Source organism: Leiobunum rupestre, chromosome 11, assembly GCF_980474605.1.
Source record: "Leiobunum rupestre chromosome 11, qqLeiRupe1.1.hap1, whole genome shotgun sequence".
NCBI classification, from domain to species: domain Eukaryota; kingdom Metazoa; phylum Arthropoda; class Arachnida; order Opiliones; family Sclerosomatidae; genus Leiobunum; species Leiobunum rupestre.
Genome location: NC_143394.1, coordinates 29,901,774 through 29,972,943, shown reverse-complemented (window position 1 = coordinate 29,972,943; position 71,170 = coordinate 29,901,774). Strand labels below are relative to the sequence as shown.

General features: G+C 38.8%; 5 protein-coding genes across 7 annotated transcripts; 2 read left to right on the top strand and 3 right to left on the bottom strand.

The window, feature by feature from the left end:
* Positions 1-10,406: 10,406 nt before the first annotated feature.
* LOC149922212 (serine protease 33-like) lies at positions 10,407-14,496 on the bottom strand. Its single transcript, XM_090162265.1, has 5 exons — positions 14,430-14,496; positions 13,722-13,941; positions 13,388-13,662; positions 10,866-11,020; positions 10,407-10,794 (listed from the first exon to the last, which is right to left on the bottom strand). The coding sequence occupies exons 1-5, from the start codon at positions 14,494-14,496 to the stop codon at positions 10,642-10,644; spliced, it is 870 nt and encodes a 289-aa protein (XP_090018391.1). The 3' UTR covers positions 10,407-10,641.
* A 1,445-nt stretch (positions 14,497-15,941) lies between these two features.
* Positions 15,942-19,704, top strand: LOC149922211 (transmembrane protease serine 9-like). Its single transcript, XM_090162264.1, has 11 exons — positions 15,942-16,022; positions 16,093-16,190; positions 16,256-16,359; positions 16,675-16,946; positions 17,034-17,185; positions 17,268-17,418; positions 18,375-18,724; positions 18,799-18,902; positions 18,957-19,234; positions 19,308-19,462; positions 19,524-19,704. Exons 1-11 carry the CDS (start codon positions 15,956-15,958, stop codon positions 19,683-19,685), a joined length of 1,893 nt encoding a protein of 630 aa, XP_090018390.1. The 5' UTR covers positions 15,942-15,955; the 3' UTR covers positions 19,686-19,704.
* An 8,920-nt stretch (positions 19,705-28,624) lies between these two features.
* On the bottom strand, positions 28,625-36,645 carry LOC149922210 (transmembrane protease serine 9-like). The gene is made up of 14 exons (XM_090162263.1): positions 36,576-36,645; positions 36,075-36,169; positions 35,470-35,576; positions 35,120-35,391; positions 34,885-35,042; positions 34,489-34,564; positions 34,305-34,388; positions 33,991-34,041; positions 29,707-30,155; positions 29,571-29,630; positions 29,407-29,513; positions 29,079-29,350; positions 28,847-29,001; positions 28,625-28,786 (listed from the first exon to the last, which is right to left on the bottom strand). The coding sequence occupies exons 1-14, from the start codon at positions 36,643-36,645 to the stop codon at positions 28,625-28,627; spliced, it is 2,118 nt and encodes a 705-aa protein (XP_090018389.1).
* A 3,993-nt stretch (positions 36,646-40,638) lies between these two features.
* On the top strand, positions 40,639-45,020 carry LOC149922209 (chymotrypsinogen B-like). The gene is made up of 7 exons (XM_090162262.1): positions 40,639-40,705; positions 41,357-41,448; positions 41,549-41,658; positions 42,014-42,411; positions 44,107-44,252; positions 44,333-44,411; positions 44,795-45,020. The coding sequence occupies exons 1-7, from the start codon at positions 40,639-40,641 to the stop codon at positions 44,974-44,976; spliced, it is 1,074 nt and encodes a 357-aa protein (XP_090018388.1). The 3' UTR covers positions 44,977-45,020.
* Positions 45,021-46,819: 1,799 nt separating this feature from the next.
* Positions 46,820-69,692, bottom strand: LOC149922208 (trypsin-1-like). 3 transcript variants are annotated; one of them, XM_090163943.1, is made up of 10 exons: positions 69,150-69,691; positions 52,312-52,532; positions 48,394-48,564; positions 48,259-48,335; positions 48,086-48,186; positions 47,752-48,020; positions 47,529-47,686; positions 47,351-47,427; positions 47,219-47,241; positions 46,820-46,986 (listed from the first exon to the last, which is right to left on the bottom strand). In XM_090163943.1, exons 2-10 carry the CDS (start codon positions 52,529-52,531, stop codon positions 46,928-46,930), a joined length of 1,155 nt encoding a protein of 384 aa, XP_090020069.1. In that variant the 5' UTR covers position 52,532; positions 69,150-69,691; the 3' UTR covers positions 46,820-46,927. The 3 variants fall into 3 exon arrangements, with proteins under 3 accessions (XP_090020069.1, XP_090020068.1, XP_090020070.1); XM_090163942.1 differs by lacking the exon at positions 47,219-47,241 and having other exon boundaries at positions 69,150-69,692; XM_090163944.1 differs by lacking the exon at positions 47,219-47,241 and having other exon boundaries at positions 46,853-46,986; positions 47,328-47,427; positions 69,150-69,690.
* Positions 69,693-71,170: the final 1,478 nt, after the last annotated feature.

Here is a 71,170-nt window from a genome sequence, read left to right as displayed (position 1 = left end):
GGACCAAGGCTTTAGCGTTGATGTTATTTTTCTGGACTTCGCCAAAGCCTTGGATTCCCTCCCCCACCCTGTTATTCTCTGCTGGTGTTTGTGGCGACGCGCTTGCTTGGCTCAGTTCCTATCTCTCCCACCGCAAACAGCGCGTTGTTGTTCATGGCGATGGATCTGACTAGTCCGACGTTCTATCCGGGGTCTCTCGGGGGTCTATTCTTGCGCCCCTTCTCTTCAATGTTTTAATAAACTCTATCCCTGATGCTATGCATGTGGCCTTTGCTGCACTATTTGCTGATGACACCAAACTTTACCTTTGTATTAAAACTATTGCTGATTGTCTTAGGCTACAGTCTGATATTGTCACCGTAGTTTCCTGGGCTTCCTCTAAGGGTCTCTCTTTCAACTCTGACAAATGTTCTGTCCTACACCTTGGTAATAAAAACCCTAACCATATCAACACCATTGACGACGTCCCCATTAAAACCACGTTATCCGAACCGGTCCTTAGTGTAATGGTTGACCCTGCTCTTAAATTCTCTAGCCATGTCAATCAAGTGCCTAAAAAGATTCGCTCAACCACTGGTATTATCCGACGCAACCTCCTTTTTCGTTCCCCCAAAATAATCCAAACTCTCTACAACTCCCTTATTCTTCCCCACTTAGACAATTACTCTCCAATCTGGAAACCCTCCCTCTTATCTGACATCACTGCCCTCCAAAATTCTCAAAATTCTTTCACTAAACTCTCTCACAAATTTTCTCGCCATCCTGCCCCCACCCGCTTACGCCTTCTTCATATTGACCCTGTCCACCTTCGGCATCGCGTTGACAACCTCTGCTTACTCTATGATTTTTTACATAATAATTTAACCCTGAACGTTTCCGATTTTTTCTCCATCAATATCTGCTCTACTCGTGGTCACTCCCTTAAATTAGCTAAACCAAGGGTTTCCTCTGTACAGTGCCAAAACCATTTTTCTTCCTGGGTCATTAACGACTGGAATTCTCTCCTACAGGACATAGTTTCAATTCCCAATCACCACACATTTCGCCGCCATGTATCGGATTATCTACGTAGCAAATGTCTCCATTAATTTAATTTGCTTTTCACTAGTCATCAGTTCTCTATCACCCACTTTTTATAAAGGAAAAAAAAATTGTAATATCTTTTCTTTTTTTTTAGATGTTCGGTTTTTACTCATTCCCTCGATGCTCCAAGAGAAGCCCACTCTGTGGCTTATGAAGCCTTTTTTTATAAATAAAGGTTTTAGTATTTATAAATAAATAAATATTTTTTGTCTACGTCACTTCAGGCGCGGTTCTAGGGGGTGGCCCAATGGGCCCGTGCCCACCCAAACATTTTGTTAACTATTTTTAATACGTGTAAAATTAATGTTACCCGAGTGGTGTTTATTGCATTAAACACCAGATTAACAAATTTCTGACTTTCATAAAGTTACACTACTCTCTCAATGGAATTAAAAAAAAAGTTATTTTAGCTTGCCCAACTTCTCACTTTTTCAAGTCGTATTTTGTCAGTGAAAAAGACGTCTATTTTTTTTCGCGCCAACGCTATTTGTACGTTTTCGGTGACGCTCTACAATTTTCTCATTGACAATTTTCTTATAGCACCTAGCGTTTAAAATTTAAATTTTCAAAAAACGTGAAAAGTATTTTTCGATTGAGATGCAATTTTGGTAGAAAGTGTCCCCCAACACGTATAATGTACAGTACAAATTTCAACTTTCTAGAAAACATAGTTTTTGAAAAAAATCACTTTTTCGAGCAAAAAAAAAACCACCCTTTATATTACAAGGAGCGCTTGGTACCAGTGTGACAAATAAGGCACTATTACAGGCCAATCGCTAGTTTAAAAATTAGCTGGGCCAGTTTAAAAATTAAATGCTTGGGGTGTTAGTGGCCCTGGTGAACACTTAATTAATTCAAAGTTTTTTCCCTTCAAGATTTTAGTTCATTAAAAAAATAATATATAAATCCCTAAAAATGTTTGGTCTTTGCTTCTATGCTGTGTGCTTGACCTTGTGTCAATTGTGTGTATGGGTGGGTGACTGGGTGTCGTGAGTCTGTCTACTCTACACTCTACACACAGTATAGAAGAAGATAATTTAGCAGTTAGCAAAAAGAAATATAAACAGTCTCTCTCTCAGTAGGCTTGTTCGGGTCGGGTCTATAGGGAAACGGCAGCTTGCTGCCTTTGACCATAAATTATGAAAGCCTGATTTTGAAGGTTAAAATGGTAAGTGGCCAGTGGCCAGTTTTTTAATTAAACTACCTAGGCCACACGTCCAGTTTAAAAAAATTCCTTATTTCTCAGCCTGCTTGGTACGTCGGTCTGGAATGTTTGCTTAGTCGGTCATGAAGTCAAAGGTGGGGCGGCGAAGAGAAGGCCAGCGCAGGACGGCGAGAGAAGCTTCAGCCTTTCGCTTCGTTAGTGGCTCAACTATAGCCTTTTTTGTGTTTTTGCTTAATCAGTAAGGGTACCAAAGGTGGGGCGGCGAACCGGGCGAAGACACAGGTGGAACGGGACAGAGATAAACCGGGACTGCCTTTCGTTCTGTTACTGGTGGTGGTTCGACTAGCCTATAGGCAGAGATAGCGAGGCGTCTGCCCCCCCCCCTCCCCCACGCTTCCGCGGAATAGAGGGAAACCGTGACTACCTTTCGCTTCATTACTGAGGTGGTTCGACTATAAACAGCGCGGGGCAGAGGGTAATCGGGGCTCAAGGACGAGCGTATTTGTTTCTGTTCGTCGTGATGGGGGAGCAAATCTGCCATTGGATACAGGGGGTTTACAGGGGTACAGGGGCACAGGGGGGTTTGGAAGAGAAAGAGAGGCGAGTTTTTGAGTAATGTGTAATTATCGCAAGGGAAAAAGGGGGAAGGGTGCCTTTACTGGGGGGTTTTTGACGAGAGAGAAAGGCGGGTTTTTAAGTTATTTTTGCGAGGGAAAGAGGGTATCCCGTGGTTCGACCAGGGAGTAGTAGGGGAGTGGTTTAGACCGAATTTTTTTGTTCCCCAGCGTGGGCAGAGAGACCCCGAAAGTAGAGTGGAATTTCTACCCCCTCTTGGAATAATATGGGACAGAATACCGTTTTCAGCGCCATCTATCGCAAATCAGGAGTATTTTGTTAAATTGACCCCGGGTCAACTCAAGTGCGCGTTGAAATAACAAAGTCCTCCGGCCAAAATTATTTTTTTTCATTATAAAAATTGTAATGAAGTTAAAGCGTTGTAGGTAGAAGCAAATAGTGGTAAATACTAATAATTCCTTATATTACTGTAGGTAAAATGTTAGGTTAGTTATTATATTATGTTTCATCTTGGCATTAGACCTTTGCACGTGAACAGACCACGTGGTAAACGGTGGTATATTGAGCGTTGTATAGAACCGCTCTGTTTCAAAACATTTTTTTCCCCAATAGATGGCGATAAAATAGTCATACTGGCCCGTATTTTTCCCAGCCTAGAGCGCACCTTTCTCTGACCATGGGCCAGAACGTCGAGTTCCCCCACATTTCTACTCCCCTACTACTCCCTGGTTCGACTATGGGGAAAAATGTGGTTTTCAAAACTACTAGATCCAGGCAGTGGCGGCTTAAGAAGGCTGGGTCCCCGGGGCGGCGGCAGTGTTTTGTGACACCCCCCAGGACCGTGCAGAGGTTTTCACGGGTCCGTCTTCTTCAAGTTTAATCGTTCTGATTTGCACCCCCCCCCTCGAGCTTCTCCGATGGCACCCGGGGCGGACCACCCCCCCCCCCCGTAGGCCGCCACTGGATCCAGGATTGAGTGTGCATTTTGCCATTTCTACGAGTAAACAGCGCCGGCCCTAGGGCGGTGCGAACGGTGCGACCGCACCGGGTGCCGTCATAGGTGGGGGCGCCGAAACGGGATCGAAACGACGGGACCAATACCTTTTGACCGAAACGCCTGAAATTATAATTTTGCACCCTAAAAAAATATCAAAGTAAGTAAACAAAATCAATAAAATATATTCTATTAACATATTATATTTAGTCATGCCCAACTATACAAACTCTATTATTTCCATTCGTGTATTTTGCTTTACTATATTATTTCCCTTCCAAGTTCCACGTGCACGAAGTAATCTCGATTCGATTTCGTTGGGAAATTAATCGGTAAATTAAATCAAAGATAATTTAAACTCGTACCCTAGATTCGAAATCACTCTCTCGCGCGTTGCCGATAGCGTTTACCCACTTCCCGCCGGAACTCAGAAAAAATTCGCTCCATGGTTTGCGCCTTACCGCAACCACGGCCAACTTCGATCACGCGCTGCTGCGCAATAGCGCGGCAGCGCGTGATCGCAGTTGGCCGTGTCACAACCGACGGAGCCCGATTTTTCTGAGGTCACGTGCCGGAAAAGGGTAAACGCTTCGTAACAAAACCGTCAATGGGAAAGATCTCAGTATTCGAATCTAGGGTACGAGTTTAAATTATCTTTGATTAAATCAAATTCTCGATAGAGCAGAACCAACGATGTAGTAAAGAAGAACAAACCGTAATTCGTTGTATTTGAAGCAAATTATTTGTTGTGAAATTAGTTAAAATTGTCAATTTAGAACGGTAGTCAGTAGTCTAGAACTCTAGACGAAAGGCCCTCATGAAAGTTTCTAGTTGTGTAACGAACTTTCACAGAAGCAGTCAAATTTTCAACAGAAGACAATTTCAGGTACTATGTGTCAGTATCTAACTTATTACTATTATTAGTAATTAGTAATGAAATGAATACTAAACTTTTAACGTTAGTTTGGCCAAAATATAAGTTATATTAAATAACGAAAGTTAGGAACAATATTATTAATAGTCCTGTAATCCTGTTTATAAAAAAAAGTTACTTTTTATAAACAGGACTATTACTATAATAATAATAATAATATGGGTATACAGCAGATAGAAAGTTATATAGATATATATATATATATATACATTTTTTTTATTTTTATTTTTAGCAGCCTCAAAACTTATCAAGGCGGGTCTTGAACGCTGGCGCTGAGGATTTAACTTTCACAATTGTCGGGAGCTGAATCCAATCATTTACAAACCGTTGAGTGAAAAACACACGGCGTTGCGCGCTATTACAGCGCTTTTTGATAATTGTGGGGGCTTTGCGCTCAGACCATTTGACCTAAAAAAACTCATTATATTGGACATTGTAGAGACCCTGAATAATTTTGAACGTCTCAATGAGATCATTTCTTGCACGCCTGTTCTTAAGGGACATTAAATTTAAGCGTTTAAGGCGCTCTTCGTAAGAATGAGTACGCATACCATTAACCAATTTCGAGGCTTTTTTTGTACTCTCTCGATATGCTCAATATCTTTGACTAGATGGGGCGACCAAATACTCGAGCAGTATTCGAGATGAGGGCGAATATATACAAAAGTTGTAAATTATTGTAAACGACTTAACACTGAAATGCGAAAAGGAACGGTGTAGTAAACAGAGAGCGCGCATAACACGAGCAGCAGCAGCGCGACTATGAGTATATAGCTCCAAACATACGGCCACTGAGCATAACACCAAGATCACGGACTTCAGTTCGAGCCTCAATCAGCCTACCACCCAAACGGTACCCAAAAGAGGGGTTTTTATCCCCACAATGCAGTACCATTGACTTAGAGGCGTTGAAACCCATGCTTTTGGAAGACACCTATTGCTCAAGAGCTTGGATGTCTTTCTGTAGGAAAGTCGAGTCACCCAGTCACGAAATTTTGCGGCCTATTTTGTTGTCGTCTGCAAATAGTTTCAGAGAAGACTCCTTGACAACCTGGGGCATGTCATTGATGAAGATGACAAAGAGAGTTTGACCCAAAACCGAACCCTGGGGGACACCGCTGGTCACCTCACACCAAGAAGAACGCGCACCCCCCAAAACAACCCGCTGAGAGCGACCAGTCAAGAATTCAGAAATCCAATGTACAATCGTAGAGGGGACCTCTAAAAGCTCCAGGTTACGAATAAGTAGAGAATGTGGCACCGTGTCGAAAGCTTTCCGCAGGTCCAAATAAATTAAATAAAATGAGTCACCACCATCAAGACATCGAGTGACCTCCTCAAGAGTTGACAACATAATAGTGAAACAAGATCGCCGTAACAGGAAACCATGTTGATCTTTAGAGAAGAACGATCGACCCTCGAGGAAAGACACCAAAGTATCTCGAACATTTGTCTCCAAATGTTTACAAGGGATACAGGTGAGACTAATGCCTCTAAAATTATCATAGGCACAGGAGCCAGGGGTTTTACGGATAGCACGGATGATCGCATGTTTCCACAACCCAGGAAGTCTACCCAGTGAGATATAAAGAGAGAGTACAGGCGAGGCTAAAATCGAAGCACCCTCGCGTATCAGCCGAGGGTGAACATTATCTGCTGGACCCGGAGATTTAGCAACCGATAGTCGTTGTGGGTAGCGTCTAACAGTGGAGTACGTCAAACCGAAGTCAAGAGGAGTTAAATCGCTAGTAAATTTAGAAAATAGATCTTCTAAATACACAGCCTCCAAATGAGACTCCACAGTGAAAATATATTAAAAAATCACGAATATACGACCGCATATGGGGGGGGGGGGGGGGGCGCCACAATGAGATCTCGCACCACCAGAAAAACTTCTTGGGGTCGCTACTGCGAGTAAAGTCTGCATAAAAACAACGTCTCGACTCCCGTCGTGTAAACGTTTGTATCTCATTTATTAACTATGTTTATAAATGGATATCGTGATCTTAAAAATTAAACAGTTAGTTTTTTAACAAAATGACAAATTTATGAGAAGAAAATTCAGTAAATTCCGGTAATGTTTTTGCAATAATTTTTATTCTATTAAAATTTAAGGATATGTTTAAATTGCCACGTTTTATTTAGGTTTTCTAAGACGGAAAATACTACCACAAATTAGTTCAAAATTTTTTAAACAAAAACAAAATACGTCGCGTAAATACCCAAACAACGGACACCGTGTCAGTAATCTTGAATAGGGAGGTCTGCATTACTAGGTTTTTTGTCACTTGTACTATACAATTGGATGAGTGGTTGCAACTCTGGTACTAGGGAGAGCCCACAGTGGCCCACACCACAAGTCTGCCTTGGGGCTCAAATTTGGTTAAAACGGCCCTGGAACCAAATGATTCACATGGATGGTATACAACGGGGCTTCTACTTTGTCGATAGGATGTAGCATCCCTTGTTGTTTTCTTGCTGGGCGCTTGTGGAACAATTCCATGCATGACGAAACGTTACGACGAACGATCTTCATAGACGAGGAAACCAATATGTCTAATCTACTTACAAATCCTTTCGAATATCGATGCTTACATGAGCTATGTCATCGTGACAATTCCTTACGATTTTCCATCGACCTGAGTCTGATACAGCCCCAACCAATTTCGGCTCTTTATTTTCGTCGGTAGGTTTTTTTCGAAACACTCTTCCTTGTTTCAGAACGTACTCCTCTTTGGTGAGTTTTCCCGTTTTCAAAAGTTGTTCTTTAATGTAGCGTATCTTCCGTTTGAAATTCGGTATGCATTACGGTAAGTCCTTTCGCTATATCCATAGCTTCGGCTTCGTCGAAGGGTGCTTTACTGAGGGCGTCGACGTTTGCCACTCGTTCTCCTTGTCTGTGCGTGATTTCGAAATCAAACTCCTGGATTCGCAACTACCGGCGTCCAATTCATGGTTCGAGGTGCTTTTTGGACCACGTAGATCTAACGGAGCTGCAATCAGTGACGACTGTGAACTTTAGTCCTATTAATAAAACTTGGAACTTTTCTAAGCCCCATACTATGGCTAGAGTATCCTATTCGCTTGAGTGGTAGCGTGTCACTCTCTTCTCTTTCGGTTTTTCTGCTCGCGTTACGGACTGGGTGCGTCAAATGATCATCGGCGTGCTCTTTTTGAAGAAGAATAGCACTTAAGCCAATTTGGCTAGCGTCGGTGTGCACTTCTGGGTTGTATAGCGCCATTACTGGACTTTGAGATAGGAGTCGTTTCAGGGTTTCAAATAAGTATTCTTGTTCTTCACGCCATCTCCACTCGACATCGTTTCGTATAAAGACTATATAGACGCTTCGATAAAAAGATTGGCGTGTTCAATGGCTCAACTTGCATACGATAGCAGACGCGGCTGGTCAAAATTTTCCCCGAGCTTCGGCAGTTCTACTAGTGGCGCCTCTAACGGATGATCAAAGGCTTCTCCCGTGTTTCGAAAGTGTTAACGGGTTTTTCGTATGGAGACGCCTGTCTAGTAATCGAAGCGTATATATAGTCTTTGCTTCTGACAGAGGTTCCGCTTCTACGACAAACCATTTTAGGAACACTCTAAATAATAATAATAATAATAATCAGCTAGGCTAATACCCAAGGCACCACCTTAGTCATCTAGCACATGCCCCCCCCCCCCCCCCGAAACGTATGGTCGTACGTACAAATATTTGGTTTCCCCTTTTTCATAAAAATTGGCGTATGTTCACGGCTATAGTAGGTGTAGGGTGCTGTTGGCTCGCGTGGCATGAAGGGCTTACCACCTGAATTAAAGGGATTTAAAGTCGCTAGCTAACTAGTTACCTTCAAAATATTCAATTTTAATAATTATTTGCTAAACATAATCCTAATTCGGGTTGTTCAGCATCCGATAGATGTAAAACACTCAATGGTATCAAGGGTTTCCGTGCTTGGGGTGTTAAATTTTCCTCCGTCGAGATATGCTCCTAGAATCCTCATAGTAAATACTTTTGAAAAGCGAGCTTGTTCATTTTCAAATTACTGTTGTGCCGTTTTAAGAAATATTTGAAAAGCTTGGTCATTTGTTTTCCCGGTAACATATTCAATTCGCGACCGAAACGACTCTATGTGGCGTAACGGCGCTAGCTTCTCCGAGGTAGCGCCTAGGCTATGACGCTCGGCCTATGAATTAAAAAGTAACAAGAAAGTTTTTTCATTTTTATTAAATAAACTTATCCAAATATAATCAGACGATGCTAAAAATTATATTGAAATGCAAGTATCATTATTTATAAAGTCAAATTTAGGAATAACGATGAGGAAAATCTAATAGCGTCTGCTTTAGCCGCTGCATATCTAGGTTTCAATGGCGAACCCAAGGGGGCGTAGTGATAGTTTTCGATCGCGAATAGCACCATTGATTTGGGAATAGTATAATATTCCCGATCCAATGAGCACACTCAGCACAGAGAATATTAGAATTTTATATTCACGGTCCACTAATTACATATGATTAGGCATTCAAGTATAGACATTCAAACAATTTATGTTAATTTAATTATAATATTTATTCTATTACTTGAATTTCAATAAATTATGCTGATTGTCGACTACAATAGGTGTAAAACTAAAAGGTTCAAGTACTATTTATAGTTTTACCTCGAAATTTTCGTATTCATTTTAATTAGAATTAATTTTCATTTTGTCCATCTATTTTGAGCAGGAAACTAAAAACGATTTTGAGCAAAACGCCCTCTAGCGGGAATGTTACAATGAATCTACTTTGCGTATTCGAGCTAGTTAGAACTATTGCTATTTGTACTTTTCGCCACTGTTTTGAATATAGCGTTCGTACTTTTACTTTTACTCTCAAAATGCCCTCTGGTAGCCAAGTGTCAAGGCTGCGACTTACAAGACTATTATTTTCGATCTCAGGGACCACCCTTAAATCTTTCGCATTCAAATTCTGTGCGCGTTTCATACGTATTGTTGCAACAATTTTTACACTTTGGGAGTTAACCCTGACAGTTGAGATGTTATTTTTTCAAACTAAGTACCACTTTTTACCTAGAAACCGCACACAAACCTTTCACAAGAAGGACTTGACCCTCGATTAATTTCATCCAGTTCCAACGGCTTATGAATAAATGCACCACTGAAGCCATTCAGCTTCAAACTTTTGGTTTTCCAAAAATAATAGTATACTATCCTACTAGAGTTACATTATGCAATATCGAATTGTTTACAAATAGTACAGTACAAGGGACATTTATTTCTTAGGAAGATCTGGTCCCTATCCTTCCAAAAATATAAATCTCCAAGAGAAACTACAATAATATCTAAAAACTCCGGAATTGGTCAATGGCAGCTAGATGGCAGTAGCTGTCCGTAAGCGATATAAATTCCCGTTTCGATAAAAAACCTCTATCAGAAGTTGTTCTCTACTTCTTCCATGGACATTTTAGCTCTATTTCGATTTTGATTACACTACTCACTAGATGGCTGTAGCTGTCCGTAAGTGATAAACGTTCCCGTTTAGAGAATAATATCTATTAGAAGTTGTCAAGTTTGGACATATTAGCTCTATCACGCCTTTATTTTTGACTTAACCCTGCGAAACGACACTTTTATTTTAATAAAATCACGGCTGTTGGTCGATTTATCACTATTTATTTAAACACTATACATTTGACGAGCTCGAAAAGAAAGTAAGCTTAATAGGAACGAAAATTTGGAAATTGAGGCAAATCCTTTTTGCACCGCGTTTGCGACTTTGTATTTCTCATTTCTTTTTTTGCTCTTCGACATTTTTTGTTTTCAATTTGAGCTCGCGAATTTACATAACGAATTTGCCAACTAGAATAATACCCGGTTTGCGGCCTTGGCAGATCAGGCATTTTGCCTGATCCACCTGGTAAAATGGGAGACGCGACTAAAGACATCTGGGAATCCCTCTTTAGCGCAACCCGAGCCAAATGACGTGACGCCAACCACGTACCATTGCGTTTTGTGCAGACATTGCAGAGGACCTCCGGAGTCGCCCTGTTAGTTGGAAACACGCGTTTATTTCATATAATCAAGCGCTATTCTGAACCATCTCCTTAGTTACTGACCTGACATGTGCCTTTACGTCCGGAGTGGGTGCCAGCGCACAAATGCCACTCTCTTATTGGTATTTGATGGTTCAGTCGGTAGGCGTTGTCGCAAACTGAGTTGTCGAAAATCTGCAGCTCAACTTCGTGTAGGACGTTGGATGTCGTTGAATATCCTGTAATATAGTCGGCCCCAACAAGGTTATAGCAAAAGTAGCGTAAGACCCAAAAGTGTGTCAGCTGTACCTTCGCGCCTATTAAAATTTCTAGTGAGACCTAGTCGCACTATTGACTACATAACCTACTAGTTGAAATAGTACAGCAACATTATATTTAGTCTATACACTCTTTTACGAAGTCGGCCATTTCATTACAGGCCTAATTTGAAATAGTACAGGCAAGGGCGCCTGCACGTGCTCATCAGCTCGAAACGTCGCGTGCACCTGACCGCGTGAAGCGGCCTTGCATGCACCTAGGAATATAATACTGCGTACCTGGAACAGTAATTTGTATTCCCCCATCACGGACTCGCTGTTTTAGCTTCGGCAACGCGAGAGCTATACAATTTCGGACATACGAGCGTAGCGCCATCGTAAAAATAGGCGGAATATTTTGTCTCTATAAATTTTGCCTACTTTGCATTCTATTCACAACGATTTTTTGTACAAGCTTAAAAACGAATATTCTACGAAACTAATTTCGGAGATGTTTATTTAATTTGAATACAAAATAAATAAATCTTTAACACGATTTTAAAACCGGCACGCATTTCTAACCAAGTCCCAACGAACACGCGGACGAAATTTTGACTACGGTGTCCGCTAGGTGTCTCTAGTACCTTATGTCCGAATTCCCCACATTGCCAGGCCTATGAATCCCATATCTCCCCTCCAGTATTTCCATTCTCCTAGCATGCACTATTTGAAATCAGACCTGTAATAAAATGGCAGCTCTCACAAATAAGGATATAAAAGAGTCTATAGTCTGGCGCGATTTTCTCTCTTCGATTTACTCGCCCGTAGACATACGTTCTAAAACGCCTCACTCGGCGGCGCTGGAGTACCTCGAGTTTGATGACGTATTTTCCGACCCCCTCTTCGTTTCCCTTTTTTACTTTGCAACAAACTCGCATTAACTACTATACCGTTCTGACACACTTTTGGGTCTTATGCTACTTTTGGTTATAGGCAAGGCCTGAAGCTTATAATATGTCTTACGAAGAAGTACCTTCTGAGCCTCGATTCACGTGCACTTTACAATGGGTGTTAATTTTACGATAAGTAACATAAGAACAATAAGTACGACACTTCCTATTGCTTTAATGCTAATTTTCTAACCGAACCTTTTTTCGGCACTGATACTCTCTTCAAGCTGTGACTTGGACTGGCGACTTACCGTTTTGGATGACTATTTTTGATAAACATTTAAGCCTAATATCGGAGAGCACGTTCTGGAGTCGCGAGGGGCTTTGGCTTTGTTTAGAAGCCCGCGTGCGAATCGCGCGTGATAAAAAAACATGAGCTCGTGACAACGAGAATTTTTAATTTTCATCATTTTAGCCTAATATTCCGCCTATCTATCGGAAACCAGATATTTCGGCTTAGCGTAAGTCTCGCGTATTTTAGACACTAGAGGGCTCTGTGCCGAGAAAAAAATCTTGATTACGCAATAACTATAAAAATCAGTTTGGTTGTAAATCTCGTTATTTGTCATACTTATGGTTTTATGTTACTTATGATTTTACGCATCGCGCCTAAAAGGATTCCAAGTAAATTTGTTCGACTAATGATGTAAAATGTGAACATAACATTTCGTAGCGATATTTAATTATATGAAGGTCGTATTTTCCTAACGTAATAGTTTTAAAAAGTTAGTATTTCTCGCGAAACGTATTTTGAATAATCAGCGAGAGCCGGCGAAGATACATGTTTTGGGAGAATAACATTAGCAGTCCAGGAATACTTCTCTCGTAAGATATATATTATATACTTCAGATATAAGGCGTATCTTATCTATTTAAAGGGGAACGGCCAAGCTTTTCAGAATATGGCCTTATTTCCGTATCAAAAGAGTAACAAGGCGTTCAATATACTAACACGTACCTTTTCTTGTCTTGAAAAATAGCTTTTGGCCCAAAAAGTTGAAACGAAAAATAGCGCCAGGTGTTTGGGTTTGAATTTTCGCTGCCATCTTAGGGGCTGCCGCCAGCGCCCCTAACCCCGTATGAGCGATTTGCGAACTATCCTAACTTTTAAAATCGCGCAATTTATAACTGGAACGCGCCGCGCGTGCAGAACAATTTTTTTGCGTCTTCAGTAGCGCGCGCTTTTACGTTGATTTTCTGTCTCACCGATTTCTCACCAGGTGTCGCGGTGGACGCGCGCTTTTCGATTTCCCGAAATTTCTTTATTTTATTAAAAATTAACCACTCAATATTTTTTGATGCGGTTTTCGCTATAAATTTTAGTTTTTAATGGGCTATAGGGCTATCTAACTGGTTAAAGCTTGGCCGTTCCCCTTTAACTAGTAATAATATGAATTACCCGATCCGTCCAGTTTTCCCCAACCTGTAGCGACACATTTGGCGTTAGTGAAGTCCATACCCGGTTTGGGCAGACATATTGGTTGTATGTACGGGCTGAGGGTGACCGGTTCCTTCAATTTGATCACCGCGACGTCGTTGTCGAACTTGTCGTACAATGGGTACGGCGTGATTCTCTTGATGGATACGGACAGCTCCGAGGCGTCGATGCTTTGCATGTAATGTTCGCCCAATCGAACGACCCAGTTAGAAGGGTTTGGAGCCGATGCTAACGAGCTGAAACGATCATTTATTTATCATTTCACTCAGAACGTATTGGAGGTACCTCAACGTACTTTTTGACGCAATGGGCCGCTGTGAGGACTAATTGCTTTCCAATTAGCGCTCCTCCGCACCAATGTTGCAAACCAGCTCCGTTGTTGGTTAGTAAGGAAACTTGCCAAGGCCATTCGTTGGGTTGGGCTACCACACCACCGACAATTCTTCCTTGTAAAGGTCCATCTAGGCCCCAACTTCGAAAATGAACGTCACTGTGCTTGCTTCCACGTCCGCATACTGAAACAGCATAAATCATTAGTGGCAACGGGACTGAAAATCAAAGAACTTCATCAAAGTACGCCTGGCGCCTTCTGTTGACAATATTAAACAGCCTTTGACCGAGCATTAATGTCTCGTGGACTTGCATGCGCGCGCAGTCTGGCGTGAGACGAGAATGCATTGTAGAAGGTAAATGATAACGTTCCTTGATTTTCAGTCCCACTGCCACTAATGGTAAGCTTAAAGCCTATGGAGAAAATCCGCTCTGGGGCTCAACTCAATGGGGAAAAAGTAGCTTTAGTGTGTACAGTCGGCACTCCTACACTCTCTCCTTACGCATATTCTAGAGTAAACCCAACCTCTATAACTTATCCAAGCCCATGTCACGCTATGGCCGACAGAAACGCTAGGACAACTTATTGGTTTTCAATAGCATTATAGTCTAGAAAAATTCCCAATATAATGGTTCTACGAACCCTTTAAACCCCGTATAGCGGTCATCTTACCTTGACCATTGATGAAGAATGGTAACTGGAGAAGTACCCCGAAGATCAATGGAGTGAGAGAAGGCATTTTCGGTACGTCGAATCTTGCAGGGAAGATAGGCGTCTTGCGGCGATGACCGCTTTATTTATAATGATATTTCTTACCCCTTTAGCGGGCGATAGCGTCGAAGAAACTCCTCCCTGACAAGAAGCGTTTGGCAGCATCCGTGTCTCTTCTCTTTCGCAAACCGGATTGCGTCGGACATGGCGAAATTTTCTTGACACCGAGAGATAGAGAACGGCTTGACAATTTCCAGATAATATTTTTTCCGACTGGCTCATAATCTTAATACGCCCATTATAATTTTGTTTTATAACCCTTTCCCCTTTTTCCATCCGCGGACTCGTTGGCGGTGTCGTCCCGAGGGGTCAGGGTTGCGCGGTGTCACGTGGTACCTCTCGGCCAATCGGCTAATTGCGACTGGCTACTCCGAGCGCCAAAATTCCAGTTCGCCATGTTTCGATTGAAGGGTTAATATACGCTCTTTAAAAAATCTAAAAAAGAGAAGGTCGCTATTTCCTGGCTCCTAGCTTCGTGGTTTGAAGATAATCGCGGGGTGGGGCTTAGAAGTTTGACGCCGCGTCCTCCACAAAATTCAGAGAGGAAAGAAAGAGTTAATTGCTAGTGCGCGTTTGTAGAACGCCGGTTAAAAGACAGATACAGTCTTTACCCTTTCGTGCCTTTCGAATAAATTTACAAAACGTAAATATTTTTCTATAACCGTTCCAATTTCCACGAATTGAATTTCAAATCATGAGCCAATATTTATGGAATTTTTTTACTATTAACCTTTTGCTCACTTCTTCGTTATTGTTAAATTTTTAATTTATGAATATATTTCGTAATACACTGGTTATAAAATAACACGATTTTTACAGATATAATCAGGGAGGTTTAGCACGGGCCCGGGCCCCGGGAAATCAAAATTCCGGGTCCCATGAGAGCCGTTATTACCGGAGATAACTATACGATAACAATACCTCGGCAGACCGGGGCCCCCAAGCCTTCGTGGGCACCGGTATTTTGTACCGGCTTCCCCTTTCTCTTTGGGCCTGGTTATAGTTAGTAAACCCAGTTTGATAAATGAACTTTGGTTTGTTAAACCCGGTTTAACGCGTATCGTCTTATACCCTTTTCAGACGAGGCTAATAAAACTGGGTTCAGTAAACCAAAGTTAAATTTTTATCGCACATTTCAGTATAGCTAAATAAGCTCTGGTTTCAAAAACGGGATCTAAACCCGGGTTTATAAGCCTCACCTGTAAAGAGTATTATAGGGTATTGGCTTGATATTTCATATTGTAAGAAGCGTATTAATGCTAAGATTCCAAAATTTTTTAAACGAGCAAATTTTTGTACGCGTTTCTAAAACTTCATAAGTCAACTATTTGAAAAGAATCTTGACAGCAGAGCGAAACAGGTATTTTGGTGTGTACGGTTTTCACCATCAAAACTGGGAGATCTCGCAAACCGTTTTTTCCTCCGAGATGAAGCGGTTACTCTTCGCTATAATGCTCCACGTTCGTTTCATTTGCGTCAAATCGGGTGATTCAGGTATTTGATTTTGGAAATTTGCGGCAGGATGCAGCGAGATTTGTTCAAAAATTATATTGAATCCTCGAAGTTTGTGGACGCAGTTTGCACGAGGATGAACACATGGACAATCTTCAAGGGCGGATTATCGGCGGTGTTGAAACCGTGCCCAATGAATGGCCGTGGCAGGTAATTTTGATTGTCGTATCACGAAAGGTCATTTGTCTTCTTGACCAAATAATTTCTTCTTTCAGGTGTCCTTGAAGATGGTACAACCGGAGTTTGTTGTGGAACATTACTGTGGCGCTGTCCTGATTGACCCATCCTTTATTCTAACTGCCGCCCATTGCGTTCAGAAGTATTAATATAAGTAACATAATAACAATAAGCGTGACACTTTCCTTTGCTTTAAGGCTAACTTTATTCTCGAACCTTTTCGACACTGACATTCCCAGTCCAACTTGGACTTGCAACTGAACTGAGTAGTATATTATCGTCCTTGGTAGTGGTATATTTCACCTTAGGGGCTCAGTTTTTAACTAAACTTTGATTGCATAATAAATACAGGACAGTGATAGTTTTGGCTAATTGTCATACTTAATGTTATTATATGACTTATGGTAATAATAATTTGAATAAAGTATCAACTAATTATAATTATTGTTGGGTTTAGTCGTCGTTTCAAGGTGCCCGATCCAACGGCTTGGGTCGCTCGTTTGGGAAAACATAATATTTTATTGGAGGAAGAAAGCGAATTGAACTCGACCGTGGAGGCCATATCCGTCTACCATTTGTACGAGGAGCAGAAACTGGATTACGACATTGCACTAATGAAATTAAGCTCCCCCATTAATTACACCAAGGAAATTAGCCCGGCTTGTTTACCAACCCCCGACCTCACTTTCAAAGACGCCACTTGCGTCAGCACAGGCTGGGGACTTCACGGTACGTTGTATCTTTATCTCCTGGGCTAGAGGACGGTGGAGGAAGTATAATTGAAGCTTTGACAAACCTTGAGTATCGCGACAACAGAGAACTTTGACATATCGGAGACGCTCAGAGAAGTCGATTTGACGGTTATAGACTACGTCAAATGCGCCAGAATGTTTGTCCCCAAGAACGTCACCATCCAACCTTGGCATTTCTGCGCTGGGGTTCTGGTCGGTGGTAAAGGAGCCTGTGTGGTGCGTACCATTAATTTCATTAACAACAGACAGCTACCACAAGTACCATTGCGTAAATTTTGGTGGTTTTGGTTTTTCATAGGGTGATTCAGGAGGGCCTCTTAATTGCTACCATGACGGAAAATGGTTTTTAACAGGAATTACGTCATTCGGTGATGGATGCGCCCGTGTTGATGTGGCGGATATTTACACTAAAGCCTCTTACTTTTATAACTGGATTCAACAGCAAATGCGTCTACTATAAATGTTTACGTAGTATTTGTAATTAAAATAATATATTGAATATTTTATTTGCAAATTTTTACATCACGTTTGGTTTAGATTATTCACTTGTTTAGTGGTTAGTGTTGCGAGAAACAATGTTAGTATGTACACTTAACATGGCAGTACGCGACCTTCATTGGCATCTCCACCCGTCTTCGTTTAGTTTCGAGGGTTCAAGAATCTTTCCTTTCGCGAAAACCACCTCTATACGCGAGCCCACCCTCCGAATTCTGTTCGCTCAAAATTGGAAAAAGGGTAAAACCTACGGGTACTCATTGCCAAACGCCTTTGACGCTAAGCCGTCAGCTGATTCTTAGTCTTCAAAACGTGACGCTGCCCTTGAACCGTCGATGGAATGCAAAACGCGTTGGCTTCCGAAGAAATTGCCAAAAACGGGGGAAGTGAATTTACCCTCTTACGTAAAGGCGAAGAAACAAGTTCGATAGGGACTTATTGTCTACTAAATTAATTACGGCGATGCCTACTACTTAAAAATCCTTCGAAAAGGTCGATAACGCCGCCGTGGCCCCGAGCGGTGTCTTGCCATCTCGTCTCCCGATACCCACCCGCTTTTACGTGACTCTCATGCATAATGGATGAAGACGACAACCGTTCCTCTCCTGGTTTTTGCATTAATTCTTCAATTAGCCATCACTTTCTTTAGACTGGCAGTCTGGTTAAAAGCGAAAGTTTTCGAAAATATATTCCTTTCATCATCCAAGGACAGCCCCTTTTTTGGTTCATTCTTTTTTAACCCCGAAACTGGTTAAGGTCGTCCATTTTCGGTGTCGTATTTCATCGACCGAGTCATCCTCTAAAAATTATAACGCTAGTTATCTTCACCTCGAATAAATAGAGTTTTAGTCAAAACGTTACGTCGTAGCTACTCTCTTTATACCGGTTTGATAGTTTTTGGGACTAAAAGGGGTTTTGGCCAAGTGGGTGGAAGACTCCGGCTTAGAGAACCTCGGAGAATCTCGATGTCTCATTAGAAGGGGTCTGGTCCTTGAAGAGGGTAATCGCGATAGTCTACGAGATGTTACTAGTCGGGACTGTTCTATTATTGGTTTTGGATTCGGTGGTGATACGATCGGTTTACGGATACCCGCAGGAAGAAGGTTTGTACCATTGTCAACCGTCCTCCAGGTCGAAATTATTGACGACGAATTTATTTCAGAATGCGGTGAGAGTTCTCACGATGATGACCATTTCGATTCCTTGACCGGAAGGATTGTTGGAGGCGTAGACGCTCAGCCCAACGAGTGGCCGTGGCAGGTACGCTGACCATTTTACGTACTTTATACTGAAAGAATTTAGAAGTCGTTAAATCTCTTTCTTTTTACCGTCAGATATCCATGAGAATGGTGCATCCTAAAGTGACCATCAACCATTTTTGCGGCGGCGTCCTCATAGCCCGGCAGTTTGTCCTGACGGCTGCTCATTGCGTTCAAAAGTAAGCGTAAAATCGTATTTTACAACGAGATCTTTTTATTAAGTTTTTGTTTAGCGCATTATTCGAGTCGCCTGAAACCACCCTCTGGCGAATTCGGCTGGGCAAACACAGTATAGAAAAATTCGAGAAGGAGAGCAAAAACGTCACCGTGAAACGGATCAGCGTCTACCATCTCTACGAAGTCGGAAAATACGACTACGACATCGCCATCATGAAGCTTAAGAAGAAAATACGTTACAACGATAACATGAAACCGGCTTGCCTACCTACACCGGAAATGACCTTTAAGGACGCCACTTGCATCGCCACTGGATGGGGAAAAGTTGATTTTGGTGAATATTCTTAATCCTTGGTTCCTCTTTCCTAAGCCTCGGTTCTTTGTATATTGACGAGCGTGTCCCGCAGATATACCCGCTACTTCCGATACGTTGAAGGAAGTCGAATTGCAAGTATACGACAACCAAAAGTGCGGTAAGCCGTACAAGGAAAATTTTAAGATCGACATCCAGCCTTGGCATATTTGCGCCGGCACTTTGGTCGGTGGTAAAGGAACCTGCCAAGTAATTGTAGTCGTAGGTAATTGCGCTAGTATTGACCTTAAGATGAGCTTTATTTCGATAGGGCGACTCGGGTGGACCTCTCAGCTGCTTGCATAAAGGCAAGTGGTATGTTGCCGGATTAACGTCTTTTGGACCCGGTTGCGCCAGACCGGGGTTCGCCGATGTCTACACCAGAGTGTCCTATTTCCACGGCTGGGTTGCGCAGCAAATGGCAACGGAATAATTATGTCCATCACGGTTGTTTTAAGTAGGCTTACTATCGTAACTCATCAAACTCGTGTCGAGTGATATCTTTGATTTGTTTTGTTAGAACTCACATTTTTGTTTGTTTTTTAATAAATTAATGAAGCTTTAGGCGTTGTTTAATTATACTCTATTTTAAGCCTAATTGTGGTTATCGCTGCGACTGCAGTAAACAATAATAATAATAATCTAGACTAATACCCTTGGCACCACCATAGGCCCATGTCAGCTAGCGACTTTTTAATAATGTGGCCGGGTTACAATAATCATTTTATTTATTTTTCATCAAAATTAGGGTTTTAATCCCAAATTATTATAAGCTTACAACAAAAATAGCAACAAAAATACGGCAAATATGCCAAACCGACCCCAGTAGTAAAAAAAAACGTCGATCCGACTGATAAAAATTGGGTCGACTCGTACGAGGATTTTCATAGTCGGGCCACTGAACTCGATGTCCAAGCCAACTGCCAGGTAATGGACAATTGGTTAAGCAAACTGGCGGATGGTTGCCTACTGAGATACGGTTTGACGCTTTACCGACTTCGAGCCGACTCATAAAATACTACTCACTAAGGAGAGTACCCGAGGTGTTTATTGCCGGTTTTGTTCAAAGTCGGGCGTAATGTAGACCTATATGAGATATGAAATTTCCCAAAAGGAGACGTTGCACTACCCATTCGATTTGCCATGGCAACCGAAAATATTTTTGACCACCTAAAACAAAAAAATCTCCATTTAAAAAAGCATGGGATTTTCTCGGTTTCACGAAAATTTTTAAAATATTTGAAAATCACGAAATGGGTAATTTGGACCACATTTAGGTAAATTTCATCCAGGTTGAGTAGATTGGAACTTTTTTGGGGCAAAATTGTAACTATTTTTCGGTAAAATAAGAATAAAATCATATTTTTGTTTTAAGTGATGAAAAACATTTTTGGTTGCCATGGCAAATTGAATGGGTAGTGCAACGTCACCTTTTGGGAAGTTTCATATCTCATATAGGTCTACATTACGGCCGACTTTGAACAAAATCGGCAATAAACAACTCGGGTACTCTCCTTGTAAGTAAGTAGTCGGCTATGAAACGGCTTTGACGCTATGTCAACTCCCAGCCGACACCAAAATGACTGCCTGTATAGTGGTATTTTACAAAGAGGAATCTGAACTGTGCCCCTTCTTTTTGCATCCCGCCTCCAAAAATATGGCACCTCTCATTTTATCTCACTCAGTTTAAAAGGGAGTTGTTAGAAAAGTAATATTTGAAGTGTTAATATATTGACTCGGCATATATTAACTCGCCATGGATAGTAAATTTTAGAGGATCGGTAAAAAGCCTGGTTTTTAGCCCCCGTAAACCAATCACACTAAGGGAGTCGGCCAAGGTTATTTGAAAAAAAAAACAAGTATCGCTAAGAGTGGACGATACTGTTCGAAAAAAGAAAAAGATAAACACGAAGTACATTTTTACGCCAAAAGGTATTTTTTCACGTTTTTAGTTCCACATCGAGATATATATATCGAAGTGGGACTATTGCTATGGACGGATTGTCGTTAAGTGTTGTTGTTTGTGTGTTTGTGTGTTTGTTGTGGAAAAGCGACGACACGGTAGATGGAGCTGCGAAAAATAATTTATTAATATATTTGATATTGTTGGCCTGGCCGGGGCTCAAACACAGACAGCCACTCGCCGCGTAATCTCTAAACAACCCCACGGCCTACCAACCTAGCCACGCCGTCTTCAATTTACATTTGCTTGAAATTTTACCGTTGAACAGTTTTTTTCTTCCATTGGGGGCGGGACGAAATTTTGCGTTTACTCAAAAGCGGGGCAAGTAGATTGTGAACTAGTAGTGCCCGTAAAGGCAGGAGAGCGCTGACGGTGCAGTCTGCGGATCGGACTGAGGATTTGCGGACAGCCATATTCCGTTCTCTTTTCGAATCACATAGGCTTTTTCGCCCGTCAATTTTCTCCTTCGCCCCTGAATCGCGAAGCCCCGCTGACGGTGCGGTTTGCGGGTCGGACTGGAGATTTGCGGACAACCATATTCCGTTCTCTTTTCGTATCACATAGGCTTTTTCGCCCGTCAATTTTCTCCCTCGCCCCTGAATCGCGAGGCCCCGCTGACGGTGCGGTCTGCGGGTCGGACTGGGGATAATAAGTGTGGCACTTTCTTATCGAAACCGTGTTTGGTCAAAAGTAAGAAGTGTGGCACTTTCTTATCGAAACCGTGTATGGTCAGAAGTAATAAATAAGTGTGGCACTTTCTATAGCGGTACAAGTAGATTGTTAACTAGTAGTGCCCGTAAAGGCATGAGAGATAGATCCGTTAGACATTGCAGCAGAGAGCATATAATATTATATAATAATAATAAGTGTGGCACTTTCTTATCGAAACCGTGCTTGGTCAGAAGTAATAAATGTGGCACTTTCTTATCGAAACCGTGTATGGTCAGAAGTAATAAATAAGTGTGTCACTTTCTTATCGAAACCGTGTATGGTCAGAAGTAATAAATAAGTGTGGCACTTTCTTATGGAAACCGTGTATGGTCAGAAGTAATAAATAAGTGTGGCACTTTCTTATCGAAACCGTGTATGGTCAGAAGAAATAAATAAGTGTGGCACTTTCTTATCGAAACCGTGTATGGTCAGAAGTAATAAATAAGTGTGGCACTTTCTTAAGGAAACCGTGTATGGTCAGAAGTAAAAAATAAGTGTGGCACTTTCTTATCGAAACCGTGTATGGTCAGAAGTAATAAATAAGTGTGGCACTTTCTTATCGAAACCGTGTATGGTCAGAAGTAATAAATAAGTGTGGCACTTTCTTATTAAAGGGAGAGTGACCGAAAAAAAACAGTTGGTCTCATTCGATAGAACTCTTTAACGCGCACGCAGTGCCGTTAATTTCCGCCCCCTCCGACCAACCCCCTTAAAGGGAGAGTTACCGGGAAAAAAGTTGATTTCATGAGGGTGGGCGGTGGCCACTCTTTAACATAGGATGGTGAATTTTATTTCAAACAATAGGAAATCACATGGGCCCAACAGATTTTTTATTAGTTTGCCCACCCGGGTCAGCTGATGGTGGGCGGCATCCACTCTTTAACTTAGGGTGGCAATTTATATATAAAAAGATAATAAATCACGTAGCCTCATTAGCTTTTGTATTAGTTTGCCTACCTGTGTCTACTAAGGGTGTATATATTTGTCCACTCTAATACACTGATGTGGAACTAATATTACGGCCTGGGCCGACTTGTTATAGATTAAATATGATTGAGGCTCTTTCCATGAGCGCACCCAGAGCGACCTTTCGGTGTCTCGGCATCTGAACGGTCATGGAAACGGATTAGTGCGACAAAAGTGGTCGACCTTCTTGGCACGACAAAAGAGGTGTTCCGGGGAGAAAATATCGCTCCTGTTTGTTTCTTGGAAACGGTCATCGCATCGTTCTCACTACATTTTGGGTGTTTCTCTCCTTATTCCTTCTATACTCGGTGTGCCTCTTAGCCAATTTCCGAATTAAAAAACCACTGGTAAATCTAGCGCTTCTAATTTCTATCTGAACATATCAATCCGTTACCTTTTTCTCACATGATCAGGTACAATCTGAATTATATATCCAAACTGCTTCACTAATTTCACCGTCAAATTTACATTTATATGAACGTATAAATTTGTAAGTCAAATTAGTTTGGTTTGACTTAATCCACCGCATTGGGCTAGAAAGAAGATATTAGGATAAATGCTTCAAAGTGCCAGTTAGTAGCGCTACAAATGGAGCGATCTACTCATCAGTGGGGGTTCGATTCGACAATGGAAACAGGCGGCGATATCGCGTCGCGTAATTTCCATGACCGTTCAGATGCGTCGACACCGAAAGGTCGCTCTGGGTGCGCTCATGGAAAGAGCCTAACTTACTAAATATCAGTTGATAGTTTTTATTGAATTTAATAACCAAAATTACAAATTACTAAAATATAAAGCGCAAAAAATTACGTAACAATATCAACCGCATTAGATTGCCATTTTGAAATTTGAGAATCACGTGGCAGTGCCGTCTTTCCCATTGGGCACTGCCCTAGGGCCCGAAGATTCTGAAGGGCCCCATTTTTAAAATTGTGAAGTGCAAAAGAAATTTTAATAAAAAAAATGTTTTCAACATTGCTCGAAAGTCCTAAACTTCGTATTTAGTCGCGTCTATAGACAGGGTAAATCTAAAACGAATAAAGACTTTTGGTTGTTAGTATTTTTAAATTCAGAATAAGCTTCTTCTTTAGTAACCTTTAGTAGGACAAGTTAAACTATTTCAACCGATAGTTGAAGATTAGAGCGACGATGGATTTCGCACTGGATGTTAGAAACTTGGGTGGAGTTACAGGGGATCGCTAAAGGTTAAAACCGTTTCTAGTTCAAGCGCGCACTGCACGCGGATTTTAGGGCGGAGTTATTCTGAAACCGATTGCATCATGGCACCAGGCGCCAATTTGATCGTTCAACGTTCTTATACATATATACGTTCTTGATAATATTTAAGTCTTAAGACTCGTTTATAAGTGTTTTAAATCTTCTTTATTCTTTCCTCTAAATGACGTTTTGCAATCGGGAGCCAACTATCGCCCCACTGCGATGAGAGATGACGCTATACGGGGTCGCAGAAGTTAAATCATGTTTTCGCAAAAAAACCGTAATTGAAGTTGACGGTCGGCTAAAGGTCGAACTTCGACAGGTTGCCTTTTTGCAGACTCTCACCTGTTCAATGCCAACTTCGACTCCTACCCCACTGAGTCGATGGCGAGCCGGGGGAGATGCCGGGAGTTGTGGCGTACTCCTGTAATCCCAGGCATGTGGATGGCCGTGTGAGGACGACTACCAATCCCCCAACGGGTGGTCGGAATACTTCCGCCACGGGTGTCCCCACCCCTGTCCCGTTGGCGTGCCCGTTACACTTATCTCACCCTGATTAATCAGGTATTGTGTGCTGGTGTCTAAGGCCTTGGGTCGACACCAATTTGTGTATCTCAAAAAAAAGCCGGGGGAGATTTTGGAGACTTAAAATAACAAATTGGAGAGCTATTCCGGTATATGCGGCTTCAAATAGCAGAGGCCCAAATAACATTTGAGTTACCCTCCAGTAATTAGATAGTATCGTTTAAAAGTTATTAACCGCTTAAGTATACATTATATAGGAAAGAGTTCAGCTTAGCTGACATATATATAAGGGGATATAACCATGTGTCAATTTACTGCGGCCAAGAAGGGACAGGTATTTGAGAGGATAATAAATAGTTTTAATAGGAAATATATTCGCATGTACGCAGTTACCAGAGACGTAGATAAGGCAACTTTTATTAGCGCTCCAACGCCGATAAAAATATTATCCTACGAGGAGACTTCCCATCAGTACTTCCCCCGCGTAAACCTGCGAAAAAGAGGATTTCTCTGATTGGTCGGAATTTACGGCCAACTTCGACGATTTTTTTTGCAGTCTAACGAATTCGCGAATCGGCAAGTTTGAAGCGATGGATTCTCCAAAGAAAAGGTTTGTTAATGTTTTTGATAAATGTAAATTAAATAGCATTAAAATAAAACAGCAAACAGATCCTCCAATTCCAATTAGACAATTCTTTTTATATTTTTAACTTATAATTTACGTTTTAATCATAAGAAACGTTCGCGTAAGGCCACGATTCTTGCTAAGGCTTATGTTTCCCACAAAATTTCTGCCGCAGACGAAATTTGCTTTTAACGTTTTTTATAGTTTTGCTATCTGTACATAGATGGCGCTGCTGTTGAACATACGTGACAGACTTACTTCCCCTTCCTACCCCGTTTCCGAAATCCTCTAGTAGTTTAGAACAACTTAGGCGAAATATTTTTATCGGCCTGAGAAGTAGTAGTATTGGTGTGTGTTTGTATTGTGTTGGGGATTTTGTATTGTGTAGGGTTGGGTGTATTAGTGTGTGTTTGGGTTGTGTTGGGCTGTTGTGTTGTGTCGGGGGTGTTTGTATTGTGTTTGATAGTTTCTTTTTATGACGTTAAGGACGGACCGAGTGCTGAGGGTGTCGATTAACGTCTCAACATTCAAATGGCAAGGCTTCCACCGATTGTTTTAGGTATATGTCTTATTGCCAAGGCCAATAGCATCGATTGGGATTCAAACTAGGGTCACTTGTATGGCAGGAATACGAACCGATTAAATGTAAGCGAAAAATAAACTTAGTCTTGGGTGGAAAAGAATGCACTCGGGCTGTCGAACCCGGTTTTGATGCATCTAAGCGCATGTAATGTAATCGTAATTTTGTTGTAAATTTCTAGATAAGATCGCAATGGATCGACCAAGAGTCGAATCCTGGTCTTCAGATTCATAGGCTAGTGTTGTACAACCAGGCCACCGCCACCTCGCACGTTATTAAGAAATTTATAGGCATAAGAACGAATTTAATATAAGCGGAAAATAAAGGAACAAATTTGTGTCGGACGGGAATCGATCCCGGTTCTATTGCAGAAGTTTTCGAACAAGTACGCATAAAACCCAACCTACTAGACGACGTGTGTACTTAAAGGGGAACGGTCAAGCTTTAACCAGTTGGATAGCCCTATAGCCCATGAAAACTAAAATTTATGGCGACAACCGCATCAAAAATATTGAGTGGTTAATCCGCCGCGACACCTGGTGAGAAGTCGGTGAGACAGAAAAACAACGTAAAAGTGCGCTTCTGAAGACGCAAAAAAATCGTTTTGCACGTGCGGCGCGTTCCAGTTATAGGAGACCTAATCCTAAATTGCGCGATTTTAAAAGTTAGGATAGTTCGCAAATCGCTCATACGGGGTTAGGGGCGCTGGCGGCAGCCCCTAAGATGGCGGCGAAAATTCAAACCCAAACACCTGTCGTTATTTTTCGTTTCAACTTTTTGGGTCAAAAGCTATTTTTTCAAGACAAAAAAGGTACGTGTTAGTATATTGAACGTCTTGTTAATCTTTTGATACGGAAATAAGGCCATATTTGGAAAAGCTTGGCCGTTCCCCTTTAAATAAGAGCCCGAGTGAATTTTCCGTATGATGAACAGACATCCGCCTTAACGAGATAATTTATCCCAGCGTTAAGACATTCGGTTTTTCGTGTTTTAGGCGCTTTTTAAAACCTATCTTAAAGGGGCACACCTGCGTTTGAGAAATCTCGATGAAAATCGAGTAGCTCCTCCTCTTCCGTACCTCGATCGTGGTTGCTGGTCCGTCGTATTTTTATTGTGCGAGTTACCCAGCCCCATTTCCGTAGCGGGGAACTAGTAAACTTGAAACGCAGTATATTCCAAGTTCCTCTCATTTCATAAAATGAAACATAGTGTGACCTAGGTGCAACAAACACAAGGAGAACGCAGCTAGCCTTTAAACACGCTAACGCAGTGTTGTGTACAAATTTCATTGAACCAACCTTTACGCTGAACGTTTTACGGAAAGGGGGAAGACAATTTCCGAATTTCCCCCTTCCGACGGCAGCAGGTGCTATAGCGTCTAACCAATGAAAAATGTACACAAGAATACCCACGACTTTTGACGGGTTGCGTTCTCCTTGTGTTTGTTGCTCCTAGGTGTGACGAGGTTCTTAGACGCGACCTCTTGTGAGTGAAACATGCTAATTACATCAATTAGTCGCGACGCTAACGGCCAATAGAGCCTAAAAATAGAGCAATATAGTGCTAAATAGAAGGCTAAGTGTCAATAGAGCGTCGCACTATCGGTTTTGGTACCATTCGCGAAGAGCCCCACTTAATTCGTTTAAGAGTCAGTGCGTAAGTTTTATTATTAGTGTATTATCAGTGTGTTTTTAACCGTCATTAGTTAGTTTGGTATTTTAATTACCATTTGTATCAATAGTTATGTTTTATATCATTAAGACCTACCAATTCCAGATCCAATTAGCTTAATTACCAATTTATTAATCCGGCCATTAATGGTTATCATTTGCGTGTAATTATATATTTTGTTGGCGATATTGACTAAGTTGGCTGGGGCGTAAATATTGGACCCAACCATAAAATCGTCACAATCGATGGAATAGAGTGCTTTCTAGACTAGAGTATCCATGCTTCCTCAATGTATTGCAGACATTTCGTGAAGTGACCTTGGCAGTTCTGTCGAGCCATTCCGAAGTTCCCGTTTAAACATCTTTAAGGGTTTTGCTTAATCTATAAATTTTATTGCGAAAATTGTACGAGAGAAAATGAAATTTGACAATGATACGAGGCAGAAAAAGAAATTTAACAATGATACGAGGCAGGAAATGTAATTTGACAATGATACGAGGCAGAAAATGTAATTTGACAATGATACGAGGCAGAAAATGAAATTTGACAATGATACGAGGCAGAAAATTAAATTTTACAATGATACGAGGCAGAAAATGAAATTTGATAATGATACGAGGCAGAAAAAGAAATTTTACAATGATACGAGGCAGTAGGATCATTGTTAAACTGAAGACGAAGACTGACGAAGAATTGAAAACGGCGTGTGTTCCGAAAAACCTTAATTAATTAATTCGCGTTGTTGTTCGTTTTGAAATAAATTAATGTATACTTCTGTATTGTCTGTACGTAACTTATTTACTAAACCTAACTGCGATTGTAAGTAACTACGATAGTAAAGATGCCGTAGTAATACTAATTGTATTTATTAGTTAACAAGGGGGTTACCCTCGGGCTCACCAGCCAACAGCATTTGAGGTTGTCCCCAACATACAAAAGCGCGCTGGTTTACAAAAGCGAACGATTTCAATGAGAGCAATAAATAAAAATGACGATTAGTGAGCGTCGAAAACTGTTAAATTTAAGTTGTCGCGGAGGTCAGTGGGAACGTAAGGTGCGCGTAAAACATTCTAGTTCAGTGGCAAACTGATCATCAAAATAAGAAAGCGACGATTAGAGCCGAGCTATTTGTTGGTTAATCCAGTCGGTGAAATAGGACACTCTGGCGTAGACATCCGGGTATCCTGGTTTTGCGCAGCCGGCGCCAAATGACGTCAGACCCATGACGTGCCAGCGTCCGTCAATTTTGCATACGAATGGTCCGCCGGAATCTCCCTGAAATCGAACCAAATGTATTATCACCCTTGCACCGAACTCGTTTCGCTTTTAATTTACCTGACATGTGCCTTTTCCTCCTTGTAGTGTCCCCGCGCAGAGATGCCACTCACGAATGTTGATAGAGTACCTCTTATTGTAGGCGTTGTGGCAGATTGAGTTGTCGAAAACGTCCAATTCGACCTCCTTTAATATCGGTGACGTTGGAATCATTTCTATAACGTAGAGTTAAGATTAAATTGATAATTGATCGCTTTCCCGAAACCATCGTAAGCTTATAACAACCACTAACCAAAATCCAATTTCCCCCATCCACTAGCCACACATTTCATTCCGGTCGGGTCCATGTTTTTAGTGGGCAGGCAAGCCGGGGAAGCGCCCTGTCCAAACTTAATGGGTGTACCCAGTTTCAAAATGGCGATGTCTTTGTCGTACATGAAGTATCCGGGGTACGGTACCACTCTCTCGATGGTCAATTCTTGTTCCGTTCCGTCTGGCTGGTTCATGTGGTGTTCTCCAGCTCGTACCTTCCACATCGATGGGTTCGGTATCAGGGATAAGTGACTGTGATGACGGAAATATTTATACATCTTGTTATATCGGAAACAGGGTTAACTTACTTCTTGACGCAATGTCCGGCTGTAAGGACGTGTCTTTCGGTGATGATGACGCCTCCGCAGAAATGTTGAGGTTTTCCGGTTCGAGGATGCATTAGTAGAAGGGATACCTTAATGGATAATAGATTGAGTAAACAGAAGTATAAAAGTTTTGAACGGAGCCTCACCTGCCAAGGCCATTCATTTTTTTGGGCGTCAACCCCACCGACAATACGCCCGCTTAATGCCTGTAATTATTACATATGTTTAGACTGAGGTCCGCAAATGTAACCCGTTAGAAACTTGATTATGTTGGGACCTTACCGCCGCGAAATGGTTGGACGTATGACTGCTCTGTCCACATTGAGTGACGCCCGGAGATATGATAGGACTTTGAGGAGGTTTGGTTGGCTTGGGCGTGATTATGACTGGTCGGGGTGTCGTCGTCGTCGTCGTCGTTGTAGTTGTTGGTTTGGTCGCGGGTTGAGTTGGTTGCGTCCACGCTGGGGTTGGTTTGGTCGTGGGTTGAGTTGGTTGCGTCCACGGTTGGGTTGGCTGAGTCGGGGGTTGGGTTGGCTGAGTCGGGGGTTGAGTTGGTTGCGTCACGGGTTGAGTTGGTTGGGTTACAACTGGAGCCGCTGTAGGATTTTGCCCAATTTGTCCCGGTTCTTTAGGCGGTTGGAAACCTCCTCCTCCCGGGGGTGAAGGCCATCCGGAACCAGGAGCCCCTGGAACTGATGGCCAATCCGATGGGAATTTGGGGTCGGGAAATTCTATGATAAAATGGGATAAAATTCCGTATTTCAAAGAATCATAACTTCCAACTGTAACAGCACAATACTAAAAGCATACTGAAATATATATTTCAATTTGAAAAAAATCTACTCTAATTTGAAAAACACTAATAGATTTTTACCGAAGTGAAAACCAGCCTCGAAACCTCTTTAAAACAGGTTTAAATGCAAATACCACTCACTAATATTCCTATGTACATCCGTGGTTAGAAGGTAATTACTATAATTACTTTATTGGTAAAAATAGGATATGTCGGAAGGTAAATTGAATTGGCTTACCGGTGGTCACGGCATCCGAGCGATCAGAAACGTCCAAAAGTAAGACGGTCAGGAGCAGGTAGCAAACCGCGAGTGTCCGCCTGTTGACCATAGCTAGTTGCGTATGGCGCTCCTCTCGCTACTGTCCGTTTATTTTGTTCCCGATGGGTGGATGCCTTCTGGTTCTATGGAAACACGACGCGTAATACGTTCCGTCAATCCGGCGCTTCTCGCTTTAAAAAACCGGCTTTCGGATGGCGTATAAAACGATTTTGACAGTTCCTTAAGAGCTGGCAACCCCTGTTGGCCCGCGTCAACCCTTTTCCCCGACAATCTTCCATCTTATCTCTTCGATTCCCATGGCCCCCAACTGCAACAAAAATCAAAAAAATTAGATCCTATTTGACTGGATAAGTTGCAAATTAATGCCTTTCAACGCTAGACTCGAGCACCTTTGAATACGAAAAAAATATATTTTACCTCAGCCCAAGAGAGAGAGATTATTAGGGTTCAATATCTTCCCAATCGTTTGCCATCCCCTACTTGTCTAATGGAAAAGGTGTTTCTCTCATCTTTACCGTGAACTGGCGAGAGCGGACCAACAACGTAGACTTTTCCCCGCCTACAGTTTAACGAATAGCGTCAGCTAAAAGGGTATCTTAGTCGCGAAGGGGCGTGGCGCCATCTAACCAGAATTTGTAGAAGGCGACGACCCTTTCTGCTGCTGGAAATCTGGCTTCCGATAACTCTAATACCCCCTCTATTTTCTCTCTCCTCATCGTGTCCTGTCCAACCGCGGGGAATCACATATTTTTGGGGTTTTTAATACGAAGCTCCGTGTATCTCGAAAACTGAGAGTCAATGTACGGTAACTCTGGTTTTTGCGAAAATGAGATACTGATTTTTACCTAAGAAAGTGACTGTGGAAATTAAAGAATTGAAGTTAATAATAATGTTATTATACTACTAATTTAATATTGGTAAAATATCAAAGTTAGGTTATTGGAGTTTTAATATTCCTCATAATAACTGTATTTTTTTTAACAGGTTAATTTATGAATATAAATAACCACATTCTAGTTTTTAAACTTCTAATAATTTAAAATCCGACTGTTGGCAAATGCAATTTTCTCAGAACGAACGCTTCCGAGTGACGTGGTTCTGGCACCGAGATGCGTATATACCCGTACCCGGAGCGTCGAACTGTGGACCACCCTTTGGCTACTCCGGCAGCTAGTTCCAGGGGACTGTATTGAAATGAGCGGATCGGGTTCTGGGAGACATATTCGAGGTATTGAGACCGCTGTATTTCGGGGCCAATGAACATATTAGCATCGCTCTTTATCCGACGCGATGACTTATTGGAATCCTTCACGCTTTCTCCAGCGGTGGCGTGTTTACAAACACGGTCGCTTTAGGCGCTTCCATAGCAGGATTCGTTTTACGTTAATATCGCTCTCTCCTCGGTTAATACCACCGTCGGTGACTCGTTTATGGCGAATTAACTTTAACGCTTTCTTTATGGCTTACGGATATCCGCCTGTGGAGATTCCAATGGCGCTTTCGCTGTAAATTCAGTGGTCTTCCCTTTCATCATGTTTTTATTACTATTTAAAATCATAATTACCTACCATAGGCGTACTTATTGGTGGCAGAAGGGCAACTCATCCTCGATACGGGTTTTCAATGTCCAGTCACTGAAGTGTACCAGGAACAATTTACAATTCGCACTTGTCTACGGCATACACAGTTAGAAAAAGGGTTTCCATGGGTTTTATTATGGTTTGATTTGGGTTTAAAAAAGGCTTAGGAAAAAATTATAAACCCTTAAGGTTTGTTTTGGCAACTTGCATGGTTTGAAAAGGGTTTAAATGTTTAAAGGAAACCCCTATAGGTCAATGGAAAACCCTTAGGATTCCAATTTAAGAACCTATAGAAAACAAATAATAATTTATCACTTTTTAAAACCAATTTTCAAACCCTGCACGTTTTAAACTATCTCACGCCATCTACGCCAAATTTTTATATCAAGCCGTATAATAATTTCATAAAACGTAAAGGAAGATGGACTTTCCCCAAAATGGTTTCGCTAAACATCATTGCAATCATGCATCTTTCGGTGGTTCTGTGGTAAAACGCCCGCCTGTCGTGCTAGAGGGCTTCGGTTCGAAACGCGCCCGATGTAATCGCCGAAGTTTGTTATCAAGCCGTAAATTAAATTAATTAGTTTTAATGTAATCTGTAAATACACGGGGGAGGGGGGGGGTTGTTGCAAACCCTAGGAAGTTTTTAAATCGTTTCTAATCGTTCAATTTATAATCATACAAGTTGGCAAGCCAAAATATACCTCTCCTCGGAAGAGTTTTTAATTTTCAATGAAGCGTAACTGGATCCGAGGTTCTGCGGTAGAACGCTCACCTGTCGTGCAAGAGGGCTCGAGTTCGAATCCCGGCCGTTTTAAAATTATACTACACCCAATGACAAAAAGAGGTCGCTTTTGGAAAAACCTTTTCCCTGATTCTAAGAAACTGCGTACGCAGTGATTACCCTTTGCCCCGAAAATGCGAACGCGTTCGCAGGCCTGACCGATAGACCCACAGACAGACCCACAGACAGACAGACAGACAGACACGGTGGTTGTATAACCCCTCCTAGGGTACAAAGTCCCCTCGGAGAGGTAAAAAGTGCTCATTTTTAGCCTTGTGGGTTTGAAAATTTCCGTTAAAGGGTTTTGGAGGGTTTGAATTTGTGGAATTTTCTTTAAGAAAACTAACTGTATACAGGCCCGACCAGAGAGGGGGAAGCTGTTACAAATGACCGTTAAGCCTGGGTTCGTGCAGCCTGGGATGTCAGGGCTTAAAGCCTCTTCCAAGTTTTCCTCTTAACATAAACAGTTACCCCCCGTAATGACGGCTCTTTTGGGCCTCTGTGTTATTCATTTTAAAGGGGCCCTGATTTCCTCCGGTCAAGTTATATATGACCATTGTTTATTCATTTTCTTTAGTGTCAACTGGCATTCAATTTGGGCTTAGGGCTTCGACGCAGTCAAGAGTACCCATGTGTATTGTGATAATGTTTTTGAGTTTGGGGCCGACTTGGAAGTTAATTAATTTATGGTTCTATCTACGTTTTAGCTGAAATTATCCTTAGATACTTCCAACTGCCCACAAACAGAAATGGTTCACTTCCCCTGGCTACTGAAACGCGGGTCGTTCTTTGCATTTTTCACCCATTAGATCTCACTAGACGCGCCCGATTAGGTATACATGTATGCCTGAGTTAATCTTGTAGTCTCGGTTACTTAAGCTTCTGTTTTCTCGCCTTGAAACTCTTTAAAAACTATTAGAAAGCGTTCGTTTTCTCTTACAAGCCGATTAGATAGGTGTGGTTACTTTTAAAGTTTAATTTGTTATACCGCCACAAAGCGGCGCTAGTGTCCTTGAGTTTTCTAAGGTCACGGTCGGCCATTACCAACGGTTAAACGCTACTTTCATCCGATCTTACCCGCCACTTCCTTCCAACGTTCCAAAACGTAAGACGTACCCATCTAGCCTACCTTGACTAAACTTCTCTATACTGTTGGATCTGTAACGTGGATATCTTAAAACTGGTTATACGCCATTCATTTAAAAAATCTTTATTAACAAAATTTAAAAAAGATTTACAACAAAAATTAGCGAAGCGGTAACAACGATGGTGGAAAAAATATGACGTGACTAAAGCGCGCGTGATTTAGAAACAAAACAAAAATGGTATTAATGAAGACTATACACGTATTATTAGTGTAAAATAATCACTTGACTGTTGTGGGGGAAAATTCATTGTATTTCGGTTGAAGTTTTTCAACTGACCAGAGTACAGTTCGGTTCTAAGGATATTCCTTTTGTTGTTCGATCCAATCTACGTAGTGACTTACTCTAGTGTACACGTCGGGGAATCCGGCCTTGGCGCAACCTAAGTATCCCAATAGAAATTACACAACGAAAATGAACCATATCCTCCGTTATTAGAGATTAGGATAAACAAACAAACAAACCACCAACAGTCTACACACCTGATCCAAAAGAAGTGATTCCCACTACAGTCCACTGTCCGTCTATTTTACATTGTAATGGACCACCAGAATCACCCTGAAATAAAATGAAGTCACTTTAAATTGAATGATCTGTTTGAATTCAAACGTTTTCGTTCGGTCACGAGTGCACTAACTATATATCGTGATATCAGAAGTAAATGATTGTTTGGAAGTTTTATAAATAGCAAATCAGATTTAATATTTTGGTTAATTATTTAAAATTTGCAATAAGACTTGATAATTGAATAAATCAAGGATGATTTGAACAGGTTTGAAAGATTCTATTATCAACATGTTGGACCAAGATCATCATCGTTTATTTACTTCTGGTATCAACGTAGATATTAATAAGGTAAAAAAAAAACGTGGTCTCACTTGGCAAGTGCCTTTCCCTCCCGTCCCGTCCGGTGTGCCAGCACACAGATGCCATCTCCTGATAGGAATCCCAAAGGTGGGTTTGTAGGCGGCGTCGCAAACGGCGTTGTCCAGAACCGTTATCTGCACTTCTTTGAGTATCTTAGACGCTTTCTTGGCTATAGTGATATGTATATAGGGAATTTTAGCAACGCGTGATAATGCGAATTTCCCCATTGGGAAAATTTGTACCCACCGAAATCTATCTTCCCCCAGCCCGTCGCCGTGCACAAGAGGTTTTCAACCTCCAAGTCTTCATCGGGCATACAGATTGGGCTGATGTACTTGTTGAATTTGACGGGTTCGGCCAACCTCATGACGGCGATGTCGTTGTCGTATCCTCGGTACCACGGATTATAGAAGACGTGCGAGATCTTGAAGCTTTTCTCGTTGGCTTCCGTCAATTTGAGGTTGTGTTCGCCGAGCACGGCTTTCCAAAACACTGGTTGAGGCAGTGAGAATAATGGACTGCGCGTTACAAATCACAAATTTTAACACAGCCATTCTCACGTGTCCCTCCTTATACTATAGTGCCCGTGTACTTACTTTAGGATACAATGCGATGCAGTCAAGACGTGTTTGTCGTCGATGAGAACCCCGCCACACCAATGTCCGATTTTACCCGCTTGGGGGTGCGTTAACCGTAGCGACACCTAGGGTCGTGTAAAAATAGAGAGTTAAACAACGTTTAAATTCGGTTTGTAAAAATAAATTTGAATCGTAGTTTTTACTATGAGTATAGTTAGTGTAGGGAGCTGTTGGCTCGCGTGGCATGAAGGGCTTGCCACCACCCTAACCCGGCGACCTGAATTCATGGCTTTAAAAGGCGCTTGATGACGTAGGCCTAAGGCGGTGCCTTGGGTATTAGTCTAGCTGATTATTATTATTATTATTATTACTAATAACTATACACGGGCTTTTAATTGACACCAGAGCCATCTACTGGCCAAAATAATAAAGTTTACTTGCTGATATTTCGTTTGCTTCGCATTTCTTTCAATGTATGACCACACTACAGTTAGAGCAAAAACGACTAAGAAATAATCTATAACTTATCCAGGAAATAGCTCCAGTGTCATTAGAGATTTATCATAAACTATGACCCGAAATCCCCGACTTCTAACAACCTGAAGGAAATGGAAACATCTTACCTGCCATGGCCAAGCTCCTGGATCGGAGTTCCGTCCTCCGACGATCCTTCCAGCTAGGAACGTTTCATTCTGGCCAACTTGACTCACCCCACAATCTGTCAAGTAGCAATAAAATTACCATCAATCAATTGCCAACTCCCGAACAGATATATTTCCTCCCATATAGAAATTGACAGGGCAGCCTTCTGCCGATGTGAAATTCGAGCACGCTAGCCGCGGTGAAACCCCGATAAAAACTAGTTTCATCCTCATTTAATTTCCACAAGCCAGTCAGTCATCCCCGTCTAAAAAAAATCCCCAACTAAACGTCGTTTTGCTATTTATACAAATAGCGGGTAACGTATCATTATGTCAAAACGCGTGGGCTCCCCTCCCAATTTCATTAATTCGGATCCTCTAATTATTTAATTTATGCCAAGATTAACGGTAATTTACCACTTTCTAAAACCCTCCGAAATAAAGCGCGAAGACAAGTAGCCAATAGAAATATAAAATAATTACCGGATAAAACGTAAAGTCCATTAGTGGCCACGTAAATCAAAATGGCCAACGCGGCCTGATAAAGTTCCATCGCGTCCTCGTTGAAATGTCTATTAATATTTTAACTCGTTGAATACTAGCGGCGTGCCAGAAACGCGCCTTCTTGACTTGCCTCGGAATGATCGGACACTGATGCGGTTGCGAGATGGTTGGAGGGTACCAGTGAAACTATTATAGCATCCGCAGCGGGATTAACACCGATGGCCAGCCTGATCTCGTCTATATCTGGCGAATCCCCCTTTTATATATCTAAATTCTCCCACAACCACCCTTCTGCTTTTTCCAGATGCGACGCCGATGCTCAATTTTCATCCCCTGCCCATCTAAGACCGAGAATCTTCTCTAAAACCGGATTTCTCAACTCCTTGACTTAAGCAGTCACTGCGCGCCAACACGTTGAAGGAAACAAGCTCTCCTCGGAATGGTTTCAACCGCTAAATGAAGGGATTGTTGTAGAAGATCCCTTATTATACGGCTTAATTACTGTTTCGAAAACTTCGCCATTAGCATATCCACGTAGCCTTTGGTCCCCGCTCCTATAGTCTATTACCAACTTACGCGACACGGCGTCGAAAGGCGCAATTTCGTTCTGACATATCCGCCATTCCTTCCGCTTATTTCGCGGCTGTCTGGCCACGCTCGTTTCCGGAACGTTTTCACGTCGACGCAATAATATCATTTGGCGTTCGCTATAGCCCCGCCGGGTTTACGGCTAGTGAAAGATTTCTAATTACGGGGCTTAGTCGTAAATGATTTGCTTGATTTTGCGCAAGTTATTTGGGGTATTTTCCCCTTATTTCCGTTATTATTAGTAAGACCTCTAGCGGGGACAGTGAGACAATTAGAAGGTTCTCGGGAACGAATCTGTAACTCGGTGTTTCAAAGGCCGCCATTTCGCCGCTGCTAATGGTTCTAATTTCTACGAAATTTGAGAAGCCAAAACATCGTTCGTTTCTATTTGTTTCCCTCGTTGGAGGTCTTTCCCGCTGGTATATGTCTCAGGGGCTGCTACTCGTTCGCTTCCTTCCGAGACCGTCCTTGAGTCGAGTGCGGAATTTCGTACGACCGCGAACTACTTTGATCTTGGACTCAATCCGCCACGATTCTCAAGCTGGATATCGCGATAACGTGCTATTTGTTTTGGCCGTGAAACACGACTCTGGTTATCGCGTGTACTTGTTAACCAGGGATCATTGCCTTCGCTTGTAATTATATGAAGCCGAAAGTAAGAGTCTGTCGACGTTAAATCCTTGTAGTTAAAAACAGTATACAATTCGTTTTATTGGCCGGGTGAACACTTCTAGTAGACTAGAATGGTTTTGCGCGATAACTAACCATAGATTTCTCAAAAAAGAGTTGAATTATTTTTGTATGGAGTTTGATGTAATTTAAAAATCCTGAATAAAATATTAATTAAAACCACAATTTATGTATTTTTAAAATTTCTACCTTTTTAGATAAATCTAGTACTAGTTTTTTTTGTGGAAAATAGGAAATATTAAAAGGTTTAATTTAATCTTGGAATTGAAGCCAAGTTGTCTTAACAGCGACTCAAATGTAAACATAGTAAAATTTCACCAATTATAATGAAGTTTTGAATTTAAATAGATCAAAATTTTAATTTCTATCTGGATAGACTTTTAAAAAATTGTTTTCAGGGCCTAAAATAGTGGGCAGTTTTGGGCAGTTCTAAACCTTGGATTTGGGCAGTGCTATTTATCGTGAATTTATCGCAATTATTATGTTGCTTTCAGGGGCGTAGGAAGTTGGAGGGGGCAAAGTGAAACCAAACGGGGTCTGGAGAATGGTTTTGAATTTTTAATGGAGTGTAGCTTCTCCGAATGCATTTGTAGATTTTACTACTATATACATTGGCGGGAAAAGGTTAAAATTTAAACACAGAACTTGAGGTTCTATAAGCTTTATACGAGCGGCTTTATATGCTTTTAAAATGATAATTTGAAAAGATTTCATCTGACCAAAAAGTTGGAAGGGGCAATAACTTTAGTTGCCCCTCCCAGTAAAATTCTAGGGGGGGGGGGGGGGCATTGCCCCCTTTGCCCCCCCCCCTGGTTCCTACGCCCCTGGTTGCTATTGTTATTATTTAACAAGATATTAAAAAATAAAATAATCCCAAGGTTCCAACTGCTTTTATAGCTCATTGAAATTATGTTTTGGGGGTTTTTAGCGGTTCGCTCGCTCGCCTTAATTTTTTTTGGGCAGATCTAAAAAATCCTTATTTTAGCCCCTGATTGTTTTCTACAAAACCATAACTTCCTATAATGGTTTTTAAATATATTTCTTCATCGTTTGTTTAAGATCAAAGTGTAGTATCTTTTCACATCAGCTGTCAAAAATATCGCACCAAGTACACCATTAAAAGTCTGCTCAAATATTCTTGTACGGTATAGATTCAACCATCTTTAATAATAATAAAACCGGGCCACCTGAATTAAGGGCTTCAAAAGTCGCATGATGACTTAGGCCTAAGGTGGTGCTTTAGGTATTAGCCTAGCTGATTATTATTATTATTATTCTTGTACGGTAGATTAAACCATCTTTATATGTATTTATACATATTATTTATGTCCTATAATAGTGTTTCGGTAATATGTGGCCCCATAATATAGTTTATGAGTATAGCGGAATTTTTATACGTGTAGGGTAAAAGGTTGACATCATCGAACCACTAACTAAAACTACACCCTCCCATTGGATCTCGCTCGTTCTTAGTTCCGATAATGGGTTCTTGATAAAAGTGTAATTCTAAGTACGCGTGAAAATATGATTTCACCTTTTTCTCATGGGAGTTTTATACAAACTGTAAAAGGTCAGGTATGCCCATGTACATCATGGGTATCATTAACGAGAAGAATGGTGGCTATTGTTTTTTATGGGAAGCCCCCCCGCGGGCCGTCTGTTCCTTTTCAAGGTGAATTTGCGTGGGATGGATTCTAAGGTTATACAAAAACTTTACGTAAAAAGTTAGCAATTTTTTCGTGTAGTTTGGGCAGAGAGGGCGTATTCTGCCTCCAAAAAAGTATAAATAATTACGGCTCTTAAGCGAAAGAGAACGGCGCTTCTGAAATGAATCAATTTCCTCTCGGTAAAAACTCCATTATAAAGAAACAAAACCATTTGTCCGAAACCTATCATTATAACCGGTTCGAGTTTCTTCGTGTGTAAATGCGATTGCCCATCGTTCAGTAGTAAACGATTAAATATTCCGTTAATGATTACGAACGTAGTGGTTCCCTCTGACAAATTAACTGTAAATCGTTCGTTTCATCCTTGATTTTCATATTGCATAGATATCTCGTAAATTAATCAACATTGGCTTTTTTTTGGGCTTTAGACTCGAAATGAGACGAAAAATGAAGAGGTATCCTTACAAAAACTGGTTGTCATTGAAATTGCGAACGAGTTCGACCCGTTACCAATACGTATAATCACCAATAATGCGACCGACAGGTTAAATATGAAATGTTAAATAGAAAAATAGCCTTTGGAAAAAGCGCTGATCGCGTTACTTGGGATCGGGTAAGGGTTTCTCTCGAATGCCGCGCTACCAGAAGACCAATTATTTATATTTCTAAAAGCGGACACTAAGTGTTACCAAACGACCAGGTTAAATTTATCCGATTCAGTCAAAAGCGGGAGTAACGACGTCACGAGAAACAGCGTTTGAAAAAAGCGTCCAGATACGAACGACGTTTTTCCGTCGCGTGTCCTACTAAACCTGACCCATCTTTCGGCGTTTGAAACCCAGTTTCCATCTAATGGAATCGCGTTCACTCCCATTTGGCCTAAATCAGCGGCTCTTGGAAGCGTCAGTGGCATCTGTTTGCCAGCAAAAACGTTTGTGGTTCCGTTCCGCTTGACTGTCTCCATTATTTTTAGCTTGTAGTACAATCATTGTCATGGTGACCTAACTATTTGCAAAATTATCGACAAGGGTTGTATATACCTATCGGCCGTGAAAGAGTTTATGTATTCCTCGCGTTTACTGTCGCCGATGACCAATATGACCACAGTTACCTGCTTGTCGCTCTCTTTCATCATTATGGTCACTTTCAACGGCTCCACCTTCGGTGAGTTCATAAATCGCTACCTCAGCGCAAAAATAATATTATTAAGGACACGATGTTTGATGGTTTTGGGTAATCTACCAACAATTGAAGACTCGAATTTCGCGATTTTAATGAACATGCAAGCCTGGTCTACGGTGCAAAATTAGCTCTGAATTAAAATTATTATTATTTCCACATAATTTAAGGGTTGCCATATTTTAAAAATTCGAATTTTCATGAAAAAAATAGGATAGATTTGTGACGTTTCGTTACACGGATATTGTAGAAATTTTCCAGTTTTCTATGTAGTTATAATTATTATATGTATAAGCGCGTTTCAATAACACCGTTTGTAAATTAATTTCAATAATATTATATTTCTTTATAATTTAATATAATTTAGTATTTTTATTTATATAACCAAAGAGCTTTTCACACGGGCCAACTTTTCAATCCATTTTTTTTCGCGTACTTTTTTGGTGGATCAACTCATCGAACTTTTATTCACACGAACCAACTAGTTGACCCAACTCAAGTTGACTCATCTAGTTGGGTCAAAAAGTTGGCTCGTGTGAAAAGGCCTTAAGACAAACAGAAATGTTTGTCTCGATCTAAAAAATGAAAAGTTAGCATATATTGAAGGGAATTTTTCCGTGTTTATTTTGGACGTAGGTTGCGGCGTGAATCAAAGACCTCTCCAGGATGAGCTTAGTGTCCGAATAATCGGCGGTGAGTCCTCGACGCCCGGAGAATGGCCATGGCAGGTGTATTACGTCATCTTTTATACTTTCTAGCTCGTTTTTGCGCACTGCGCGTCTTAAGAGGGATTAAAATAAATGGTTTAATCCGTTTTTCTCCGAATAGATTTCTTTGCAACTACGTAATCCCGTCACTGGCAAGTCTCTGGGTCATCATTGCGGGGGAGCTTTAATACACCACCAGTGGGTTCTGACGGCGGCCCACTGCGTCGTTGAGTAAGGAATGTTTTCTCTTTAGTCCACCCTCACTCGCCTCTTCTCTTAACGCTACCGAAGAGGGTACGGTTTGCGCGTTTCGAGCCATCAACTGAACGTGACGCGATTGATTTGAAAACCATAGGAGGTCTGTTTGAATATCGTGAGCTCCGCGTGGAACGAGGTCCATTAGGGTGTCTTATAAACAAATATCCCTTTACGTTTTTAAACGGTAGATTTGCGAAGATGACTGTATTTGATTGACGTATCGCGTGTTTTGAAGCCGGGGCGTCCAAGCGTTAAATAAAGCGCGCGATTGAAACGAGTAATGCTCGGAAACAAAGTTGTCAAAAGCGATAGAGCGTAATTAATGAAGCGTCAACTTGGACAAGGACCGCGATTTACAGGCTGTTTTACGATATTCAATTTTGCTTCCCCTTTTTTCTCGCTCGGATCGGCTTCGTCGGATACGCAGTCCCACTTTGAAGTTTCCCGTTCCGGCCAAATTTTGGAGCGTTCGAATGGGCGAAACCGATTTGGGGGTCGACGAGGGCACCGAAAGAGTTCGAAAGGTCAAACGGATTCTCGTGCATGAGGCTTTCAAACCCCGACTCTACAGTCACGACGTGGCGCTCTTGGAGTTGGACAAGGCCATCGATCTACGCCACACCAGCCCGTTCGTCAACTCCATCTGTTTGCCGCTGACCAGTCTCGCCACCGCCAAATTAGAGGGCCGCAATTGTACGGTGACTGGTTTCGGGAGAACCAAATTAAGTGAGAGTTATAAGACGTATGGGTTTTGTCGATTTCAGTGGGTTATATCATAAGTCACGTTATAACAATGAGTATGACCAAGAGACATAAAAGAAAAAGAGTCTGCCTCAAGAGCCCTCTCCTAGCTTCTACCATAGCTTTGCTGAAAACTTCGAACTTCTTACCCCTATACCAGCGAGCCAATCATATTGTTCAAATTTAAATAGTTTTTTACTATATTTTCAAGTTAAATAACTTAAATAGGGAGAAGTTTAAAAATATGTCAACTCACTTGTCACGTTGTCAGAATGTCAGTACAATGCGTATGCAAAGCTTAAAGATGTTCAGGAAATTGGTATTCAATGATTTATCGATGTTGAAAACAAAGCAAATCACAAAACAACAACTTGGCTGAAGGACATTAATTAATTACTTATATTTGCAAAGGGATTAGCTCCAACAGACCATATTTTGTATTGCTCAACGACCATTTTACAAATTGTACGGAAAAGTGTTGGGTAACCGATGAATAAACCCCCTTTATTAATCTTATTTATAACTTAAGTTTCTAGGCCTTGGTCAAACGTACCCTTGCATTGATTGGTACTTGCATGAAATAAAAATCCAAAGGCCCAAGAAACAGTAGATTAGCAGTACTATTTTTCCCAACCGAATAACGCATTTTCAAAGTGCTACGCCCGTCAAACGTAATCACGCGCAAGGGGAAAAGAACATGACGGAGAAGTTGGAAATTTCCATGGCACATGGAGGCAACGTCAAGGCAGACTCCTTTTTTTTCTGTCTCTTGATATGACCAAGAATGACTATGTGGGCATCCAGGTCTAATTTTCTCCCAAGCACGAGATGGTGGAAGGAAACACGTCACACTCGTGTGTTTGAATAGCGCCGGAAGACATACGTACATAGGGGATCCAGGAGATATAATACTGATTTGTTATTTTTAGGAGGAAGGAGCTTGAGAATCAGTTTCCCCAAGTATGAATAAATACATTCTTGTTATGGCACTTTCCAATCTTCCTACTCAATTTTTTTACATAATAGTCTGTTAACCAATGACCTTATAAATCATTACGTGGCTAAGGACTGAGAACTCTGCTCGTCTGGTATTTGAAAGTGTCAGGTTAGCGGTAATAGTAAGGGAAGGGAGCTATTGGCAATGAAGGGTTTGCCACCACCCTCCTACGCATTGTAACCCGGCAACCTGTTTAAAGGCATTAAAAGTCGCTCGATGACTTAATTGGGCCTAAGGTGATGCCTTGGTATTAGCCTAGCTGATTATTATTATAACGGTGGCCGATAAATTTCAGCTGACAGACTATTTGAGAGATCAGCCATGGCTCTCGACAGTTAAATAACGTTGCCTTTGGCAAGATAATTATTAATTATTCAATCAGAACGTAAAATTTATTATTATAAACATTCAAATTCGTTTCTGAAGTGAGTTATTTTCGAATTAGAGACCTTATCACGTTTTCCCTCATAATTATCGCGATAAATCTAAACGGACAGTAATTTTATCAATGGAAAGAGTAAAGAATGACGTGTTCCCTCTTCCAAAACTTCCTATTACGCAATTACTACGTGACAGACTTGCATTAATCAAAGTCGTTCAATGTCATACTTAACGTTAATATGTTACTTATGGTTTCATGGCGTGAGATTCTCTAATTTTCAAACACTGTCGTACGTTTGCAGAGGGTGAAAAGTCAGCGCTTCTGCTAAAAACGCAGCTGCCCATTATCCCCCGCAAGAACTGCAGCGAAATCTACAAGAACGTGGGCCGCATCACGGCCAGCATGATCTGCGCTGGTTTCGATCGCGGAGGATTCGGAGCTTGCATCGTGAGCGTCTTTCACTTTGTTTAATGCCTTCGAATTCGCCATTTTAATAGCTTCTGAAAGGCTACTAATTGTAATTCTAGGGGGATTCGGGAGGACCGTTGCAATGTCAGATGGACGATGGTAGATGGTTCCTGGCAGGGATCGTGTCCTGGGGCGTAGGTAGGGATAAAATACACTCGTGTCATTCGATACTAGAGTTACCAGATACCAAGCGCCGAAATATCAATTCGGTTCGTATTTCAAGAATCGTGCGGATAAAACAAGAAGATAAAATTAAATTGTAAAACGTATCATTAAAAGGTACTAAAAAAATCAGTTTTAGGCGAGAAACTTTACTTGTTCTACACGATTTTTACACGGATCGTACTTTGGGTGGTATTTTACCATAAGTTTCGTATTTTTAATCATACGCTCCTATAATTATCGTACCAAGGGTCCAATTGCCGTAAAAATGCAATCGGGATACATCTGGCAACTCTATTCGACCAAGTGTTACCATTTGTTTTTCATGAGGCAATTCTTCTCAATTTTTCTCCCGCTAGGTTGCGCTGAGCCGAGACGTCCAGGTGTATACGTGAAGGTGTCCGCCTATTTGGAATGGATCAAAAGTCGAGTAGGGGAGAGTGTAGATAATGCACCCAGACGCGTCAAGTTACCGTGGGCTTCGCAACGCCCTGGAGGAGTTGAACAGTCAACAGTAACTGAGAAGCCTAAACTAATATGATGACTTTTAGTTTAGTTTCTCTAAAAACAGTATTTATCACATTACGGACATGCAGAAAATTCACATCATAATTCACAATTTGTATTATGTTTTAGCATTTTCGTTTCATTGCATTGTTGCTATTAAAATTTACAAAAATATACGTTTCATTTTGGAATTATCAGTGTGGTGTTGATTACATACGCTTTCGTATAATGTATCAATAGAAAGCTTCAGCAACTGAAGTCTACGCGAACGTCTACGAATCTTCACGGCGTTCGTGTAAACCTAATTTTGATTGGTTTCTGGAAAGGTTTATTATTTGGCCTATACAAGGTTATTAACGTGTTTTTATTTTATTTCCTGAGGTAGATTCAGATCCAATCTCTGCACGGCTGGTATTTTATAAAATCTAAAATTAAATTAATCGATGCACCTGATCTTTATATTAATTTACGTCGATAAATGATGATTTCTTAAAGTTTTTTCCCTAAATTTTGAAAAACACCTGAGAACTGCCAATGATAAGGATGTAGCCACACGAAAATACTCTGTACACCTCAATGTGACCTGATTACTAATTTTCGAAAAACATTCTCCACAATTTTATTGGTGACTACCCGTGATTGTGCACCTGATTATTAGAGTGACTACCACGTATGAAAACGACTAACAAAATATGCAATTTGGTGATCAGGTCTTAGTAATAGGGGTCTATCAACGGATAATTCCGATATTATTGCAAGGATTGCCAGATAATATTGTCGGGACCAACGAAAGGGAAACTTCTTACGCTGACAATATTATCTACCTTAGAGGACCCTATTTTCCAACGATGGACCCAGTACTGCCGTTACACGCACCAGCTTTTTGAAAGAACCGCAAAGATTGTGCTTTACACTATACTACCCACTTGCTCCATAAATAAATATAAACCTTTAATTCCTCGCTGTTGAGATTTTCAAGAAATGCACAGATATTATTATAATTTTGAATTTATAAACAAATACATTGTGTATCTTGTTAAGCCTAACGAAAACGTTACTTATACTCCACAAGCACCAATAGAGTAATATCGGCGTGACGTATGTCGACGTCACCCATACTTTTTCCTATATATAAAAAACTGCCCCCAAAATGGCGGCACATTTTACAACTATAAATATTTGAACAACCTTTTTTCGTTCTAAAATCGAATTAATTAATAATTTCCCCTAATAAATGTGTTAATACAACTTTCGACCGTCCATAAATTATGTACCACGACACCTCATACAAATCGTTCTTGTCTCCACGACTAAGTATCTACTAGGACCACTTACTGTTTGCGTTGGGCAGATTTTCAATAATTTTTCGGTTAAAAATTAAATTATTTTATTATCTATTTACTAAAATTGCTTAAAATAAATTGATTAATGGCAACATGCTAATCACATCACGATATGTACACATTTTAGAAACGACGCTGAGAATTAAACCAATACACCGAGGTTATTACAAAACGAAGGAAATTGTAGATAAACAAGATTTCGAATTTCTTTTATACATAATGAACAATTCCGATATTTACAACGAGTTCTTTGAAGAAAAAAAAACGGACGCGGCAGCCAGGCATTCCAACGTTCTTGTAATTAACGTTATTAACGTTCGCATTGCCTTGGCGGGTATATAATATCACTTTTTTTTAATTAAATTATTAACAAATTACCGAAAGCGACTGAGATTCTGAGGTAGCGCGGGCTTTCAAGAAAGAATGTTTTCTTTATAATCAGCTAGGCTAACACCCAAGGCACCACCTTAGGCCTAAGTCGACAAGCGACTTTTGAAGCCTTTTTAATTCAGGTGGCCGGGTTACAATGCCATCCATTCATATCTCGGAGCGCGACATTTTGATTCGCTTCCACAGACTTCGTTTAACGCACCCCTCAATTTTTTTGGCCTATTTATTAGATTGTTCTCGTCTTTGCTCCTTTCATCTTTTGACGTAGATGCGAATCCAATCGATGTACTCGGAAATCTTGGTATAGATTCCTTAATCACGAAAAGAAAAAAAACAATCTTAGAAACAGCTCTGCAACTGTTGTGACTTTAAAGGTCCACAGAATCGTTTCAACAATTCCGGTCAAATATCTGGTAGCCCCTCCTCTTTCGTCACAGCTTTCAGTTTCCCTATACACGTGATTCCGTCGCTACACTTTCAAAATTATAAATACAAACGATTCTGTGGCCCAATTTTGGGGGGCTTATTTTTCTTTCGACTTACCTGGCAAGTTTGGGCGAGCGCACCTGAAACGACATTTTCGGGTTAAGTTTTAATTATGTAAAGTAAAATTGTATTGTTAAAATCATCTCTGAACTTCAACAACTAAAACAACCAAAAAAAAAAAACACCCACCCTATGCCCCACGATACGAGACCCACGAGGTACGATCTTCCACCTTGTTTCACTGTTAAAGGACCGCCAGAGTCACCCTGTAGGAAAATACATTAATTATTAAAAACACCATCCACTACTCTTGTTTCAATTATTTAATTTCGTAAACCGAAGCTTAGCGATACGACTACTAACGTACTTGACAACTGTCTTTCCCGCCCTCCTTGTATCCCGCGCAGACCATAGTCGGGTAAATAATCTCTTTTCGGCCAATGGACGACAACCATTCTTGACAGGTCTTCTGGGCGACTACTTGCACTTCCGCTTTCTGCAGGACGGTGGGAGCCGATGAGACACCTGCGTTTTATTTGGTAAATAAAGGAAAAACATTTGATAGAGAAGAGGGTTAAGACGTTACTGACCGTATTTGGTGCGCCCCCAACCCGTCACGGCTCCCATTTGTCCCGTGAAGTTCTGTCCTTTGTCCGGCAGACATACGGGGATGATATGTTCCCGGAAGACGACCTTGTGCGACATCTCGAGCAGGGCGATATCGTTTTGGTAGGTCGCCGCGTTGTACCCTTCGTTAACTACCTTTCTTCGAACCGTGAATTCCTCGTGTGGAAACCGTTCGGTTTGTTCTCGGATGTTGTACTCGCCCAGTCGGATTCTCAACGCCGAAGCCGGTGATCTGTTTGTTTCGGACATTCGCGGAGATTAGTTGTAAGAATTAAACCATTTCAAAAACGCTCGTACCTGGCAACGCAGTGAGCGGCTGTGGCAACCCATCTGTCGTTGATCAGAGCACCCCCGCAAGCAATTTTCTGAGACAAGAAATTTCGTTTGATGACCGCTACCTAGAAATTTTAATAGCAAAAATTACGAAACCGCTCCGGAATATAACGAACACTCAGTCGTTTGATACGAACCTGCCACGGAAAAGCCCCGTAACCCGCATCCTCGCCTCCCACGATTTTCGATCCTCGGATGTAAGACTTCCCACAAACTGAAACGCAAAACTTATAAAGACTCGAACTCTTTTCGCGAAAGTAAGAGAAACGTACCTGGATCTTGCACCATTCCGACAGAGTTGACGGGCGCGTCCCTGGGTACGCAACAGCTCCAGAGCATTCCTCCATTGCACAAGTCCACGGCCCTCATGCCCTGGATGAGACACCCGATACCAAGGCCGCAACTATAGGCCGTCCCTTGATAGAAACAACTTCTCGGCATCGCTGTTGGGAGAAAAAAACTAAATATTTCGTGTTTTTCGAAAGATGTTATAAGTCGCGCATAATGGGGTTTTGTTTCTAATAGAACAATGGTCAAAGGTTTATTTCGCGCTATCGCCCACAGCATCGTTTTTGGGTTAAACCTTACAATCGCTCTTTTTGATACGGTATTTAGCAATGTAATACTTGGTAATATCTCACAAGAGGAAGGGTTATAGTGTCGCTATAATGGTGTATCATTTATAAGGGTGGTGAGATGTTTTTTAATTCTAAAAGCGGCTATTAATGCCCAATCTTCAAAGAGCATTCCTCTCGACCATTGGGGTTAAGGTCAACATATAAGAAAGAGTGAAGAACAACGAAAGTTAAAATGTGCACAAAAATTTAAATTAAATTTTTGTGCACATTTAAACTTTCGTTGTTCTTCCACTCTTTCTTATATTAACTTGCACAAGTAGCTAGAAGTATTAAATTAAGGTCAACATGTTTAGAATTACCAAACCATTTAAATTTTCAAAGTTGATATTAGGATTATCTTGAAATGGTTCCAAATTTGTTTCGAAATTACCAAATATTTAATGTGTAATTAGCGTTTCAACAATAATAACTGAATTTCAAAGCATTCAAAATGATTTAAAATTACAAATTATCCCAAGTGTAAAATAAATATATCATATGTATTGGTTATGTTCTTCGGAAATCATATAGATAGCTTCAATGCGAAATTGTTGAATTTATAATTTATTATTTTTCACTGATATTTTCTGAAATATTTTTTTATAGATCCCTTGTTTTTCTAGTACAAAACATTTAGGAAATGGGTTATTCAAATGGGAGCACGCTGTACTATAATATAGGGCATTTTAAAGATACACCGGAATAAGGCTTTCCACGTGTTTCCTTCTCAATCCAATTTGAATGAATTTAGGAAGTGACTTCTCCAATTACCGGATAGCACGGGGAAGCGGATTAAACTATCTCCGCCCTTAAGAATAAATCACCAGGTTACCCACTTAGGAAACCTCTCGAAGCTTTTTTCGACTATTTCGCCTTGAACCACGCTAGGAGCATTTTCGTGATAAAACAGATTATTAGAAACTTCCACGGATATAAGCCAATAAAAACGACAAGTATTTTAAAACCAGTTTCACCTTTATTTTTAGTCGGTAGCAAAAAAGGGGATCTTTGGACGGTGAAATTTAAGAACAATTTTAATATTCAAAAAAGAAAATACCCCCTCTGGACAGTATGGGCAGTTTTGATAGTACAAGTTTAGCCGGCTTTTCTGATTAAGAAATTAAACTGAGGATTTTCCTTAAGACGAGCTATTAGAACTAGGTCGTATAGTGATAATTAATATACGTGTAAGGTTTTCTACAAACGGTCGTGACACTAGAACTTGTTTATTCGGAGAAACGGTCGTAGCCCAGTGATTTTTAAATCACTTTTCCAAATATAATAATAATAATAATAATAATAATAATCAGCTAGGCTAATACCCAAGGCACCAACTTAGGCCTAAGTCATCAATTCAGGTGGCCGGCTTACAATGCGTAGGAGGGTGGTGGCAAGCCCTGCATGCCACGCGATCGAGCCAACAGCTTCCTACACTAACTATTACCGTTAACCTCAACAAGTTTTTATGGAAGGGGAAACCGAAGAGCTCGAGGGAAAACCCCTTAAACCATAAAGACATCTAAGCCAAATGAACTACCTTACAGGGATAGTTCTCTCTAATACATTTTACTATACTACGAGTTGAAGATGTTTGTTTCAAACGAGGCTGCCAGATATTTTTGCCGGCCACTCAATTTTACCCCCTTTACCGATACAAATCCGGAACAAGATTTTTTGATACGTCGCCATCTGCCGGCGGCTTTTGGCGAATTTAATATTTTTCCAACGGTTTGTTTTATTACATTTGAAATTGAAATATTCAATCGTGGTCCGTACCTCAGTGGCTCTGGAGCTTCCTGGTTAAATGTGAGAAATAATAAGTACTGTAAGCGACCTTTTTCATATTGTTTTTTAGCCATTTATGTATATCACCTAATTTTTCGTTAAATTGTTTATAGGCTTTCAAACTGTAAACAAGTTTTCAATAGATAGGCCTTGGCCTACAAAAATAATAATTTCATCAATCACGATTGCACCCCCTTTGCAATTTTTCCCCCGTGTATCGGTAAAATCGCGACTTCCGGTCGTTGACAATTCTGACCACCAGGGTACGTCTGGAGCAAATATTGTACCCCAGAGAACTATCCCTGTAAGGTTATTTAATCCATGCTTACACCAATTTAGACTGCGCGCTTTCTTGTTATAAAATAATACCGCTCGTAGCTCCACGGTGTCTGATATTGGAAAGATTTTCACCGACCTTAGGACTAATATATTTAACTGAACTTTGTTTTTGGGTGGAAACATTTCGCAATTCTCTCGGTAGGAGCGCTGGCTCGCGATACAATTTTCAGAATAGGTTTTTCCTTATAATTGGGGTCCAGGACCAGTAGTTTATTAGTACAAGAGTAAACATTTTTTAAGGTTATGGTTGCCTTACCCGAGTACCTCACAATACACTCGAAAAATCGACCAAACCTTTAATAAGTAGCAACATTATCAGGGCCGTAGCTAGGCAGGGGCGCGCGTTATGGATGCCCTGGGCACTTTTGATACGTTAGGGTCTAGGGGCGCCAAAATACCATTTTTCTATAAGTTATTTAAGTTTATGGGGTGGCAAATTTTCACTCACCCTGGGCCCAATTTTTGCTAGCTACGACCCAGAAAATTATTATTTTATTAGTTCTAGAGAGTTTTCACTACAAGCAGACGATGCGCATTTTTGTTTAAAAAAAACCTTTTGCTATAATGTATTGGGTATGCCATTTTCACAATGTTCATCCAGAATTAAAACCCTAAATATTCTTTGGTTACATTAGGCCAACAAAGTTCGTAAAACGATTTACTTCATTTGTTGTTGCAGCTCAAAAAAACTTAACACGTTTTCACTTAAAATTAACTTATAACAAATCGATCCGATGAGTGCTATAATTTTCTAAAAAAACAAATCGATCCGATGAATGCGATAATTTTCTAAAATAACAAATCGATCCGATGAATGCGATAATTTTTTAAAATAACAAATCGATCCGATGAATACGATAATTTTTTTAAAATAACAAATCGATCCAATGAGTGCAATAATTTTCTAAAATAACAAATCGATCCGATGAGTGCAATAATTTTCTAAAATAACAAACCGATCCGATGAGTGCAATAATTTTCTAAAATAACAAATCGATCCGATGAATGTGATAATTTTCTAAAATAACAAATCGATCCGATGAATGTGATAATTTTCTAAAATAACAAATCGATCCGATGAATGTGATAATTTTCTAAAATGAAAAATTGATCCGATGAATGCTATAATTTTCTAAAATGAAAAATTGATCCGATGAATGCTATAATTTTCTAGAATAAAAAAACGTAATCCACCCTTCCACCTATTTGTTTTAGTACATAATTTTCAATATTGCAAAAACCGTCTCGGAATGGAAAAGCCAATCTTATGTTTCTTAGTTTACTCTATGTGCTGTATAATAAGGATGTACAAATTATAAGGGCCCGAGCAGTAGTGTTTCTTGTACGATTATCTCCATAATCGCCTAGTTATCTTCAGTAATAACGGTTTTTTTGGCCTGGTATTATTGTTCGACTCTCTTGCGAGTGTAATTGTAATTGTCTTCTTACCGAGGAAATACTGAACGAGGTTGTAGGCTGTGACAGGGTCGAGGAACTTGGCGGCCTCCGTCTGGGCCCTGGCGTGCGAGTGCCACGAGGTGGTGCCCTCATCGTGATGTTGGTGGTGACGCAAGAGGAGTCCAGCGTGGTTCTGCAAGTAAGCTGTCGTGTCGCTCACTACGATCAGAATGATTATGTTGACTAGCTGGACGGGGAAAGATAAAATCATCCTACAAAGACAAAACGAAAACAGAAACCTTTATACCAAACCCAGTAGAGCTTAATTGTAAGTCTAAGCGAAATGCACTTAAAGCTGGGGTTCCCAAATAGGCATTCTTAAGTAAATGGCGGTCTCGACCTTCAAAATGGTCATCTCAACCCTAAAATGGTTATCTAGATCTTCAAAATATTTGTATAAATTATCAAAATGGTCATTTCAACCTTCAAAATGTTTATCTGGACCTTCAAAAAGTCACCTCAACCTTTAAAATGTTTATCTCGGCCTACAAATTGGTAATCTTGACCTTCAAAATATTTATCTGGGTCTTCAAAATGGTCATCTTGACCTTCAAAATATTTATCTGGGTCTTCAAAATGGTCATCTGGGTCTTCAAAATGGTCATCTGGGTCTTCAAAATGGTCATCTTGACCTTCAAAATGGTCATCTTGACCTTCAAAATGGTCATCTTGACCTTCAAAATGGTCATCTTGACCTTCAAAATGGTCATCTTGACCTTCAAAATGGTCATCTTGACCTTCAAAATGGTCATCTTGACCTTCAAAATATTTATCTGGGTCTTCAAAATGGTCATCTTGACATTCTAAATGGTCATCTTGACATTCTAAATGGTCATCTTGACATTCTAAATGGTCATCTTGACATTCTAAATGGTCATCTATATCTTCAACATTTTTATATCTATCTTCAAAATGGTTATTTCGACCTTTAAAATGGTTATTTCGACCTTTAAAATGGTTATTTCGACCTTTAAAATGGTTATTTCGACCTTTAAAATGGTTATCTGAACTTTCAAAATGGTCATATTGACCAAGTTGACCTTCAAAATGGTCATCTCGACCTTTAAAATGTTTATCTGAACTTTCAAAATGGTCATATTGACCAAGTTGACCTTCAAAATGGTCATCTCGACCTTCATAATGAGTATCTCGAAAATATATTAAAGCGTTATAATAACAACCCCTTTACACAGGCGATCTCAACCTTGAGAATGATGATATTGACCTTCAAAATGGCGATCTTTAGGTGTATTCATGTAACCAGTTTGGCCAATCATTAGGGAGCCCTTGATAGTCTTATGATCTCACGAGATAATCATTAATCTAGGCCATAAAAATGAAACATTTACTATTGCAGTATCGAGACAACACGACTGAAAATTTGCCGCGTTTGTTACTCCTCTTAACAATTTAAATTTTTATCTGCGTAGAGTATTTGTTTATTTATGACCCACATTTTATCGATAAATAGTTAGTATATGATGTATATAACCCTATTTTGCCTTCTGAAAGGGTTTTTGAAAAATCAAAACGGTTGGCGAATAACAACATTATCAAGATATTTCAATTATGAACAAGATGTGACGGATTTTTAAGTACACTCAATCCCCCCGATGTATTAAATATATTTTAAATATTGAATTTAAATTGGAAAATATTTTCAATCATTTTGTAGGGGAATTTTATCGAAAATGAATTTTTCGAGTTACCTGGTTTTGGAAATAAGGTAGCGTCACTCTTAATTTAGAAACATTATGTACATTTAAATTCGAATATCACCAAAAATCACTTAAGTGGGCCAAGGCCCGCATCCGGGGCCCCGATCTCACAAATGTGCGAACACCGGCGGTGGTGCGTGAAACTAATACACACAAATCCCTTGGATTGTGTGTAAAAATCCGCTGGATCATGTGTAAAAATCCGCTGGATCATGTGTAAAAATCCGCTGGATCGTGTGTAAAACAGAACGTACGACTAACGATAAGAGATAACAAGTTGGCAAGCCAAAATATACCTCTCCTCGGAAGCATTGTCCCTAGTGGTATTAATTTCTCGAGATGACCCTCGAAGTTATATCTCCCCAATTCAGAGTTATTTACTAATAACGTAATCCCGGTTCAATCCCGCCCGGTATAAAATTTTAATTTGAATTAAAATAATTGAAACGAAACAACCGAGATTAATTTGTTCAGAATATTATAAATTAAGTAGTTACAACAGTGAGTTAGACGTACTAAAACAATGCACAATTGACTTTAACCCTATTTACGGTACAAGTTTAGCAGTTAAATATAATACGAAGCCAATTTTAATGTAAGAAATATCTACAGAGGGTATTTGTATTTTTGTCGCTTACGAAATACTTGCCGCATAGTTAACGCTCATTTTATTTCAACGTTCGCCCGATCAAGATACCGTAGATATCTGGTAGTGGACGACTCGTAGACTGTCGGAACCATCCTGTTGACGTTGTGACACATACCGCATGAAAAAGACCAAAACCGTCCAATTTCCAATATCATATAATGACTCGCACACCCAGGATATCAAGGACTGCATTAGGAATCGTAGATATCCAAATATCCACACCACCAAAAAACTTATTAACAAGAAGCGAAAAACTTACCATTCACAAAGCACAGAAAGCCACTTGACTAAACGTATATCAATAAATGACCGTAGAGGGAATAGTTAGGGTTCTTTATAAATAAACACAAACGAACCCAATTGATGAACTGCATTAAACATCTTAATCAGCCGAGAAAACGTTTAAAATTAATTACGACCGAGTTGAAAACCAGACCAACTCGATATGTTGTTAATAAATGAATTATTAAGCTTGAAAACCAATACGCTAAACCTAATAGATAAGAATATACGACTGAAAAAACTAAATAAATTACAAAAAACTAACGGGTTCTACCCTTTATCTTATCTGCTGACTGCGCTAAAACAAGGTTTGACCATTAAACTTTTTGAAAATGCGACGTATACACTTTGAAGGTTCCGTCAAAAATTATCCTTTCCCAAACGTAAAGGTTCTCAAAACATTAATACACAAAAAATAAGTAAAAAGGTTCCTCCAAAAAATGAACCATTTTGCGGAAGAAGTAAATAATTTTAAAAGAATAAAAGATAAAACAAATATACAACCGCAAAAATAAAACGTCAAATAATAGAAGAAAAAAATCTTTAACTCCATTCATTAAAAAAACCCTAAACAAAAGTACCAAATTGAAATAAAGCAACTTATTATATTAAACAAGATTAAGTCTTTATAATTTTTTCGTAAAAAAACCACATTAGGCCTTCACAATTTCATTCGTAAAAAAATTCAAGACTTTGTTAACTATTATGCTTACAATGAGTGTCTTATTTGCAGTATAGCTTGAAGTTATCGTTGGTTCTGTGGTAGAGCGCTCGACTGCCTAACTGAACGGCCCGGGTTCGAAACCTGGGTGACGCATTTGTTTTTAATCAAATGAGAAATCGCTAAATTAGAATTTCTTCGATGCAATAATTTAAATCTTCCACGAAATCTTGCTCTATTTCAATTAAACCAAAATTTCGTACTCTATTAAATACGCTTTCGATAAAGCTGAAGGTCTAATTTTCAATGAAACGTAATAAGTGTCGGTGGTTCTGTGGTAGAACGTCCGCCTGTCAAACAGGCGGTCTCGGGTTCGAAACCCGCCCGATGCGATCGCAAATTGATACTAAGACGAATACCGTGAACAATTGGTGGAAACCCTGCCATTGGATGTTGAGAGGTAGCATTACACTCAGCACTCGGTCCGTCCCAAAAGTCAATAAGAAAGAGTTGGAGAGATACCACCCGTACATACACACCACAAACTCAACACCCACAAACGTCATAACAATAACACAACATTACCACCCTACACATAAACATTTCAATAGCGAAATATCCAAACCACTGAATTAAACCTGTCGTGACGGCGAGCGTTGACGAAAAAAAAAACCACCAAACCAACCCCGACTGCAAATTAATCCGTTAACGCTCACCGTCCCACGGTGGTTTTGCAAACACGGTTTTTCGACTTTGTTCCCTAATTACTAGCAACTGCGAACGCAGAGATCTCGAGAAACTGCGTACGCAGTGATTACACTTTGCACCGAAAATGCGAACGCGTTCGCAGGCCAGACAGACCCACAGACAGACACGGTCGTTGTATAACCCCTCCTAGGGAACTTTGTCCCCTCGGAGAGGTAAAAATCCCGCACCTAATAAACGCTTCAATAGAACATTTTCAAGGAAATTGCCAAGAAGTAATATTTACGAGAGCAAGGACCTGCAAGTTAGAGCATAGCGCCGACTTAATTTCGGTCGGCTGCAGCGTTTGGCAAAAAACACCCTGTGGCGGCGGGGGCTCCAATTTTTCAAAAATCATCGATGGCGTTAATTTTTTATAAATATAAATAATAAATATAAATAATAATAATAATAATAATAATAATAATAATAATAATAAAAATAATAAAATAATAAATAAAAATAAAAATAATAAAATAATAAATACAAATAATAAAAATAAAATAATAAATATAAATAATAATAATAATAATAATAATAATAAATATAAATAATAATAATAATAAATATAAATAATAGTAATAATAAATATAAATATAAATATAAATAATATTAATAACAAATATAAATATAAATAATATCAATAATAAATATAAATAATAGTAATAATAAATATAAATATAAATATAAATAATATTAATAACAAATATAAATATAAATAATATTAATAACAAATATAAATATAAATAATATCAATAATAAATATAAATAATATTAATAACCAATATAAATAATAATACTAAATATAAATTATAATACTAAATATAAATAATAATACTAAATATAAATAATAATACTAAATATAAATAGTAATACTAAATATAAATAATAATACTAAATATAAATAATAATACTAAATATAAATAGTAATACTGAATATAAATAGTAATACTGAATATAAATAGTAATACTGAATATAAATAGTAATATTAAATATAAATAATAATAACATATTATTAATGGACTCCATTTTCCACGACTAAATGAAAATGTAGAGGGAGCCAGTCAATTGCTCGAGTTTGAAAAGTATAACTTCATGATGATATCATTTAATATTTTCTTAGTTCTTATTAACCTCTATGGGTTCTTGATACAACATACCTTAAACTAGCCACCCAGAAGTGGAGTCGACCACTACGCTCCTGAATATTACACATTTAATAATGGGAGGGTGTGTGAAAATAGGGCCATGGACCTCATTTTGGCAGCTTTTCTGCCCAGAAACGTAATCGGAGAAAAATGATGCCACGCCAAAGAAGAAAGGAGAGACAGAAAATCGGACACAATCGCTACCGTTCAAGTGACCATCATCTCGAGCGAGAAATGAGAGCTCGCCTGGCCGGAAATGGGGTTATGATCTTGATCTTCCTCCGCGGCTTCAATCAGCGTCGTCCGAGGGATCGGCGGCCAGTAGATGGTAGCTCATGCGTTGATATCTCGTGTCACGCACGCTTCTGTTGGTATTTTATCGTCCATACTTCCCCCCATTTTGGACGTTCACTATTAGCCCTCAAATCCCCCTACCCACAATTTCACAGCTTTTTTGCGTCGTTTTCATTGTTATATGAAACCTATTATCCATTCTGAATGCGCTATTAAGTTGTCGCGATATTGTGGAAGCTATTACATCGCGTTTTTATTGTGATACTTAGCAAATAAAAAATAAAATGGGGCTGGGTGTGATTTTATAATATTTTTTTCTTTCCGGTTCGATATTTCTGATCTTGGGTGGTATTGTAGTAGATTTTATAGTTAATTTTACCACACGCCCTCGTTCATCCCACAATTAATTATATCAAATTTTTAAAATAGGTCAAATTTTCCTAGGGGCAGTTCACTTCGATGATTAAGTTGGCACCCTTGATCGATTAAATCCGATTAAATCATTATTAAGATGATTAAATTTATTAAATCAAGAATAAATCCGATTAAATCGTTATTAAGATGATTAAATTTATTAAATCAAGATTAATTTCGATTAAATCATTATTAAGATGATTAAATTTATTAAATCAAGATTAAATCCGATTAAATCATTATAAAGATGATTAAATTTATTAAATCAAGATTAAATCCGATTAAATCATTATTAAGGTGATTAAATTTATTAAATCACGATTAAATTGAGTTAGTGATTAAGCCGATTAAATCAAAATAAAGATGATTAAATTTATTAAATCACGATTAAATCAAGTTAGGGATTAAGCCGATTAAGTCCAGATTAAATCCGATTAAATCATTATTAAGATGACTAAATTTATTAAATCAAGATTAAATTCGATTAAATTATTATTAAGATGATTAAATTTATTAAATCAAGATTAAATCCGATTAAATCATTATTAAGATGATTAAATTTATTAAATCACGATTAAATTGAGTTAGTGATTAAGCCGATTAAATCAAAATAAAGATGATTAAATTTATTAAATCACGATTAAATCAAGTTAGGGATTAAGCCGATTAAGTCCAGATTAAATTTATTAAATTTATTAAATCACGATTAAATCGAGTTAGGGATTAAGCCGATTAAGTCCAGATTAAATTTATTAAATTTATTAAATCACGATTAAATCAAGTTAGGGATTAAGCCGATTAAGTCCAGATTAAATTTATTAAATCACGATTAAATCGAGTTAGGGATTAAGCCGATTAAGTCCAGATTAAATTTAATAAATTTATTAAATCACGAGTAAATCGAGTTAGGGATTAAGCCGATTAAGTCCAGATTAAATTTATTAAATCACGATTAAATCGAGTTAGGGATTAAGCCGATTAAGTCCAGATTAAATTTATTAAATTTATTAAATCACGATTAAATCGAGTTAGAGATTAAGCCGATTAAGTCCAGATTAAATTTATTAAATTTATTAAATCACGATTAAATCGAGTTAGGGATTAAGCCGATTAAGTCCAGATTAAATTTATTAAATTTATTAAATCACGATTAAATCGAGTTAGGGATTAAGCCGATTAAGTCCAGATTAAATTTATTAAATTTATTAAATCACGATTAAATCGAGTTAGGGATTAAGCCGATTAAGTCCAGATTAAATTTATTAAATTTATTAAATCACGATTAAATCGAGTTAGGGATTAAGCCGATTAAGTCCAGATTAAATTTATTAAATTTATTAAATCACGATTAAATCAAGTTAGGGATTAAGCCGATTAAGTCCAGATTAAATTTATTAAATTTATTAAATCACGATTAAATCGAGTTAGGGATTAAGCCGATTAAGTCCAGATTAAGATGATTGAATCCCAATTAAGCTGATTAAAACACGATTAAGCTGATTGAAACACGATTAAGATGATTAAACCCCGATTAAGATGATTAAAACACGATTAAGATGATTAAACCCCGATTAAGATCATTGAATCCCTATTAAGATGATTAAGTCACGATTAAGCCGATTATACCACGATTAATAAATAAATATATTCCTAAAATTAGATCGTAAAATATTAAATCAGATTAAAAATTTAATCACGATTAACATGAATTAATACATTTAATCGGCTTAAATCCGATTAAGTCTGCACCCGAAAGAGCAGTGATCTGCCCCTGGAAATTTTCGATGACTTAGAAAAGGTTTTAGAAAGTTCAAATTCTATAAAATATCTGTAGAATAACTTTAGCGTGGTTTATTTTCCTACAGATATTTGCTTTTGAATAGGTTTAATTTTTTATCTGGGATGTTTAATAAAAATATATCAATTAGCCTTTTCAGTTTGCATAGAGTAATTTAGCAGCGAACGAGAGAAGTTCATAAGCTGCTGGATTTATTATCTGCATGCTAAGCAGTCGATGAATTACAAAACAAATTCTAAGACTCAGTGGCAGATACAGAAAAACCTCAAGGGGGGGGGGGGCGCTAAAAGACATCTTGAGCTATGGGTGTAATAACAAATCATCAAGTCACATGCAAAGCTTTAGCGCCAGGGGGGGGGGGGCGCACAGTCCTATGGATGTAATAAGAAATCATCAAGTCACATGCAAAGCTTTAGCGTCAAGGGGGGCGCACGCCCCCGCACCCTCCATATGTATCCAAACCTGCTTAGACTTAAGTTATAAAGCTATTATAGCTCCAAAGGATTCAACCATTTTTGTACACATATTTTTGTTCGTAAATGCGCTATTTTCGTTCCCTAGATATTCTGAATTACAATTTAATTATATGAATATAATTCGTATGTCATCCCACTCCCTAAACGCTGACGAATAATCCAAAAATAAAACCACGTTTAGAAACGGTAATTCGACTATCGGACCATTAAACTTTATATATTTTTTAATTTATATTTCCGACTTGTTTCGCCTTCCGAGTCTATATAAATTAGAGGAAAATTCGACTAAATCGCTAATTTTATTAAGTAAAAAAGGCTGCATTTAATTACACGTGTGGCCTACTTGTTACGAATTATACTCAGCCGTGACATTGATTACTAAATAAAATATTCCATATTCGGATAGCATATGACTGTTTATACATTTTTAGAGGAAAAGTTGGGTGGTTACAATTGTATCTAAATAGGTTGATAATACGGGGTGACATTTAGTCATAAAACGTATGATTTCTTAACAATGGGATTTCCCGTCTAGTATTTTTATAACTAATTTTATTTCGCAATTTGTTTCGCGTTGGTTTTTCCTCCAAAAGTAAATGAATAATATTTTTTGTAGAAGGGGAAATTACCGAAATGACCCAATTTTTAATTCCACTTATAACACTTAATCAACGGGATATTGTTAACTATATGGAAATACCGCAAATTGGTTGGTTGTTTTTACCATTTAATTCGGGCTTTCACGCGTTTGTAGCAATTCACGAAGTTCCTACTCGTGGTTACGACACTTGAAATGGGGTTAATAACCCCGATTTTTTCTTTATAACGTGGGTGTTATCTTTTTATCATTTCATTTTCTGCGAGAGTATATATTTTAATGGTGTAATTACCACGGAGGCGGTTTTATTTTGATAATTAGCGGAGCGATGCCCTACGTTGGGTAATTACCGGTATATTAGGTACCCGGTATTTGATGAGAAAACATAGCGCTGAGAAATTTCAACAAAGTTTAGGAATTAAATTGGTCTAACTTACATCCCGAAGTGTAACCCACCGATTTGGTTCAAACTCGGGGAATTGGTAGACCTACGTGTAACTTCAAAAATCGTAAAGGGAATTTATTCGCTTTAGTCCCATTCGACCGAAATCCCATTCGACCGAAGGCGGTTTTTGAGGTGTCCCATTCAACCGAATTCCGCCGAAACGTGCGGTTTTTATGTGTCCCATTCGACCGAACGCTTTTATGTGTCCCATTCGACCGAACGCTGCTATATAAATTGGCTTTTGGAATGAGCATGAATTATATTTTCATCTTCACCTAGTCAAGAAAGGTAACTGAACCAAAACTGAAATAGTAAACTTAACCAACTCTAACCTAATCTAACCTAACCTAACCTAACCTAAACATGGATCTTCGATAGTACATACCTTATAAATAAAATACCAAATCACCCCGCCAATTGGGCTACATTTTAAAATTCTTTCGGTCGAATGGGATTTCGGTCGAATGGGAATAAACGATTTATTCAATGGGCAACTGCTTTGCCATGGCAACGAAAAAGGTTTTGGACAACAACAAATGGAAATTTTCCCATTGAAAATAACATGGGATTCTGACCGATTCCTAGGACCCCCCGGTGAAAAATTTGAACAAATTTCAAAATTTCGAAAATGCCAAAAATAGAAAAAATGGATAAAAATTGACAAAAAAAACCATCAAAATTGATCAACTGTTGATCAATTTGAGGTCAAAATCCCATGTTATTTTCAATGGGAAAATTTAATATTTTGTGGTGTGATAAACATTTTTCGTTGCCATGGCAAAACGGTTGCCCATTGAATAAATTCCCTTTGGGATTTTTCATGATTCATGAAGGTCTACCAATCCCCCGAGTTTGAACAAAATCGGTGGGTTACACTTCGGGATGTCTCCTTGTTAGTGTTTAAATTAATTTAGTTTATGTTTTAATTATAATAATATTTAAGATAAACTCGTGACTGGGCCACTGTTTTGTGCCAGTTCATTTTGGTTGAAGACGTTTTCTCGAGCAGTTGAAATAAACCTTCTGACAGCAAGCACCGCTTTAAGCACGGAGCCTTCTAATGGGTAATAATCTAGTCCCTTATTTGGGATTATTATTTAAAAATATCAACCGTTCAATTGACCTCATAGCGAGGGCTAGCCACTTCGAATAACAAAAAAATAAATATAAATTCCCAAATATTGCTAATACTTCCAGTAATTTTTTAATTTCACGATACTTCCTTATGATTTCTAACGATATTCCCCAAACATTTCCAAATTGTAATATTTCTCTAATATTTAGAATATTGGTCTATATTTCCAATATTTATCAAACAATATTCATTATTATTTTTTATTTATTTATTTAGTATTTTATTTATTTATTTAGTATTTTATTTATTTATTTAGTATTTTATTTATTTATTTAGTATTTTATTTATTTATTTAGTATTTTATTTATTTATTTAGTATTTTATTTATTTATTTAGTATTTTATTTATTTATTTAGTATTCTATTTATTTATTTATTTAGTATTTTATTTATTTATTTATTTAGTATTCTATTTATTTATTTATTTAGTATTTTATTTATTTATTTATTTATTTAGTATTTTATTTATTTATTTAGTATTTTATTTATTTATTTGAAATATTTCCGTTATTTATTCCCGAGATTTCTAATAATTTTTGGGTTTCTCAAATTTCCTATATTTCTTATGGATTTATAGATTTCCAGAAATAATAATTTTGATTTATCGCCACTTGTACACCAAATTTCCTCTCATAGACAAAACCACAATTTTTTTAAAACCATCTAATAACCGAGGGGGTAAATACTTCAGGTGTACAAATCGTAGGTAATCACGAAAAATCACTGGAAATCAGCGAAATATTGTGAGAAATCACTGACAATCACAGAACGTCTTTCGAAAATCATTAATCAGGTATACAAATGTATTACGAGTGACTACCCCCTCGCTAATAACTATAAATAACCCTAAAAAAAACATAACATCTAGCCTTGAAAGAAGAGAATAAAACAAGCATCGCGAGCAAACACAATTTCTAAAGGTTGTTCCGTGATCCATTTACTATTTTACGTAAATATTATTAAGGTTCCTACAAGGGTGTCAGATCGTGTTTTAACAATGGCACAAACATCTCATTATGACACTGTAATGTATTATTAACCAAATGACGTTTAAGTAGACAGTATAGTGTTATTATATAATCCGCTGGGGGAAGACTATGAATCATTAATGGGGGGAGGGGGGTTTAGATTACCGAGATTAACCGTTTTGGTGGGGTGACACACTTGCTAAAAACGGGTTGGGTCGTCTCTCTTCCGTTCCTTGGTGAAGGCCGTTTCTAAATCGCAGGCCTTTCTCGCGTCGCGCCGAGTCACGCTCCATATGCAGAGCGAGACAATGTTGGATACGATCCTATAAATTGTACGTCAAGGGAATTAAAAACAGATGCTAAGATACGGGCTGCGAGACATAGAATGAATCTCGGATGCCCCCAACTTCCTCGCTTTTCCGTTGGGTGCTCGTCCGTTTTCGTATATTTAGTGTACAAGGTATATCAATGCTTATTATTCAAATTTGGATACAGGACCAATTTTAACGGTCTCAATGGGGAAAAAAGGTAACTTGACCACGCTGGCACCTTGATAAGAAATTGGTACATATCACGCACATTCTATAAATAGCGAAGAATAATTTAGCCGTGTTCGGGGTCAGTTGACTTTAGAACCATCTCCGGTAACCTTAATTCTAAGCTCAATTCTGTTCCGCGTTAGTTTCAATTATTAAAGATATTCTTACTCTGTTTCGTGTTCCATATAGAGCAAAAATAAAATTATCAAAAAAGCCAAGAGCTATTTACCGATTTGAAAATCTCAGATGTTAATTGAACCCGTGTTTTGACAGATTTAGGTTTGCGTGGTTGGGGTAGGTACATTTGTTCGAGTTTCATTCGACCGAACCGCCGAAATAACAAATGTTTCAGTGTTCGAATTGGACAATTTGTTTGTTTCATTCGTCCGAATCGGTAGCATCACTTGTCCGAATTCTGTCGCTAAATTAGTATTTATTATTGCTGTTTTTTACGTTTTGTTAAATTCAAAATAAAATGAAATGTAAAATATTTCAATAATAAACGGATATAAGCATTATAATGTCTAATCATTTTATCCTATTATGTCCATTTTTTCTTTGGCCGATATAGTAAGTGGGAATTGCGTTGAATGTTGTGGATATTTTAGGTTAGGTTAGGTTAGGTTAGGTTCACGTTAATGTTACTATTTTCTTATATTAACAATATTTAAAAAAACAACCAATTCCTAATGTTCGAAAAAACGGACTAACGATTATTCGAACAAATGACATTCGCCAGTAAAGTTAACATAAATTGAACGACTAAATCACCAACAAAAGTTGTGATAAATTTTTCGGGCAAATGAAATACGTTTTCGGACATACGATCCTGTTTTCCGGCATTCGTACAGATCATTCGGACATTTGTACCACCGTTCGGACGAATGAAATTCGAACAAATGTACCCAAATCGCGTGGTTCAATTGGAACGCTTGTATCAGATCTAACCGCAGATATCGTAATAAAGTGGGCGATGGATAGTTTTCAAAACCGTTCATAACTTAATCAATATCACATTGAGTTGGGAATTGACTTTAGATTATTAAATCACAAGACGCTATGACGTTTAAAGAGTAAATTAATAACAGTTTAACCAAGTATTTTTATTAATTACCTTGTTTATTTAACTAAGATTGGGATGGGGACAGTTAAATAACGTTTCAAAATGGAGTTCTATGGCTAATATTATCTTTGATCATATACAGTACCTTTCCTATTAATTTAACAAATATCTAGATAGTAATAGTAAGTAATATTTCACTATTTAACGGTACCATTTGGAATATCTTTAGAAAGGAATGAACAAATTCTTACCCTGCTGTTTATAATGGATGCGTCTCCTCAAAGTTCGAGATCGAAAGTAAAAAACTTGAGATGACACCGCGCCACGAATATCGTCCAAATCTCCTCCAAAAAGGTCACGAATAAACCTCCCAAATAGTAACTGTCCCCCCAAGTCGGACTGGTCCCCTCCTCTTACCCAATTGAAATAACTTTTCCCTAATGTTCCAAAAAATAAATGAAAAAAAAACCCTCGTCTAAATAGTTATTGTTAAAGTGACGGCAGTGGGAGTCAATACACGATTATTTTTATGTAACCGAGACAAGAAACGTTAGTTTATATAAAAATTTGACCTAGATTCGAGGCGTTTGCCTTTTTCTTCCAGTCGCGATTTTTCTAGGCTCATAGCTCGTGTGTTTTCACCACACGAGGTTAGCTCATAACACCCACCGGATTTTGATAGAAACCTAAATTGGGAACAAACGCGAAAACCAGAAAAAAAATTACCCCTCTTGGAAGCCAGATTTAGAACAGCGGGAAAGCTCTCTATCGCAATGTTTGGGAATCCCAATCACGCTGCCAATAGGATATAAACTGTTAATGTATTTTTGTTACCAATAATGAACGATGGGCGATAATAGAGATATTGTAATTAAGTAAAAGTATCTCATTTCAATGTCGAACTTTCGTAAGAAAGATTTAATGATGAGGGCGAAAATTAAGTACGCGATTGAAGACATTGACAGGCTTACGCGTGGCCAATTTGATGAGCGATCTACTTTGCTGTGTTGTGTTTATCAGGAACTGGCGGCTATTTTTCATTACATGTTGTACGGGCTGACCAGTTAGAAATTAAGATCGAGTGTTTTTGGGATGATTTTATTGATTATAAAGACACGAATTCAAGTGGTTTTCCCCTAGGTTCAAAATTTATTGTGGTTCACCTAAATAATATAAACCACCAGTTTTATCAGAACTTAGGATAACTTACGCAAACTGAATAATGATAGTTAAAAAATGGTTTACAATTCACAATATAAATCTAGATGGCACTATAGGTAGGTTACAAATAAGTTATAGAGCTTGTTAGCCGACGAATACATTACATCTAATACCTCATTTGTTAAACTTAAACGTGTAGGTTAATAACAGAAAACGCTTTTTGAAGATAGTGTTGATTGTAAATACCTAAATTTCGTGCTGTCCTATTGTTTAAACATATTCGGACATTCAAAGTAACCCATATTTTTACACCGACGTAGCTAATTAGTCGCCACTTGGTCTAGAAACATATAAGTGTCAAACTGTCAACCTTGTCATAAATACCCTTATCTATGGTATAAAGATTCCCTATCGTATAGCGCAATCTCCAATTAAGACCGCCCAAATGAACTGTAAACAATCCAACCGGTGTCAACCCAAACACCCTACACTATTATTTCTAAACTTCCCATCTTGCCGTCGGTAATTACTCATTCTAAACAAACAAATGTTAATTCCAGAGTTTCGAATCTTGACGCGTTTTTCCCTTCAATTATTTCCCTGAATGATCAACCCGGAGACCCTGCAGGGGTGTCAACGGCTTAAAAGAATCGCGTGCCCAAGAAGATCTTTGTCTTCTTAGGAAGACGCGGGAACGGATACCATTGAAAACAGGGCTAGCCCGTCTGCATCTTTGTCTACCGCTGGAGTACCATTCATTTGAGGTGACTCTGAGAAATGTGGTTAAGATGGCCTACATGGGTCAAAAGCGGGAATGCGGAATGACACTAGCCTTCCGCCGTAATGATAATGACGTCAGGTGTAAGCTTCCTATGGACTGTTCTCAGAAGTACATTAGTTAATATTCATTAAGGCTTCGAGGTCACGCTCTTGATATTCAACCCTTAATTACCTCCCGTAAGCGTAAACTACACCCGTTTCGTACCATCGATGTAAACTGTCAGCGTATCGTGATTCGTAAAGTACCTAGGCGTGGTGGATAACATACGGATATACGCGTTTTAAAATTGGGGATGTCAACCCATTTTTATAGCGTAGATAACTCACCCTGACATTGACTCGAAATGTAAAACATTTCACCGTCAATAAAACCCCTTTCCCATTGCCATGAAATAGGATAAAGTGATACAATTAATTCGTATTTTGGACCGTTCAGTGACGGTAATTCGGAAATTTTGGTCACGTATTTTCCTACTTCCCCGGCGTTAGTGTGTCGAAATTATGTCATTTCTAGGATTTTTGATTGGTCCTAATTTGAACGCGACCTGTCGAACTGGGAGATAACTTTACTTATTCAGATTCGTAACTGCTTATATTTGATTATGGAACTTAATTCAAACAATAAGGAAGTCTGGATCCCCAAAATGAAGAGACTGTAAAATTTGACCCGCACAACCGGCTGCCGACTTTGTTCCAGCAATTTTTTATTTATATATTTTTTGCTGCGCGAGGGAAGTTAAAATAATTTATATCCATTTTTGGTAGGTAGAGCGACGCGTTCAGATTATTTATTTTTTAAAAGTGTGACTCGGTTAGTGGATCACTTCAATCATATTAATGCAAATTTCGTGTGGATAATACGTCTACGATATCAGGCTTTTTCAAGGAAATAGCTAAGCCTAACACGCGTATTTGTTTTGAAAAGCTTGATATGCTTGACGAATTTCTAGATTATAATCTACGTTTTCAAACCCTGTCTATCGTTGACGATTTAATTTTAAAGTTTTTTAAATTTCTAGGCTATTGTATCATGATTGTTTACTTTTTTATACACCTATAAAAAATGGGTTAAAATAATACAAATATAATTTATACAAGAAATTAAGTTTCAAACACCACCAAAGCTCATTTATTTTGAGTAAACGCAGTGCCGAAACACCTTTTTATAATTGACTTCATAGTGATTTGCATAGCTTTATGACTTCAAAGTCATTGTTTTACTTATATATATTATATGGCATTTATAATCCGGTGAAAAAATATTTGCAAAATTAAATAAATAATTTAAAATTAATGAGATGTTAGTAGACTAGGTCTATAAAACCTAGTTAGATAAACTTTAAATTAAAGTAAATTTTTTGTACTTAAATATGTATGATAATAAACTTTGATTTACTATACTCACTTGTATTTATCTCGTCTGAAAAAGGCATTAGGGAAAGATAATTTACAGGGTTTGCCCAACTACGATATGACTAAGGGTATAATATTAAAAAAAAACTTCATTTAAATTACAGAAAACATTTTGACAAAATAAAATTGAACATAAAAAATGTATATAGCCCAGTGGATATTTCCCGTATCAAATATATGGGGAAAAAACAAGAATTCTTGGCTACTTAATTTATAATCCAGCGTGTCAACTGTCGTAAAAATTCAATCAAACCGGGGTACTTGTTTTCTAACCCTTTTGACGCTTTAATGTATTAACTCTTATCAAAATGTATAAATTCCGTCCTGTCAGATTATTCAATCGTGATTCAAGGTCAAAAAAGCCAGCGACGCCTTAAAGGGGTAATGACCAAGGATTAGCGTTCAGTCAAAATCAATTTCCATCAAACACTGAACTTCAACGCGAAATTAATTTTTTCTCATCACGCCCTGTAAAACCATCTACAACCCAATTTCGTAATTTTGAAGGTCAAAGTGTAAAATGTGAAGGTCACGAGAGCTTACCTGCAGAACGCAGTCCATCCAGAAGGGTTATCCTAGGAAGCGCGGGCTCAAGCTATCCGCATCTTGATTTCTCGAATGAAACGCGTAATTAATCTGGAGCCGGTAAACTCGCGTGCCGAAGAAATATTCGGTGTATGTTTTGGCAAAAGAGGCGACCGAAAAGGAGACTGTCCTCTCCTCTGGAAGACCTTTAGCGCGAATCCTCACTTTAAAATGATGCTACAATTTCCAGATCAGCAACCATTTTTCGGTGCCTTCAATTTCCCCAACAGGCGAAACGTAAGTTAGGGAAGGCTAGCGGGGAGGGAGATGAATTTAGGTCAGCGGGCGAATTTCGTCTTTACTCGAAAAAGGGGGTTCAATCCGTAGCCCTCCTTTTTTGCGGGTATTTAAACACAGAATTCCCTATAGTTCCAGGATGTTCTATGCCGCCACATATACAGGGTGTCCCGTCAAACCTCCATCGAAATATAAAATATTTACAAAAAATTACATTTTTAAGATTTTGAAATTTTTAAAATTTGATAGTGCTCTGCCAAGTAAGTTGAAACATGTTAGACCACTACGTCGCCGTTAAAACAAAACCACGTATCTTTTCGGTGGCCTTTTTGAGAAAAATCGATTTTTAATTTTGCAGGGACTTGTGAAATCGCGTGTTAGGTTTTTACATGTGAGTTAATTTCATAGTTAAATAATTTCGTTTCAATATTGAATTTATGAGGATTTTAATTTAAAAATATTTTGCTAAAGGGGAATTTTTAGAGATACGTGGTTTTGCGTCATGAAGTGAGCTGAAAATAAGCAAGATACGTGCTTTTGCGCGAAATAAGTGGTGAATATCAAAGATACGTTTAAATGTTTTCTAGATTTAAAAAAGAAATCCAATTGAAACCTATTAATGTTTTTAATGTTATATACGGAAATTAGGGTGTATAATCTAAATGTGTCAATTTTTACAAAACCACGTATCTCAAGTTACGTGGTTTTGTTTTAACGGCGACGACTAGTTCTTCTATGTATAATAAATTCAAACATTTGCCAATTTTTTTTTATTTATTCGAATTAACCATATTTTCCTTTATTAAAATAAAAATTAAAGGCAATTTATGCACGAAGGAAGATTATGAATAGAGCAAAAAAAATTAAATGTTTTATAATAATTATCAGGTTAAGGAGCACTTTCGAAAATTATACACCTATTTCTAGCAAAATCAAATTTTCATCGAAATTTCAAAGGCAATTTTCGCATTGATGTTTATATTTGGTTTATGAATGCTCACTATATCTTTCAAATTACGATTTTATAAATATTTGGCTTTAGGGTTGGAGAAACCAGTGGAAACTAAGAGCATCGATGATTTCTCACACCCTAAGGCTATTATTTATGCAAATATTTTTCTGTAAATTTAGAGCATTTATATATTTAGCTACATCCTTAAAAAGGGAACGATTCTAATCTAGAAATCGCTTTTAAATAACAAGCACTCCAATTAATTTATCAGATAACGCTAATAAACGAAAACTTCTACCAGTGAAATTTGAAATTCCGCTAATTAACAAAGAAATCTTTGCCCAAAATGAACTAGAGTTTTTTTTAGTCTTAGGTTGCAACTGAATATAGATAAAAACAAGTTAAACAACAAGTCCTTGCTTTGTTTTGTTTGAAAAGCCTGTTTACAAAATAAACTTTAAGAATAGCGGTTTAGTCGTTGGTGTATTAAAAATGTACATTTTATTTTCGTGAAGGACGATTTTTAAAAGTGAAAATTATTGGGATAATTTATTAAATAAAATCTGGAAAAATGTATTTGTTTGTTAAATTTGGAGTAATTAAAATTATTAAAAAAAAATGCAAATTTTTAAAATTTTATAACGTCTATCTCATCCATAATAATCCTCTAATACACCTATCTAGTTTTATACAATGTTCAGCCAAAAGATGGAGAAGCAATAGCTTTCGGTCGGAAATAGACCATACTATTCAGAATTGAAAACCACGAAATTATATTTCAAAAGTTATT

Bases quoted from the DNA above. Each gene is read 5' to 3' on its own strand.
- LOC149922212 (XM_090162265.1), bottom strand. From the start codon at position 14,496: ATGCCTTCTCTCACTCCATTGATCTTCGGGGTACTTCTCCAGTTACCA. The intron at 11,021-13,387 runs GTAATTCATATT...ACTATATTACAG, and splicing joins GGGAAAACTGGACGGATCGG to GATATTCAACGACATCCAAC. The intron at 10,795-10,865 runs GTCAGTAACTAA...TCCAACTAACAG, and splicing joins GACGTAAAGGCACATGTCAG to GGCGACTCCGGAGGTCCTCT.
- LOC149922211 (XM_090162264.1), top strand. From the start codon at position 15,956: ATGAAGCGGTTACTCTTCGCTATAATGCTCCACGTTCGTTTCATTTGC. The intron at 16,023-16,092 runs GTATTTGATTTT...GAATCCTCGAAG, and splicing joins CGTCAAATCGGGTGATTCAG to TTTGTGGACGCAGTTTGCAC. The intron at 17,186-17,267 runs GTGCGTACCATT...GGTTTTTCATAG, and splicing joins GTGGTAAAGGAGCCTGTGTG to GGTGATTCAGGAGGGCCTCT.
- LOC149922210 (XM_090162263.1), bottom strand. From the start codon at position 36,645: ATGGAACTTTATCAGGCCGCGTTGGCCATTTTGATTTACGTGGCCACT. The intron at 35,577-36,074 runs GTAAGATGTTTC...ACACGACCCTAG, and splicing joins CAGGAGCTTGGCCATGGCAG to GTGTCGCTACGGTTAACGCA. The intron at 29,514-29,570 runs GTGAGGCTCCGT...TTATCCATTAAG, and splicing joins AAAATGAATGGCCTTGGCAG to GTATCCCTTCTACTAATGCA.
- LOC149922209 (XM_090162262.1), top strand. From the start codon at position 40,639: ATGACCACAGTTACCTGCTTGTCGCTCTCTTTCATCATTATGGTCACT. The intron at 42,412-44,106 runs GTGAGAGTTATA...GTACGTTTGCAG, and splicing joins TTTCGGGAGAACCAAATTAA to AGGGTGAAAAGTCAGCGCTT. The intron at 44,253-44,332 runs GTGAGCGTCTTT...TTGTAATTCTAG, and splicing joins GAGGATTCGGAGCTTGCATC to GGGGATTCGGGAGGACCGTT.
- LOC149922208 (XM_090163942.1), bottom strand. From the start codon at position 52,531: ATGATTTTATCTTTCCCCGTCCAGCTAGTCAACATAATCATTCTGATC. The intron at 48,565-52,311 runs GTAAGAAGACAA...TTCTCCCAACAG, and splicing joins CCTCGTTCAGTATTTCCTCG to CGATGCCGAGAAGTTGTTTC. The intron at 46,987-47,350 runs GTGGGTGTTTTT...TTCGTGATTAAG, and splicing joins CTCGTATCGTGGGGCATAGG to GAATCTATACCAAGATTTCC.